The 66,849-nt window shown below is 39.7% G+C and overlaps 2 protein-coding genes and 2 non-coding genes across 9 annotated transcripts in view; 2 read left to right on the top strand and 2 right to left on the bottom strand.

Annotated features, from left to right (window-relative positions):
* Positions 1 to 17,731: 17,731 nt before the first annotated feature.
* MDM4 (MDM4 regulator of p53) lies at positions 17,732 to 52,388 on the bottom strand. 6 transcript variants are annotated; one of them, XM_029227572.1, is made up of 11 exons: positions 52,263 to 52,388; positions 36,657 to 36,768; positions 34,879 to 34,953; positions 32,567 to 32,700; positions 31,500 to 31,555; positions 27,821 to 27,888; positions 27,034 to 27,133; positions 23,958 to 24,118; positions 22,518 to 22,667; positions 20,732 to 20,812; positions 17,732 to 18,768 (listed from the first exon to the last, which is right to left on the bottom strand). In XM_029227572.1, the coding sequence occupies exons 2-11, from the start codon at positions 36,732 to 36,734 to the stop codon at positions 18,196 to 18,198; spliced, it is 1,476 nt and encodes a 491-aa protein (XP_029083405.1). In that variant the 5' UTR covers positions 36,735 to 36,768; positions 52,263 to 52,388; the 3' UTR covers positions 17,732 to 18,195. The 6 variants fall into 6 exon arrangements, 5 of the variants coding, with proteins under 5 accessions (XP_029083405.1, XP_029083406.1, XP_029083407.1 ...); XM_029227573.1 differs by lacking the exon at positions 52,263 to 52,388 and adding an exon at positions 52,019 to 52,085; XM_029227574.1 differs by lacking the exon at positions 52,263 to 52,388 and adding an exon at positions 36,896 to 37,161.
* An 8,383-nt stretch (positions 52,389 to 60,771) lies between these two features.
* TRNAK-UUU lies at positions 60,772 to 60,844 on the top strand. The gene has a single exon. It is a non-coding gene; the product is annotated as a tRNA-Lys (tRNA).
* A 294-nt stretch (positions 60,845 to 61,138) lies between these two features.
* TRNAK-UUU lies at positions 61,139 to 61,211 on the bottom strand. The gene has a single exon. It is a non-coding gene; the product is annotated as a tRNA-Lys (tRNA).
* A 5,228-nt stretch (positions 61,212 to 66,439) lies between these two features.
* PIK3C2B (phosphatidylinositol-4-phosphate 3-kinase catalytic subunit type 2 beta) overlaps positions 66,440 to 66,849 on the top strand; it is a 62,714-nt gene continuing 62,304 nt past the window's right edge. Inside the window, exon 1 of the mRNA XM_029227552.1 lies at positions 66,440 to 66,535. The gene's annotated coding sequence lies outside the window, so the exon portion shown is untranslated. The remainder of the gene's footprint in view (positions 66,536 to 66,849) is intronic.

Genomic DNA, 66,849 nt, shown 5'->3' with positions numbered 1-66,849 from the left:
TTGAAGTCCCCAAGATGCCTTGTCCCCTGACTCTCAGGGGCTCCCAGAATTCAGCAATGCACATGAGTGCATTGCCCTAACGTCTTGGGTCCCAGGTTCAGATCAATTTGTTTCTGACATTATTTTCATGGCAAGTGTGTTAAGCCTTAAAGGGCATTTCCATTTGAACGGGAGCACTGTCTTTGCCCAGATGTGACACTTGGCAGTGGATCTCAGCAGTGGTGACGGTCTGAGGGAGGAAAGAGTCTTGACTATAAGGGCTGATTCATGGCTCAAATCCACAGCTCTGGATTCAGACCCTGGATTTCAATCTGGCACAACAACTTCCTAGCTGTACAACCTTGGGCCAGTCATCTAACCTCTTCTAGTTCCTCATCAGTAACAGGTATAAACATACCCACCTCACAGATCAAGGAGAGGATTTAATAAGTGTATATTTTAAGAACCTGGTACAAGTTTGAAACTGTTCCCCTTTGCATGGTAAGGCTGGTGTTTCTGGCATTGGAGAGGGGGTGAGGGGAGGTGAATCAAATTGTCCTCTGAAGCTGAATGCCAGGAGGGCAGGTTATTTTAAAGGTACTTGGCCCCAAATATCTATAGCACAGCACCCCTCTGGATTTTCACCATTATAGTCATTTTTCAGGGTAAGCATCATTGTTCCCCTAGGGTCCTCTTCTGAAATGTGAAAATCCTTGGGAAGTCAAAGTCACTAATACTGTACCGTGAGAAGTTTAATCAGATGATTTTGTTTATTTCGTTGGAGAAAACACAGGGTGCCCTGCAGCTCAGAGTCCAGAAGAAGCAAGGACTGTCCCAGCTGTGGAAGGCACACTATGTGCCAGGACCTGAGCCAGGCACTCGCTTACCCATGACCTCATTCCACTCTCACGACAACTCTCAGAGGTAGTTATTGTAAAGCGGTGATTTTTCTAAAAGGTAACATCAAGATCTTTGTACAAATATAAAATTAACACATGTCAATGATATCATTTAACTCATCAATTAATGAGGGATCTAGCAAGATGTTACAATTGCTCAAAAGAGAATCCAAAGCGCAGACGTACATAAGCCATCAGGAATGCTTGCAATTAATTTACTCAATTGGTCAATTTGGTCAATATCCACAGGGCAATAATCCACTGCATGTCCACTGGATACAATTTGTATTTTTATTGGTAAAATCATTTGCACTATGATCAGTTTTCTACAATTTACAGAGTGGTAAAAGAGCTCAAAGACAATGAAAGGCAAAGATAATCCAAAGAGAAACTAGACAGGACACCCAATAACCTTTTTTGCCCATTTCAAAGTCTTTCACAACGTTTCCTAACATGATGACTATCCTCCTTTCATGACAAAGCAGAAACGACAGAGACGGGCACAGAAAGTGGGAAGGGAAAAGCCATCTAGTGCCAGCCCCATCGGAGTGCTGAGGAAGTCCATGACAAAGATGTCACATCTGGGATGAAATTAGGAAAATAAGAATGAGATAACTTTCTCATAAAGCTATAAGATTTTATTCAAAGGACCATCCTTTATTAGAGATTATCTCCTTACACATTTGTGGCATTAAAATGTACTTTCCTTTATGAAAGGATGGCGGTAATATATGGTAGCAGTAGTTGTTCTTTTTTTTTTTTTTTAATTTATTTATTTGGCTGCGCTGGGTCTTAGTTACGGCACACCGGAGCTTCATTGCAGCATGCAGGAACTTTTAGTTGCGGCATGCAGCCTTTTAGTTGTGGCATGCATGTGGGATCTAGTTCCCTGATCAAGGATCGAACCCTGGTCCCCTGCATTGGGAGTGCGGAGTCTTAACCACTGGACCACCAGGGAAGTTCCGAGTAGTTGTCCTTTTTTTAATGTACGTGTTTGATGAAATAAAGGCTGGCAACCCTATGTAAGTCCCCATCTTAAAAAAAAGTCAATTTTTATTGCTGTGCTTTATTTTTAATTCCATTCATCTGTGATAGCCAAAATTCTGGAAATGCTGATCCTGTTCACAATTCTGAAATTTTGTGCTGTAGGTAAATTCCTTAAAGGATGATTCCTGAGCAATACTACCGAGGTCCCCTAACCTATCAGAGTTCTCCTTGTAGTGGAGGATGGGAAGCTGATTTGGACAGGGCATCCAGATATGAGGCTGAATAGAGAAGGAAGAAGAAAATGATGGCCCATGGTCTGACTCCCAGGGATGCCAGAGGGGGGTTAAGATGGAGGAGAGCTAGGAAGTCACCTTCCCTGGCACTGGCCTCAGAATTCATTCTGTGCGTTGTGCTGCAGGCCTGTCAACAGCCTTTACCTACACCATCCTCCCTGCCCGTAGCAGAGAAATTTTTGAGGCTCAATAAAACCTGGCCTATGCTGGATGTGGTCCAGGAAGGATAGGCAGCAGGGCTTGGGACCACCTCCCTTCTGAGAGCCCAGGGTATAGGGCCTAAGGCCTAGGGTATAGGGATGTAAGCAAAGTAAGGAAGGAGAGGCGTTACAGACTTCTGAAGCCAACGACTGACTAGACCTGGAGGACTGGAACAGAGATTTCCTGGCATGTTAGATATTGACATTTGCAGCCTGGTTTTCAACTCCTCCATATCAGGAGTTTCCTTGGCAAAGCCCTGCTGCCTCCCCCACATTTGCCTGCCCCACTGCTACAAGTCGGAAACAGCAGAGGGACTGCTTTTAAAGGCACGGTGCTGCCCGCCAGAGAGCAAGACGCCCCGGTGGCCCCTCCCCAAAGATCAGGGAGGGCAGGCGCCAGAGTTTGGGGTTTCATTCCCATCACCATCCAGAGGGGAAGGTGGGTTGAGTCCGAAAGAGGATCCACAGGCACAAGCATTCTGTGTCAAGTGCCTGCTTTCTGCTGGACTCACAGCAGAGAAAGAGAGCAGAGGGAAGGAGATAGTTCCCGAAGGTTTTCTTAAAAAGTGCGTTTAAACTTAAGACTATAGTGCAGCTGAACAGCTGGATTGGAAAATTGGTTGTTTAGCTCTGCAGTCGGTGTCAGGGCCCACTGGCTGAGAGAGAATAAAAGCTGTTTGAGTTTGTGAACTGCCAGTGCTATGAACCAAGGCAAAGGGCCTCTAGGGAGCGGGGACTCAGTGACCTCTTTTCCCCATTTCCATACATCAGGGGGAATGACAGCACTGAGCTAAGGAACCATTGCCAGGGGCCTGGGCTGGCAGCACGACAGGCAGTGGCCCTGCTCTAGAGCTTTCCTGTTCCCAGCTCTGCCTTTAAGGAATCACAGCCCCAGAATTCCAGAATCTCAGATCCAGAGGGGACCAGAGATTGCACAGAATGCCCGCTTCAGCTCCCTGGACAGATGGTCCCCTAGCACAGATGCCCAGTGCCCCAGGGAATGCTCACAACTCCTCTGCCCCGATGTTTGCCAGCTCAGATGGATAGTACATTTCCTTCTTGTGTGTGCTGAAACCCACATCCCTTCCACCAACCAGCATGGTGGGTATATCCCTTAAATGGGAATGGCCCCTCAGATGACCTGACCCACAGGTCACAGACTACCCAAACTCACCTGCAGGCATTTTTTTCCTGGCCTAACTAGTGCTTAAAACTCTTTTGTTAAATCCAATATTTACTCCAGCCCCAGCACTCCCCGTTGTCCCCTGGCCCAGCCACTTTCCTTGTCTGTGAGACCCGGCTGGTCTCCAGAGTTACACTATGGGTTTTTGCAGTGACCATATACGAAGAGCCTCCTTGGTCTAGTGTTCATTCCCTTCCTTTATAAATTAGCCTCTTCCCTTCCAGAGCTACACTCACCCCAGGGATTTCCTTCCTCTTGTCCTGCTCTTATCTCCATCTTGTGACCTTTATTAATATAAAACCAACCAAACCAGCAGAGCAATTTTACTGTTCCTTTTCCTGTGCACGTGCATTTAAGTCAGTGGTTCCAATCAGCAGCAGTATCACCTCTACCCTACCTTCTGGGGTCTGGGGAAACCGGGGGTGTTATCATAATGACTGGGGCAATTAATGCTTGGGGGCCAGAGATGCTAAGCATCCTGCTGTGCAAGGGACAGTCCCATTAAAAAAAAAAAAGCCACTAACCCTCACGGAGAAGCACTGATTTAAATGGAACGGGCTTAATTTTTTTCCTGTATCTTTTATTTAACTTCTTTCTCTATACTTCTTTAAAATGGGGATAACTTATTTCATTCACAGAACACTACATTTCCTTCATAGGGTTGTTGTGAAGATCACACAAGATAAAACAAAACAGATGCCTGACACATCTGAGAACATAATAAATGTTAGTGATGATGGCCGATTTAAAAAACTGAGTGGTGAGACAAGAACAGGTGTGTCTACCCATGGATCTGGAGTCTAGTCCTACTAGAATAGCTAGTCTGCCATTAAACAACCATGTAATTCTGACCATGGCATTTCTCCTCTCCAAACAATGGGAGGTTGTACTAGATTTCTGGAGACCTGTTCTTCCCAAATATTCTATGGTTCTGTGTTACTAATAAGATGCATGACATACCCTTTTGATTTTCTTTCAGGCTTTCCTAGTCTGGGCCAGCACTCCCAGGAACAATGTTGAGAGCTGACCTGAGGCTATATTTCCTCCTACATCAGATTAAAGGACAAAGAAGACAGGTAAAGAAGAAACAGTGTGTACAGGACAGATACACACAGGATATCATTTCTTCCCTGAAGTCTGTGATATTTTGCGGGAGGCTGTGTTGGCTGGTGGCTTCAACTTTTTCCAGTTGTCTCCCTTCCTCAAATGGAGAAAGAGCTTTCTCCCCAGAAAACATCCTTTTGTGCTGATCACTAGACTCTCACCACAAAGGGATTCAGGGAAGCAGCTTCTGAGGCTCAGCAGTGAGGCAGAGGCTCAGAAATAGATCCCCCCACCCTCCCTTCCCGCCTGCTAGAAGGAAGGCTGACCGTGATTGGAGGCAAGAGGACATCAAAGGGAAAAAACAGCAGTTAAGCTCATTTGAATAAACCAGGAAGAAAGGAACTGCAATAGCTTATTATTGAGAGAGTAATTCGTACCTAGGTTACATATAGTAAGAGGAGATGGAGCATGGATGGTAGAAATTAACAAAATAAAAATCAGAAATATAATCTTTGTGCCTGGTGTGGAGTTAGTACTCCAAATTTCTTACTTCAGATTTCCCTCCTGGATATTTGAGGAATCTTACAAATGATTCCTCTAAGTACCAGGAAGAAGAATATTCAAATAAGACTTGAACCTAGGGGGTTATCCTCAGGCAGATTCAAGTATGCTGTTTTAGTGGCAAAGGGCCCTTCCTCTTAGATTTTACAGATTGTTGGGGCCCTCTGGTGGAAGATAAAGGTTACATCCGCTGGTTAAAGGCCACACTCACGTTTGAGGAAGCTGCAGCCCCCAGTTCTGAGGTAAGCAAGAGAAAGAGGAAATATCAGGTGCTAAGTATCTCACAGGCATTACTTCATTTGTTCCTTAACGCTCTGTTTTCTAGATCAGGGAGCTGAGGCTCAAAGACCCTAAGTGAACTGCCTGAGGTCACCTGCTAAATAGCTAACTGGCAATCCTAATTCAATGCCAAGGATTCCAGAAATCCTGATGGTCACAAATGTTTTAAATACAGACAACACACACACACACACACACACACACACACACACACACAGAAGAAAAAGAACACAGATGCAGTTATCCCCAGAATGTGTCCCATATTTAGGTAACAGCGTTATCCAGTTTTAAGCAGTGTACTTTGCTGGAGTTTGAATTAACGTTTTTCAACACAGTGCACCAGAAGTTTCATGTTTCTTTAAATTGATTTGAATACATGGCTTATTTCCCACGTTTTCTTTTAAAGGTTAATGATGAAGGGGAAAGAGCCGCAGAGGGAGAGGAAGCAAGATGGGGCTACCTAGACCAAATGTGTTAATTAGCCAAGCAATGCTTCATATCACTTCCCCTCTTCGGGTGTTGAAGAAAATGATCTTTAAGGACACGTTAACCTAAAAGATTTTTTTTGCACACCTTGCCCTAAACCTGAAATGACTGCTTACTCCTCTCTCCCTTCTTTTCTCCACCCCTGAAAGTTTTCTGTGTGTGTGTGTGTGTGGCAGAAACATCTGAGTACCTAACTGAAATCTAGGAGTCTAGTAGGACAAAGCAAAAATCCATTCTTATACTCATGACCTTGCCCCCAGCAATTGCCCACTGCTCCTCTCCCTCCCAAAACTTTCTATTATAATTATAGACTACAGCAGTGATTCTCAGAATGTGGTTCCTAGACCAGCAAACCCAGCATCACTTGGGAACCTGACAGAAGTGCAGGGGCTTGGGCCCACCCACACGTACTGGTCGGAACCTCTGGCACGAGACCTAGCAATCTGCTGGCCAAGCCCTCCAGGTGATTATGATGCTTGCTAAGGATTGAGAGCTACTGCTCGAGAACAGGGCTCTTAACCCAGGGTCCACAGAGAGTGTTAGGGGGTCTAAAAGTTCCTTGGGTTTGCATATAAAATTTTACATATGTATTTACCCTTCCTGTGGAGACAGGATCCACAGCAGCCACCTCTTGACCCCAAACAAGCTATGGACTACTTACGACCCTACAACTCTGTTTCATGGTAAACATCCTCCTGCTTGCGCCCACAAACTCTTCTCTTTCCTCCACTTCTTTAAAGATACCTGGCTTTCCCCCAAAGAATCTTAGTGGTCATTTTCCCACACCTCATCTACCTTCAGTACAGGAGATGGGCCTCCCCTGTACTGCACCCCGACCATTATCCCTCTGCACATAAGTCTCTGCTCTTTTAAGACTTAAACGTATTTTTCTCTTCTCTCCTCCTTTATTATGTCATCTGCTGACCTTCCAGATACCTTCCCTCATTCATTATAGACTTTGGGTTCCTACAATCCTGCCATCATCCTGGGTGATACCAACATCATATGAATGAATGATTCATCCGACACCCTCGCCTCATAGGACTGTCACTGACACACCAACGTCAAAGAATTTCACCCCCATAACACTTCAGCCACTCACTCTGTGCCACGCCTGGGACTTGCCCTTACCTGGGATTGCACCAGACGGCTAAGGCTGAGTTACAGCGTGGTAACAAATCCCCACATCTCGGTGGTTTCCAATAAAACGTTTGTTTCTCTGCCCACTGCAGGACAGCTGCAGCTCTACTCCCTGTTCTCGCCGATCTTGGAGCCAGGCTGAAGAAGCAGCCCCCATTCTGGGGTGCACTAGCCTTGTGCTGAGAGAAAGGAGCAGACTGGCCCCCTCAATGGCCCCCAAACCTCTCCTCAGAAGTAACATGCTTCATTTCCACTCACATTTCATTGACAAGCCTGCTGTGAGAGAGGCAGGAAGCACAGTCCTCTCCAAGGCCTGGTGGAGAGAAGAGGCAGACGTCTTTGAAGTCTTACTAGGACATCAAGCTCTCTCAGAATGTGGCAACCTGTCTCTTCTGCTCTCGGCCCACTCCTACCATGCCATTCTTCCAACTTCATTAAGGCTTGCCATTTCCTATCAGCCCCCTCCTGGAAACAGTGAGAGTAGATACCCTGAACACTTAGTCAGTGCTGACTTGACATCTGTTATCCCGTGAGGTATCTGGGGCTTAGAGAAGTTACATAACCTGTCTTCACTTTCTTCTGATTGTCTTCTAGATTAGAACCATCACTTCAACCATTAGGGAAACCGAAGGACCAGGCAGAATTGCAAGCCCAGGTGGGGCACATGAATGTGTAGTAACAGCAGACTGCAAGTTGTGTGATTTTCCTCCTGAAGCACTCAGCAGCTGGACCTACTGGTTCTCAACCAGGGGCGATTCGCTCCTTAAGTGACATTTACCAACGTCTGGAGACATTTTTGATGATCATAATTGGTTGGGCAGGGAGTGCTACTGGCTGCTGGCATCTAGTGAGTAGGGGCCAAGGATGCTGTTCAACATCCTGCAGTGCACAGGACACCCCTCCCCACAACAAAGAATTTTCCAAACCAAAATGCCAATAGTGCTGAGGTTGAGAAAGCCAGGTCTAGAGATGGGGTAGTCTCAGGCACTTGTCTTGCAAAAGTTTCCTACTCTGTTCTCTCTCCTGTTCTCCAGAGTATCGGTTTCAGACCTTCTCCATTCTCTTCAAACTCTTATCCCAACTACATCCTCTATCATACTCAACTCTCTCCTTCCATGCTTTCAGCTACAGTCTTCTCAGATGCCATTGTTTCCTCACCTAAAGGCCCTTGCATGTCTCCTCTTATCTGTGGCCTTCCGCCCCACCTCTTCAAACTCCTATCCTGCCTTTAGATCTGTTTCTCATTTCTTCAAGGAGGTTGCTCCTAAGCCCTTGATTAAATGAGGCCCCTCTTCTATATTTCTCATAGCAGCATGTATTTTTCCAACATAATTCTTCACGTAATAGTATGTGCTTAACCAGTTAGTTTCCCTAGGCCATGAGAGCAGGGCCCACATCCATCATCTTCACCACTGTATTCCCAGTACCTAGAAAGTATAAGATACGTAATAGATACTCAATATTTACAGCCCAGGGCTTTCCTGAGCTCCTTTTCCATTTGAATCTCCTCAATGCACAAAATCAACACATCCAACTCCTGACTTTTTTCCTACCTCATCACTACCACCAAACCTACACTTTTACCCATATTCTTTATCTCAATGAATGGCACCACCATCCACCAACTGTCCAAACCACCCTTGACACCTCCCTTTCCCTCACATCCACATTCATTCATGAAGTCTGTCACTTCCACCTTGATTTCTCTCAAATCCATGCACTTCTTTTGGGTTTTTGTCTCAGACATAATGGTTTTAACTGCTGACTCTTCACTTCTTAGTTGCCTTGGACATATTAATTTTGCTAAGCCTTAAATACCTCCTGGGATAATAGATGCCAAGTCAGCACATACTAAGTGTTCAGTAAATGTTACCTATTATTCTTTCCAGTTCCACTGCCACTGGCTTCGGAGTATCATCATTTCCAGCCCAGATTGCTGCCACAGCCTAATCGTTCTCCCTGCCTCTGATCTAGCCAGCACTCCAGTCTCTTATCAACAATGCAGCCAGAATGATCTTTCAGAAATGTAAATGAGATGTCACACTCCTGCTTAAAATCCTTTGATGGCTATCCACTGCCTTCAGGATAAGGTTCAAACTTGTTAGCTTGGCTTATCACATCTTCATTACCCAGCCCCTCCAACACTCCAGTCCCATCTCTCGTCACTTCTCCAGTCACATCGTTTGCTCCAGTTATGCGGAACAACTTTATGTTCCCAAACAAGCCACTCTCTTACCTGCAGTACTTTCATTACTGCTTCCTCAGCCCATGTGGAAACTGTCTTCTGTCCCTAACTTGACTGGTAGACTGTTAGGCAACTTGAGGGAGCTTCCTTATTCACTGTGGTATTCTCAGTACCAAGCAGGCTCTGGCTCCTATTAACCCTTAATAACTTTATTGAACGAGTTTAACTCTTATCCTTTATTTTGAAAAGAAAGCAAAAGGAAAACATTAATCAAATGAATTTAGGGTTGGAGATATACATAGCAAGATTATCCCTGTATCCCCAAACCTGCGATGACCTGAAATCTTTCTAATAGCACTAATGCTTTTTATACTTTTAGAGGTTGGATTTGAGCAAATTCTAGCAAACAATCACTGGCTAGGCATTCGTCTGCTAATAACAGATTAGCTCAGTTACTAGTTTCAGCTTGCCTTCTTCTAGCCTCAAGACTACATTCAATAAGGATAAACCTGCAGTACCAGGAATTAAGGTGAGTAGGATACAAACCCCAGGAAACAAAACATGGTATGCAGTTGTTATTATTAAAAAGTAACTTTTGGGACTTCCCTGGTGGCGCAGTGGTTCAGAATCGCCTGCCAATGCAGGGGACATGGGTTCAATCCCCGGTCCAGGAAGATCCCACATGCTGCAGAGCACCTAAGCCAATGTGCCACAACTACTGAGCCTGCGCTCTAGAGCCGTCAGCCGCAACTACTGAGCCCACATGCCTAAAGCCTGTGCTCGGCAACTATAGAAGCCACCGCAATGAGAAGCCTGCGCACTGCAACGAACAGTAGCTGCTGCTCGCCACAACTAGAGGAAGCCCGTGTGCAGCAACAAAGACCCAATGCAGCCAAAAAATAAATTAAAAAAAATATAACTTTAAGAAGTCACAAAACATGGGAATGGTTGTGTGGACACAGAAGCTGGCCTCATCCTTGTCTCTAATGCTCCTCTTGCTTTTTTTGTTTTCATTTTTAAAATGCCATCCCTACTATTCCCACTCTCTCTCCCACCCCACCCCCAGGCCTCCTCATACAGGTGTATACTACCTAACTCTAGGGGGATATCATTTGTATGGCAGCGTATGAAAGGTCCTCCCAAAAGTTGTGCAGTGAGCACCAATCTGTGCCTACTATGTGACAGCCGTAAGCTCAGGACAACTGACCAGATGCTTTACCCACCTTAATGGCCTCAGCTACCAGGGAATGATCTTTTGAAAAGCATGTGTGTACTTTGTGACAAGCCCTCAGTACCTTTCACACTAGCCCCAATTCAAAAACACAACAAAATAGAACCCTGCATTTGGCACCTCTTCATAAACTCAATAGAGGCAAATCCATTGTCATCATTTGAAATCTCTTCAGTAGCAAAGAGGGTGGTGGACAGGTTGATATATTCATGGGTTCAGAAGAGTTTGGCAGTCTTGGGCCAAGAAGAGGGCTTGCCTTAAATCATTCTAGACTTGCAGTTGCTACTGTATCTGCTCTAATTCTCAAGGCCTCTAGTGGGGGTAACTCCACAACTCACTGCCTTAGCTCAATGCTAAAAATACTCTGCAAAATTTTGAGGTTTCCTTCAAGATTGGGAGCCTAAAAATGAAATACAGCAATTACTCTAATAGTTAACTGTGTGTATGTTGATTGGAGGTGGGGGGGGATTAAAAGTTGTTGTTGTTGTTTTTGAGTACAATAACTTCTATTTATTCTCTTCATTCCTGTCAGACCAAAGACTACATAAAGACAGAAGACAAGATTTTGCTATATACAAAACCAATTACATATTTCCCCAATAATGACACCATGAAATGGCAAAATGAAAAATATTTAATACACAAAAAAAGCACAACAGAATCAACAGATATTAAAAGCATTACATAGTGCAAACACCGAAAAGATACAGAGCTAGTAACTTAGTGGTGCTTATAGAGATTAGGCAAGAACTCATGAAAACATCTGCTCTTCTCATTTGGTGGGCTGGTCACTATTCAGTTATTTTAAATTGCCTTTTTCTTCCCACTTTATGAAACCACATTTGCTACTCCTATTAATTATGACTACCTGATCAGATATGTTATTTGGAAAATTGCATGCTTTCTGTATACCGACTGCATTTTATGCCATCTACTCAAGTGCGTGTAAGACAGAATTTTTTATACCAAGACCATAGCAAGGCAGTTGTAGCTACTAGCCAAATCTACACACACACTTCTCTCAGAACCTAGAGGCAGAACTCTTCTAGACAAGAGCTCATGTCAAGCAAAGGATATCTGAGCTAGAGGCATGGGTAAAAGGAAGCAATATAGGCTCTGCTAGGCAGGCACAAAGGGGAGTTTGTGCTCAGCTTCCAGGACATGAGGTATTCTGAATATATACCCCAGAGCTTGGTCTACCAAAAGCGTAACAACTTCTAATATCTTATTCAAGGCAATTAGAGGTTCTATTGCGCTCCCACACTTAATCCCCACAACAAACTATGAGGTAGAAAGAGTAGTATGTGGACTCATTTTACAGATGAGAAAAATTGAGGCTTAAGAAGGTCAAGACTGGGACTCACCATGGTGAAATAATCTTACTCCTTATCTCTACCCAAGAGGCACTTAACAGCTCCTAGCTATAGACTAGGAGAGAGTTCTATTCAAGAGGCTGCTTTGCCAAGTGCTGAGGAAACCAGAAACATTTCATTCCTCCTTTAAAACATGTTCTATAACTTTCTAAAGGGGGAAAGAAAAAATCAAAGGAGACATTTTGATTCTTTATGAAAAAGGAAGTGGAAAAAATGAGGCAAACTGTAGGGAACAAAATGTATACATTGCTATATTTAAAATGGATAACCAACATGGACCTACTGTACAGCACAGGGAACTCTGCTCAATGTTATGTGGCAGCCTGGATGGGAGGGGACTTTGAGGGAGAATGGGTACATGTATATGTATGACTGAGTCACTTTGCTGTGCACCTGAAACTATTACAACTTTGTTAATTGGCTATACTCCAATATAAAATAAAAAGTTTAAAAATAAATAAATAAAACAGATAACCAACAAAGACCTATTGTATAGCACAGGGAACTCTGCTCAAACAACCTAAATGGGAAAAGACTTTGAAAAAGAACAGATACATGTATAACTGAATCACTTTGCTGTACACCTGAAACACATTGTTAATCACTTATACTCCAAAATAAAATAGAGTTAAAAATTAATAATAATCTTCCTGTAGGAAGAGGACAGGTTGACCTCGATTTCTAAATGCTGAGACAATAGGGGAACTAAATCCCCTGTTGCCCCATCATACACACAAATCCTCAACTACCGTTGTTTTGTACTAGATGGTAGTTCTGATGTCATATCTTTCCTTCTTATTGCTAGAATCTACCACCTAACTCTGCAAGAGAAACAATCCCCAGGACCGGCTGGAAAAGAGGAACCTTATCTAAAGATACTGTAGTTACAACCACCCAAGGGGTAATACAGAAGGCCTTTGGTATAAAAGCAATATTCAGAAGTAGATAATAACTTTGAACTCCAAGAAAAAAGAGCAACAGGATAGAAGGAAGGAAGGGGAAATGTCTGACATCAAAGTACTTACTGTTTAAAAAAAAAAAAAGCCTTAGGATAAGAAATTAGATGCTCTAATAAACTGTTATAATAATGTCAATTTGCCAAATTACAGCAACTATTCGAGAAAGGAGTTGCTCTGACAGCACTATTTGGCCCTTTTTAGGATCCTTGACCCATCCTGCCCCAAGAAATGAGGAGTTCTATTTGCTGTGCCATGTTCCCAGAAGACATTTAATAAAGATCCTGAATGAAGGAAAACAATCTGAAGAAGCAGCATCTTGGATTTCAGATAAGCTACCAAGATATACTACCTACCTCTTTCTGCAGATACACTTCTTTCTCTAACATTTCAGTCATTCAAAAGGCTCTTGAAAGAAGTACAGTAAACCCAAGTGTAGGTTTATTATAATATGCTCTTTAACAATGCCACATTCACCAACAGTAGAATTATTTGGGATTGCACGTTCATTGCATTAAAAGATCTCAAAATGCTAACAGGACATTCTCCCATAGGAGAGAAGAGATCTGTGGCTCTTAAAGAAAGAATATAGCAATGGCAAACAAGGAAAGCTCTGTCAACGAAAAGGATATCTCAAGGCCATCTGGAAAACTGTCTTCATATTAGGTCTGGGGAGCTACTTGAACCACTACCTCAGATAATCCTCATTTCCAGTTTAGCTTTAGGGTCCTCTATATTCCTCCTCAGCTAATCACAAATCTGGGAAATTCCAGCAAAGTAATCTCAGCATAGCGTATGGCAGTGCAAAATTTCAGACATTTGTAAACACTGTACATGTTACTTTTGGCACAGGGGAGGGCTTGCAGGTTCCTTTATCTTTGAAGTACAGATTGTAAACACAGCCAGTCCACAGACATTTTTAGCAAAAGCTTTAACAGTCTTGATAGTGTGTGTGCACACATGTACACCCATGAATGGGAGATCTGTCAAAATGAATTCTTTAGGACATGGGCCTGAATAATTTAAGCAGCTATCTGGCTAAATGGAAAACAACAGATTCACAGTATCTAAAATCATATACTTTCAGAAGTTCATATAACTCTCTGTAGGAAAAAAATCAAATAGCTGGTTAACAGGTTTCCTCCTTTCTAAAGAAAACCAAGAGGTAACACTACAATAGCTTTGTAGAACGCGAGATCTTAACATTTACTAATTTCTCAGCGACTTTGCAAAGGAGCCAACATTGCATCGAACTGACATTAAAGAAGTTTACAAATGATCCTGACCTTTAAAAATAAATTCTTACAAACAAAATAACGTCCCACAAAGCATTACATACATCTAAATATACATAAATTATTATTAAAACACAACTGAATATTTCAAATGCTTGGCAGTGATTCAATCTTATATTATACAACTTCATGGCAGTTTGGAAGCTGGCCTGGCTGGACACTGACCACTGTTCAAGCCTAGGATTGGGAACCTATGATATTCCATAGATGGACTGTGAAGAAATGCTTATAAGTTTAAAGCCTTGATCTACGATTTTTATAAAGTCTGATTTAAGTATTAAATACAGAAGCATACCAAATATTATAATTACGGTGCAAGTAAAATGAGCTAACAATAAGAGACGGAAGACATTTTTAGCTATAATCTAGAAATTCACCGCTTTTCTAAGGATTTGTCATTTCTGCTCTGAACATTTTGTCTGGGATAACATGGTCATAAATATTAATTTATGTAACTAAAATAAGAAATTTGATGCTAATGTGGGATGATTTCATTAATCACAAGTCTATGGCGTGATGCAGTGGAAACTATACACTCCACTGACACCTACTTTAACGGATCCTTTCCTCACAATTAAGATTTCAATCCAAGCATGGCTTACCTATAACTAGGAAGACCATAATAATTTAATGTCCAAAAGAAGACATTTGAGAGTGAAAGGGGAGCAACAGAGATGAACTGAATAGGATGCTGAAAAATAGGGGCAAACTGGCACTGTCTCCAGAAAACCAGAGTACATAGTCACCCTAACTACAAAATAAATGACAGTGCTTGGAAGTCAAGCGTTTCATCATCACATAGCAGTAAACTATGACGTCTTCAAATACAAACCATGTCTTGCTTATCTGTACCGCAGTGACATTGAAAAAAAGAACAAAATCAAAAACAGACCAAGAAGACGGCTTAACGATTCTTGCGGGTAAAGAATTGCTCTGATAGTTCTATTTGGCCCTTTTTAGGATCCCTGACCCATCCTACCCCAAGAAACAAGGAGTTCTACTCGCTGTGCTAAGCTCCCAGATGACATGTAATAAAGATCCTGGATGACGGAAACCAATCTGCAGATGCAGCATCTTAGATTTCAGATAAGCTACCAAGAAACACTACCTACCTCTTTCTACAGATACACTTCTTTCTCTTTAATATTTCAGTCATTCAAAAGGCTCTTGATAGAAGTACAGTAAACCCAAGTGTACACTTATTGTAATACTTTCAGCTCAAATGCGCAGCTTAAGATCTTCTAAGTAAAGTACTTACTGCTAATGGGGACAGTAAAAACCCAGGTGACCCAAGGGGAAAAGAAAGTAAGTAGAGTAACATAAGAGGATTCTGTGCTAGGCAAGGATGCACCAAATTAGCATCAAACATCTACACACAAATAAAAATTCTAAATTTTTTCTTATTTAAGTTTTCTAAAAAACTGCAGCTTTATAAGGAATCAGAGGGTACAAGTGCAGATTCCAGCTCTTCCTGCTCCTTCTTTGAGTTATCACTTGCAAAAGCAATTAACTGGCAAAAATAGAACAAAATCGAGGGCTATCGAACTATTATGAAGAGAGTAATGGTGGGGGGGAATTAGGGTAGAAAATCATTTAACTTTCTAAATATTTAGAGCATTTACCATAGTCTAACAAAACACCGAACAGTCTAACAAAACACTGAACTTGAAGAACTGGTTCTACTTATTGGGGGGAAAAAACCCTTGTCCCTAATGCCCGTAGGGAGCCAGAGACCTGAGTTTCATTCCCCAAGAAGGAAAAATACTGGAGAAAAGAGTTCAGGTTCCTCTGCCATCTTTACTTGTCTTCCCAATGGGAGGAGCAACTTATCTGATTACATAAGAGAGCTTGATATTTACTGTGCCTTTTCTCTTTGGGGAGAAAGGGTTAAAAGTCTCTGTTCTCTCTGAAGTCCTATTTTGGCTGCAACTCATATTCTCCAACAATATTTTAAGGTTATTAGTTGTTCCAAATTCAATAAGCACCACCATTTAACAAATAATGAGAAGGAAGCAAGTATGGTTTAAAGGTTTACTACAAGAGACTTAGATTCTAGTAATTGCTCTATCACTAGCTGTGACTTTCAGAAGTCATTTATCCTTTCAGCCTCATGTGCAAAATAAAAGGGGTTGAGTAGATGAGTGCATTCTAATTTTAAAGTTCTATGAGTTTAACAAAACTTCTCTAGAAATTAAATATAATGCTAAACAAAGGGCTCTTGTTCTACTTCCTGCACCTTAAAACACCCTTCCTTCTAAGGCACGGCAGGGCTTCCAAAAGTGTGGTTTGTGAACTTGCGTCAGCTTCCAGAAACACTTGTTCAAATGGAAATCCCTGGCCCAGACCTCAGGGATCAAAGAGTCTGCGTGTGCACGCACTCCTGTGAGTGTATGCACGTGTGTGTGTTTGGGGCCGGGGGTTGAGATGGGCGTATAACAAGCAACACAGGTGATTCTTATGAGCCTTAAAATTGGTAATTCTAGGGCCTTGGTTTTCAAAATGACTACATTCATACTGGTACCCAGGCATACACCAAGATTTTTTCCACAGGGAAAGCAGACAAGAATATCTGTAAAGAAAACAACTTAAAGATCTTCAATTTCCATATGTATTCTCCTAAGATTTACGTGATCAGATAAGGCCTCTTCAGAGCTATCATTTCTCTTTAATTACTTTCCTTTTCACAACTGCTATACTATTTTCAGAAGAAAGGCTGCCTCTCACCCATCTAAAATCTTACTATGGGGCACTGCCTCAGAATGTAAAAAACCTCAGAGGCATCAAAGACAAAAAACCCCTAGCAGACTCCCAAGAGACAGGAGGAAAGAGTAAAGCAAAGAGAGCTTTGGTTAAAAACCGTGTGCCTTATCTTTTTTAGAACTGTCGTTGAGAAGAGGTTGTGCCATAGATGTATATAATACATTTAACTGAATTAAATAAAGTCAAACACTTTGACTGAAAATGAAATCTGATTTGGCTGATTAGTTTTATAATGAGAATAGGCTTTGCCAGTTTATATGACCCGACTTTTTCTATAAATTCAATCAGCTAAATCTACAGATCCAAGGTTTGGGCAAAAATATCTTTAAAGGACATCTACAATATACTGGATGATACATCCTCTGTAAGTACTTAAATTTTAAAAATTTAGAAGTCGAATTAAACATGTGCAAAAGGAAAACTAATCGAAGGTGAGAGCCATGAAATGGTGGAGGAACTGCCTGGAAAGTGGCACAAGAGAACATTCTGATGTGACAGAAACATCCTATTAGAAGGGAACACTTTGTTTGCTAATTATACCTCAATTTTTAAAGCACGCAAAATATCATATATACTTTTTCAAAATTCTTCTTGAGGTACATGAGCAAAAAATGTTTGCTACCACTGTTCTAGACACTTTACAAAAATATTGGTTCCTCTGAACAATGCAACATAAAGTGATCTACTTTATACATAAATTACTTATGTTTTTTTCATTGTTAGCTTTAATATTTTTCTAATAGCCATCTTGGATTTTGAGGCCTAAGAACATTCCCTAACAGAAGAGTAAGGAATAAAATTAACTAAAGAAATGATTAATCTTCAAGTAATTTGATAAATGAAAGAATGAATGTATTTCTATTTGTACTGGTAGTTGCTCCCTCCCAGATCTTCATCTTCTTTTTTTTTTTTAAATAACTTTCTTTTTTTTTCCTTTTTTTAAATATTTACTTATTTATTTGGCTGCACCAGGTGGGAATCTTCGCTGTGGCATGCAGGATCTAGTTCTCCCACCAGGGATCAAACCAGGCCCCCTGCATTGGGAGCTCAGAGTCTTAACCATTGGACCACCAGGGAAGTGCCAGATCCTCATCTTTGAAGACAGAATGAAGTGATTAACTTCTCTTTTAATGTTAATGGTGTCTCCAAATTGATAATCTAGTTCGAAAGAACTTATTATCAAATTCCATATAAGTTTAGAAGCAAAAATATGTCCTACAGCACAAATGTTTCCATGAATAAATGAAAGTATGAAATGGGTCACACTGAGTAGAGATGCTCAATACTGACATTTTGATATATGACCAGGCCCTGTTAATATTTGTCTGCAACTCATTGATTCAACTATGCTATAAAAACCTTAATAACCAACTGAATCTCCTTCTTGCAAATAGGACATGAAGCCCCAGCCTTCTTTAATCTTCTGGCACAATGAAAACAAGTGACAAGATGGCCTGTCCTCCCATGAATTATGTTCCCGTCTCGTGGTCTTTTCTCACATAGACTACATGGCTTCAAGAGATTCTGGCAATCCTCCATGTTTTCTGTACCTGTTCTCTGTTCATAAAGGTTATCTGATTTTTCTCCCATGCTTGATATGGTCTCTTGGCTTTCAGAACTGTGAGCCAAATCCAAGAATTCCACTGAGTTGCAGGGACCAAAAAGTTTGGAGTTTTCTTCCTTTACATATATATCTTTAGGTCTAACAACTGGAGCTGATATGGTTCTTCTGCAGTCAGGAACATCAATTCCTTCACTTTCTTGCTTTTCAGGTATGGCAGTGATATCAGACGTGGAGAGAGAATGGGTTAACTTAGAACAATCTGAATACCAATCCTTCCTCAAGGCCCAGCAACGAAAACAGTACCTCTTGCTTGGAGAGTTAAATTTCTTGCACTCAGTACACTGCCACTCATCCTACAAAGACAAGTGCAGCCAATTAATACCCACTCAGTGGAGAACATGATGCTGAGGAAAAGGGAAAGCAGGCCAAATTCTCATCATCTCACACTAAGCTAGTAAGAATCCAGACATTCCACACCAGTGGTCTAGCTAAGAACTTGAACAAAGTCTATGGCTACGTGTAAATAAGTCTTGAGAAGTTTTACAATGATAGTGACATAATTGCCATTTCAAGCCAACATTTGATGTAGCTAATCTTTTAAAAAAAGTTAAATCGTTTTAGCTTTCTATTTAGTCTGGGTAGAATTTACATTGTTTGCTTTTCCCCACTGCCTTCTTTTTAGGTCATTTTTCTTTGTATAACTTACCCTTTTATTGAGCAAGAGGCTAAAGAATGAAGATAATACTCTTTCTTTCCTACTAATTAAGAAATGTTATAAAATTTGTCAAAAAGGAAATTAAAATGAAATTTGAAAACTACTACATTTACTCATGCTCTCTCACTGCTCTCAGGATCATAGGTAGCTAATTGTGTGCCTAAATCACGTTCTCTGAAAAATGAATGTTCTTGTCCTTGAATGCCAAGTAATTTTTTTCCTACTTCTCCATGTTCAAATTAGGAGATACCAGAGCTCAATGAATTTCAAATGCCTTTCTTAATTCAAAGGTAGCTACCTGGAACAAGTCAAGAGTATTTAATGTGGATAATTGCCTGGCTTTGACAGGATCCATGACTTGACACATGCTGACTTGATTACTTTCAGAACGAAGGCCAAGCACTTCAAGTTTAGAAGTCATAACTCAACTGCCTATACTGAGAGGCAGGGACACAACCATTTGTTAAACTGGGATGTTCTCCAGAGAGCCTCAGAACATTCTTGCCAGTTTAAGATCCTCAGATTTCATCTGAAATGCTATACAAATACCCAAAGGAACTTCAAAGATCTGGAATTCATAATTGATGGTTTGTCACAGTCTAATTGGCATCACTTTTCTTTTTTAGTAGTACATAAAATAATAGGGCTTATTAAATTCCATGGCATCTCTGAATTGATGAAATATAGTCTATTTGCTTAATAGGTTTTCTGGGCCCAAGTAGCCTCAAAAGTCTGATGAAGATGGAAACACTTATCTCTGCTACTTGTATTATGGTCAAGAACACTTAATGGACCAATATATCTCACCTTATTACTTAGCTATGCACAAACAATTTGCAATGAATTACCATAATGGTTAGCAGTGGTGGGGTGTGAGCTAGGGGGAAGGATCAACACTAGAGACAACCTAAAATTTTTATATCCTTACACAGCAAAATGTAAAATCCCCTCCTTATCCTTCCCCCACCACCCTTCTTCCCACAGTGAGTTAGCTGAGGAAGTACTAAAAGGGAAATGGGGAACTAGCATGAAAAGAGAAAAGCAAGGTATACATTTGAATCTAAACCTGAGCTGCCAATTGGTGACAAATCCACACCTGTTATCTAACAGCCTAATACTCAATATTCATTTATCAGCCCCCCATTAATATAAACCTGTGTAGAAGTTAAGCCATTTTCCATTTGTTCCTATTTAAGAAAGCACTGAAAGTATTATACTTGACCAAGAATTTTAGATAGCTTATAGGCCTATCTTTGGGATTACAGAGAGGCGTTTAGTGGGAAAAGCAGTACAGGACTATTTTGAATAACTGTGTATCCACTGCATAACGTCCAAAGAGTTTTGAAAGCAGGGAGAAAGGCACACAGAGAGGCATTTAAGTCATCCCTTTTCAAGGCAGGGAGAGGATTAGATCAACTCATCCCCTTCTCTTCTCAAATTCCAATAAAAATCTAACAAGATGTAAAGAAACCAATACCTCTACCTAGGAAAGGTAGATAGAAATGGGGGATATGGCATTCTTCAACACAAGCGAACTGCTGGAACATTAACATCTGAAGACGTGGGTGGTGTAAAACAGCTCTTTTACTAGAAACTCATACCTCAGAGGTAACTTCTATATCAGTATCATCACTTATGGACTTAGAGTCCTCAAGGTCATCATTTTTTCCCACTTCAATCACCTGAGAAAGCAAAGACATCTTATTAGCAAGGTTTACCTATTTTAGATGCCATTACCTGAGAGCAAAAAAGACAGAAGAGCTTCAGTTTAAAACTCACATTCTTCTCCCAACACTAGCACTTAAAAAGGAAACTGCTTATATATGAGACATGATTCCGTACATACCTAGTTGACATTTCAGTAGAATAAAGTACCCAGAGGGGTTACCAAATATCTTTGGCATTCAGAAGAGAGAGGGTTCCCAAATTTATGCATTTAAATAAACAATATCAGAGTATAAATTATTAAATGGGGAAATTTTTTATCTTGAGAATCTATGTAGGCATTCACAAGAATAAAACAGGATTACATGAGAAAATGGAAGTAAAAAGCACCATATAAAATGAGAAAATTAGATGTGAAGAATGAAAACAAAGTACATTTTACTTTTCATATTCAAAAGTAAAACTAGTTATGTGATACTCTTGACTGTCCTATAAAAACATGCCCATGGACCAGGAAAAAAAGTCAAGAAATGTGGGAAGCGTCTTTTAAATTCTGAAATTTAAAATTCTAAAAATTAAAATCCCAGTTTTGTGATCCAATGAATGGAATGAAACCAATTATGATACAATTATGAACCACTGTATAGCAACTTTCTCACAGAAGTTCAAGTATTTTAAGTCCCATCTCTCTCTCTATAGAAGTTTCCAATGTCACCTCTGTCTTCATTCTAATAACTTGTACTCCCTCCTAATGCTACCAAAAAATAACTAGCTCAACAAAGACCAAGCATCTACCTGCCTCCCACAAACATATCAGAATACCCTTCAGGGACCCAAATTACTATGAAAAGCCTTTAAATTAAAAGAATGACCCAATTTAGGTCTGGTTTTTGCAGTATTTATTCAATGGATATTTACTGTGACTCTCATCCAAGTCAGCACTGGACCTGCTGCCCAATGCTTTTTGAGACTTGAGCATGTGCCTATATGACTCTTCATCTTGGTGTGCTTACACCATGTGTACTATGAATTCTAACTCTCTTCCTTCCTCCTATTTAAACTCTAAAATATGTAGGAAGAGCTCATCTGTTTAGTTCCATCTAGGTATAAAGCAGGTATGGAAACTACTGAGAAGTCTAAGAAATAAAGATTTTTTTTTGCCCTACAGGATTTTGTGGCCATTTAGAACTTTGCCTTGTTAGCAAAGCAGGTCTCCAGAAGAAAAAACTCCACAATGGGAGATTAGACAAGCAGGAAAAGGGTACCTTATTGCTTCTAACAAACTAGGAGCTTTACCCATGAAGGCCTATCCTATTTTTAAGACAGGCTTGGTTAACTTAATGTAAACCTTGAAACTGGATATAGGAAAAGTATTTTAAAAAAAAGGGGGAGGATTAGAGCTTCCCTGGCGGCGCAGTGGTTGAGAGTCCGCTTGCCGATGCAAGGGACACGGGTTCGTGCCCCAGTCCGGGAAGATCCCACATGCCGCGGAGCGGCTGGGCCCGTGAGCCATGGCCGCTGGGCCTGAGCGTCTGGAGCCTGTGCTCCGCGACGGGAGAGGCCACAACAGTGAGAGGCCCGCATACCGCAAAAAAAAAAAAGTGGGGGGGATTACATGAGTCATTTGTTCTACAAAGCAGCACAAGGTCAGGTCACCAGATCTGAAAAGATTATACTATATGCATGTAAATCCAATCAATGTGAAATTTTCCCACAACATACCTTTTTGTCTCTCACCTTCCCTACTTCTTCACTTGTTTGTTCAGTATCAGTAGCTTCAACTTTTATTCCAACACCAAACTGCTCTGATACTGACTCATTCAAAAACCACAGGTCATCTGTGGTGTCTGAAACAATGGCAGTACCTATATCCTAATATAAAGAAAACAAACATGAGTTTTTGTAGTCAGAGGTTTATTAGAGATGTTGAACCCAAGTAAATGAAGCCAAAACTCAATGTCCTCACACATCTCTAAAGAACACCTAGCCTTTCTTCTACAGATATGTATTCATTCAACAAATATCTACTTGGCAGCTACTACGTATAAACTAATGGGTGGACATAAGAGCACCTGGCAAGGAATTTTCTATTTTAACAGTAAATCAGGCATTAACACCAGAGAAACAGCACTAAAGTGCTTAAAAGCTAAAAACTCGTAGTTGCTCAACTAAATAGAATCTATCCACTACAATCCGTTCTGAGGACCTAGAAAACTTCTATTAATTGTGACATATTCTTTCCTGTAATAGTCAATGATGTTTACCAAAGAAATATGAGAAATACTGATGATAATTCAAACCTTCTGTCTTCTTTCTGAACTTTTTTTTTTTTTGAGGTACAGTTGGTACATAACACTTCTTTCTTAATTCTTCACTTTAAATATAACTTTCTGCATTCATCAACGGACATTTTATGACGTGTTTTTTCTACAATATTCATAAGAGACAACTTATTATTTTGCCATTATTATACGTCCACTCACTTACTGAACAAATACTCACTAATTGCCTATTATGTGTCAGATACTGCCTATTGCTTCTATCTAGGCAACAGAATAGAGTGGTCAATAATACAAAAGCTCTGGACCTGTATTTCAATGGGGTCAAACAGACAACAAACACATAAACAAAATAAAATAATAGTTTTACAAAGTGAGAAGTACAATGGAGAATATAAAAGAGCAGAATGGTGATAGCCTGAATTAGGCTGTAACAGTGAAAGTAATAAAAAGCGGATAGCTAGATTTCAGGTATGTTTTAGAAAAAGCGTTGATAGCCTGAATGTGGTATATGAGAAAGAAAGAAATCAATGATATCCCTTGATACTTGGCTGGAATAACTGGGTGGAAGGCAGACTTATGAAAAAGGAAACGCTGAATAGGAGTGTTAGTTTAAAAAAAAAAAATCAAGAGTTCTGTTTTGAACATGTTAAATGTCAGATCATCTAAGTGTTGAGCAGGCAGCTGGATATGGAAGCTGGGCACTGAGGAGAGAGGTCAGCACTGAAGATACAGATTTGGGCAACACGTGCATAGAGATGGTACTTAAAAGTCATAGCACTGAATGGGAATTCGTAGAGGATGTAATGTATGGTTCAAGAGTAACCAAGAATGTTACTCTTTCAAAAGAAAAAAAAAGTTCCTCTTCAGATGTGAAATTCACCTGATTTGTCTGTAAATCAGTTGAGCCATTACTTCTAGGTGTATAGTTATTTCTCAAGTTTCCTAAAAACCACCAAGGCAAGCCAGCTACATCCCACTCCTCAAACCCGAGGTCCAGTCTTGACGTCTCATCTTGGGTTAAATTTGCTACCAAGTCTTCATCTACAAAAGTCAAATGAAAAGGATGGTAACTATGTACACAACACTTAAGAATCAAGACTGTCTTTATAATACTTACAATCTCTTGTGTAAGAGAGGTAAAAAGAAATTGCTCTTCCCAGTAAGAAAGAATCAGAAGTCAAATACCTGTCTCAGTGGCAGAGCCCAAATCTCCTTCCCCCCGTTTTAGGCTTCATTAGCAAGTAATGACACTAGAGATCATTCATCAAGGAATATAAACTCTGAAAGCATCCAAACAATGACATTGTTCTATCAATAAAAGGATATCTAAATGGTCATTTATTGGCAATTTAAACATCCCTACCACTGTAATAACTGAAGAAAGACTTGCTCCAGTACATGATACCTGACAATAGCTTGATTCAGTGGACTGCAAATGATGATGGCATAGTGGCCCAACCCTTGGGACAGAAACAAGGTGGTACAGACCATAATGGGCAATCACAAGGTTGCCAAGGCAGTCTCACTGGTACCACATATTTTCGGACATTTCTCAACAATTCATATGTTTCAATAGGTAACCACTATGAAACACTGAACTCTAGGCTGTCCAAATAAATACATACATATGTCCCTTCTGGATCAATAGGCTCTTTTGGAGTTAAGATATCTAAAATCTAGAAATATTGCAAATCCAAAACATATTAAGGGCCCACATGTTCTCAATAAAAGATCTCGTGTTATACATCTAGATGATATTCAAGGGAGTTACAAACATAAGTTTGTTGCTACCACATGAAATTCTTTTCCTTCTTTCCCATGTCCAATCTTTTTCGTTGTGCTTTACTCTTTTCCTACTTTCTTACTCTCCTCTACCTCTTCCCAATGCCCTAGGCATGCCAATGGCAACCAAGGTATTTAAATGTGCTAAGACACATACGGTTGAAAAAATGTCTGCAATAAATGGATCCCTGACAAAACAAAAGGTACCCTCTCTACTTACAAATTATGTTGTTCTTGCCTATTAAAAGGCATACTTGTGCTCACGGAAACTTCAACTATCTTTTACTTACTCATTGCTGAAATTATGAGAAACCTAGTTCCTGAGAGGGTGCCACATTAAAGTTATCTTCAACTATTCAAGCTCTATAACTTCTTGGGAAGGGAATGAAAAGAGGCCATTCTTTCCACATATAAAAATTCTGTCCTTTCTACATGTACACCTCCCTGAAAATACTAAGCTATTTCTTCTCAAAATTTACATCACAAACTTCATAAAGTCTCTTGAATTGGCTGTTCTTATATTCTGAACAGCCTTTTGAGTAGAAAATAAGCCAGCACCTGTATTTAAAGAAACAAAATTACACATTTAATACCATGCAGACTGGAATAAGCTCCAACATAACTAGATAGTCCAAAATTCAGTTTATATTCAAATGCAATTTGAAGAAGACAATCCAGCATGATAAACAGATTAAATTTTAATTTAATCATTTAAAATAATTTCAGCAGCATAATTTTCTGGGATGTTACTAGAGGTCTAACCTGCCAATTTTGCAAGTGTGAGCCAGGTACCTATACTAGAAACCATCGTGCCATAAAATATCTTTGAGGAATTTATGATTTTACATTATCTTTGCAGGAAAATTTTTAGGAAATGCTTTATGAAGTAGGGTTTGGGGAAAACTTCCAAAATGTTGATCAACTCACTTAACCTGACCATACTATATCTAATATGAATGGCAAAGATCTAATGACTACCATCCAAGGGCAAAGGAGGTACTAGGCTTCTTATGTCTCATTCTTGGCTGTGAGATATTAAGTATATTTTACCATCTTTGCAAACTTCAAAAAAATCTATGAAAATTAGCCTTTGCCTCAAGCAGACAAATAAAAATAAAAATTCTAACCAGATCAAATGTATAACAGGGATGCCAAGATTTAAAAGGCCAAGGCAGCTGAGTTACCAGGTGGCAAACTGATAAATGTGCGGCTATATTCTGTTAGCATGCTAGCTAAAGGAAGGGTCTTGCTCCATCCAGTCATCACATGTTGCTAAAAAAGAACTACCACCTTCTTCAAAGTTAACAGTGGTGACTAGGGTAAAAAAAAAAAAAAAGGTTTTCGGAAAAGAATGAAAAATAAGTATGACATATGCCCCCACTACTTGACATACAAAGAGACAGCATTACTATTTTTTGAGTTCTCTGTAACGGTCTTAATTACTGCTAGTGCTTAATATGGATAGATACTATTTCTAAGTCACCACTGGGACTTCCCTGGTGGTCCAGTGGTTAAGAATCTGCCTTGCAGGGGTTCCCTGGTGGCGCAGAGGTTGAGAGTCCGCCTGCCGATGCAGGGGACACGGGTTCGTGCCCCGGTCCAGGAAGATCCCACATGCCGCGGAGCGGCTGGGCCCGTGAGCCATGGCCACTGAGCCCGCGCGTCCGGAGCCTGTGCTCCGCAGCGGGAGAGGCCGCAGCAGTGAGAGGCCCGTGTACTGCAAAAAAAAAAAAAGAAAAAAAAAAGCATCTGCCTTGCAATGCAGGGAATGCCAGTTCGACCCCTGGTGGGGGAACTAAGATCCCAAATGCCACAGGGCAACCAAGCCCGTGCACCGCAACTACTGAGCCCACGTGCCACAACTACAGAGCCCACGCGCTCTGGAGCCTGCGCGCCACAACTACTGAACCTGCGCACTCTGGAGCTCGTGCACCACAACTAGAGCCTGCATGCCACAACTAATAAGCCTGTGCACCACAACTAGAGAGAAGCCTGCGCACTGCAACAAAGAGCCCACACGCCGCAATGAAAGATCCCACGTGCTGCAACTAAGACCCAATAAATAAATAAATAAACATTAATAAAAAATGAAAGTCACCACCAAAAAATAAGAGAGAGAGAGAGAAACAGAGAGAAAAAAAGAAAGGTCTACATAGCCTTAATCCAAAACTTACCTTCTCTAGAATTTCTGCATTTACGCTGTGAGGTAGGCAGTGCGGGAATATTGCCTTCTTCAGTTCTTTTCCTGGAATTGGAACTTTCCTCTACACTTTGCTGAAAAGAAGGGAAAGGTGTCTCTCAGTGCAGTAGAAATGACTGTGACCAGGGGATGTAGCAGTTCCATTCTGGCTCACCAGTTAGTGTGCGACACAATGGGTTACGCACAAGAAAGGAAAACTCTGGAGTTCACAACAGTCATCAAATAAAGGCAACCTCTCCTCAACCCACTGTGGGGAAAAAAATCTGCACAAAAGGCCAAAATCTACTGTTAAAAACAGGTTATCAATATAAAGCCTCTAGCCTACACAAAATTAGGCATAATTCAGAAAAAAAGAACGTATACCAAGATGATCATAAAGTTTTCCCAGGTTTGGGGAAGCTTTAAGAAATGGCCTGACCTGAACTTAATTGCAACAAGCCTGTTAAAATTTAATAAAGCAATTTCCTCAGACACCTACATACCTACATCATCACACACACAGGCACATACAAACCCTAAGAAAATGCAACTGGAAGAACTGAAGATCAGAAGTGCTACATCCCAAGGAAAGATTCAGAGACTGGAACTCTGTTATGGGCAGAACAGAGAAGGTTCACTCTGTCCCTAGTCTGTGAACTCCCAAGAACCTTTCTTGTTAAATTCTTACCGCATTCAGGGAAAGGTCTTGGGAGTCCAAGATCATAGGTACAGAGAAGGGGCCACTCTGTACAACAAAAGAAGTCACCGTGTGGTGATTTTACCTTCAGTTGGTCTTGACTTGGAATATCCATACTGTGATCCTGTGCGAGAGCGAGAGTCTGAGCAGCATCTGGATAGCAAGTAAAACAAAAGGAAAACCTTCCCTGGTAATAACCATTCTTTCCACACCAAAAGGACCTCAGCAAACAACCCTGGAGCCAGGTTTGGTCCCTAAAGATGATTCTGACCGGCCAAGGCTTTCATCCAAAAGGAAAGGAAAAATGAAAACTAATAAAAATGGCATAGATCAAGAGAAGCTATTTTCAAAATATATTACCAAAATATAATCTGAAGAAAAATCAAAAATGACTAAAAAATGTTCTTCCATAGCACACTTTCAAATTCAATACAGAAAGTGATTCCAAGCACGGAATAATGGAGAGTATTTTATCATCTATTCCTATAGGTGTGTTTCCAAATTTGCCTAACTTGTTAACAATAAGAAAAAAAATTTGGCTTTTTAATTTAATTTTTATTTTCAAGTGTTAAAGCTATACAGTATTATGAAATCTAAAAATCTGGGATTTTTCCCACTTGCTTTATGACACAATAGCATCCTCATGCATTCTAAGTGTCAACGATGATTTCACAGTTTAAATTCCCATCCCCTGAATATAGATTAGTTTTTTTAATCAACCAGTCTTATTTTTCCCAGTTTCTATAAACATTTCCTAAGAAGGAAGAAGTAGATAAAGTTTTTCTCAAGGCCAATAAAAAGAAGCAAAGGAAAGAATAACCTGAGAGAATTTCTTAGATAGAGAAAAATGTATTTCAAGGCCTTGAAAATTTTTCAAGCAGAAAAGAAGAGGAAAACTTAGCTACAGGAAAAAAAAGATGCAGAAAATTTAATAACCTGGATCACTCATTACATGAGGCTATTTGTAACTATATGCACCCAAGTTAAGTCTATCATGGATTGGGTTCATCAGCTACTATCAGGTCCAGAAATAAGACACTTATGGAAAATGCCATCCTCATCCAATAAAGACTGCCAGAGAAAGAATACAGATCCTACAACTGGTCTGACAATTGAGCTGTTTGGCACAAAGCAAACACTTTCAAAACTGTAATTATAAACAGCATTATTTCTAGAAGTATTTTTATAGATAAAATGGAGATACTGAGAGTTTCTTTCAAGAGCCAGCATTTTCTGACCACAGCAATCTTTCAAGATCAATTAATATACAATGCAGTGAAGCATTTCTTTAATAAAGTAATTTGATTACTGTCATTTCTAGTTCTATATACTACCTTAGGTTAAAACTATTTGAAGCAAAAAGAAATTATCGGAGAAAACTATAATGTTCAAGGAAATTTTAAAATAGATACAAAATTTGTCATATATATTTCATTTTATTAAAATACATGTGGAAATTTGGAGAAATGATTTATAAAGAACCACCTTCATTTCTTCAATCGTCAAAATAAAAGGTTTATCTCATTTGCAAAGGTATAAGATAGTTGATATGGAAGGTGCTTTTCTCATTTGCCTTTCAAATAAAACACATGCAACCCAATTTATGAAGATCAGCAGATGGCCAACCACAAGTACTAATGCAAGTTCAAGTCCAGAACAGACAACCACTCAAAATTACTTTGGGACAATTTCCTGGTTTTGATCACTGCACTACGGTTATGTAAGATGTTACCATTTGGGGAATCTGGGTAAAGAGTATATGCAAATCTTTTTAATATCTTCATAACATTTTTGTAAGTGAAATTATTTCAAAGTGATAAAGAACAAAGAAAATGTTTCAAAGATTTAATGTTCAGATTTTTTAAATGTGTTAAAAAAATTAATTGAGGCAAATTCTGTTACTAGCAAGGGTTAAAGAGACATCAATGTGTGGCACAAAGGAAAGAGCAAGGACTGGACAGTCACAAATATCTCCTCTATCCCTTATCAGTGGCATCTCATCTTGGACAAGTTACTCATTCTATTAAAAAAAAAAAAAAAAAAGCCCTCAGTTTCTTCATCTCCAGACCTTCCTCACAGGGTTGTTATGAGGATAAATTGAAATGTTTGCTACAGAAATGTTCACTTTAATATATGGCATGTTAAATTCTGCTGAGGAAGTGCAAGAAAGAAAATGAGAGAGAAAAAAAGTGAAAATTATACCCACTCTAGATATTCAGAGAACACATCAATCAGAAAGCAAATTTTAGTGAAAGAATAGATAAGCAAATATAAAATTATCTGTGTATTTCAAGCCTGTAGTGACTATCCCTGGAAAACCATACTATTTCACAAGTGACTGAATTTCAAAAAAATGCTGTATCATTTGCAAGCCCTTCCCTCTCAAACAGAAATTTACAGCTGAGTGAAGTGGGCAAATGGCTCAGTGAAACCAAGAGGCTTCAAAATTCACTGTAAGTTCAAACTCACATTTCAATATGAGAGCAAAGTCTCTTTGCTCTCACTTTAAAGAGTAAATCTTTATTAGGAATGGATTTTTTTCAAACTATTTGTTTCACTAAACTATTGAAAAATAACCTATCTAAAGGGATTACAAACTTGGGCTTTCTTCAAAGGACAACCTTACCTAAAATCTAATTTGAAACTCACAAAATGGCTTCATGTAGGAATGGAGAAAGAAGAAAGTTTCACTATTTGGAAATGAGTGAGAGTGTTACATTTTAGTTGTGTCCAGTTTATTCACTTATCTCTAACACACCATACTTCAGACCCCAAAGCAGCCAGTTTCCTGCACATAACTAATAAACTAAACTCAAAGGGCAGTATTTGAAAGATATAAAATCAAGCAAAAGGTTAGACAAATTGGCATTCAAATAACAGAAAGCTAAAACCTTTAGGTGAAAAGTTCTTGGGGGGATCTTTATAAGATGGATCAGGGTGACACCACATAAGCCCACAGAATCTTAACATCACTGAAAGAGGGACAGGTAGACCTTACAGGGCTCTGATGTGATGCAACAGATATATAAAGCACCACCTATGAAACATTCTCAACAAAACATTTAACCTTGAATCTATCCAAGCACTATTTGTTTACCAAAAATAGAAGAGACAGAGAAACATGTTAAACAACATCACAAGGATACAATCTGCAAACTAGAATGTGGGAAATTCTACAAGACAAATCATCTATTTCTTCAACAAACAAATAACATAACAAAAGGAGGGTTAAGTTTTATAGATTAAAAATACTTAACAGACATATCAGCCAAAGGCAAAGTGTGGACTTTGTTTGGATCCTGATTTGAATAAGCCAAATGTAAAAAGACATTTCTGAAATAACGGGTTAACCATGCATGAACTGGCTATTGGATAGTATTATGGAGTTACTGTTTATTTTGTTTATTATGATTAATTTTGTTGGGTGTAATAATGGCATTGTAGTTGTGTTTGAAGGAAAAATGTCCTTATCTGTTAGAGATTTTTTAAAAGCCTGTGTAGATGAAGCAAATATGGCAAAACATTAACAATTACTACATCTAAGAGGTGGGCATTAATTATACTAATCTCTATTTTCACTATATTTGAAAATTTTCACAATGAAAAGTCAAATAACACAGTAGTAACATTCTGTGTGACAGGTATCCCTCCCAGTCATGCCAAGACAGCATTCAATTTCCATCTTGATCCCCCTTGTTCTCCCATGATTTGCCCCACTGAACTCAAAATTGTGATAAAGACTGAAGAAATATAATGAGACATACCTGTAGTAGCAGTAGATAAAGTGACAAGATTCTTTCTTAGCATATCATAGAGAGGGCTGTCAAAGAGATAAAATTAAAAATTAATCCCATGGTTTTCCATTAACATGGCATCTCCCAACATTCTCTATAACATATGAAGAGGCAGAATTTTTTCCCCAGAATAGATTTTATTAAATTATTTAAGCATCAACATGTTAATACCCAAGCCCTTGTGTTACTCTGCAACCATTTAAAAAAACTAATTTACGTTTTATTTCATAAGCTAACAGTAACCCAAGTGGGGAGATTTCCTTCAAGACTACTTCCTTCTAAGAACTAAGTTTTACATTTTATTGGGAAATGGAGGTGGGAGTCTTAGAAGAAACAGTCATCACAAAACTATAGAGAGAATGAGAACAATGACTTCTCAACTACTAATTAGCTTTTGACTGTGTAAGTTAATAACCATATACCCTGTGCAGCTGGAGAATGCCATGCAACAGGTAAGAATACCTCTAATATGATTCTTATGAAGCCCATCGTTAACCTCAAACTGCCCAGCAATTCTACATTTCTCTCATCAGCTCACTCTTCCTCTCTATAACAACTGTTTCACAAAATTCTAATCTCGCCACATCAATCTCCCTCCTACCTAGGCCTTTACACATGATGTTTAATCTGCCAGAAGCTCTCCTTCAACCAGCTCCCTCTAACTAATTATCCTTCAGCTCTCAACTCAAATATCACTTCCTCAAGGAACCTTTCTTCCACCCCTAAGACCCTAAATCCCATCCTCCAACACAGCCTCATGTACCTCTTTTATGTAACACTTATCATAATATAATTTTACCATGTATTGATGTGATAATTCGATTAAGATGGGGAAGAGTGTCTACTCTTTAAGCTCCATAAAATTAGACACTGTGCTGCTCACTACTATGTTCTCAGTGCCTCGCAATCACCTGATATATGTAGGCCCAACAAATATTTTGTGGACTAAAAGATTAAATAACCATTAATAACCTATGGAGATTAGGTGGTTAGGTATAAGCACCCCGAAAAGATAAACAAACCCTCACTCTTTTTACCTTGGATCTTTCACAGAGAAGCTCTGACGACCTAGTAGCTCTCCCAAAAGATCTCCACCACAATATACCATATGCTGCTCCTGCTGATCATAAAGCTGCTTCACCATTATATACTGGCCTAGATAGTGCATGACCTACATGGGAATAACATACTATGAAGAGATCTGTCCAGCTGCTGCCCAAAACACAAATTAAATGAGGAGATAAGGTAAGTTAGTTCGCTAGAGAAAGAGGTAACATATAATGAACATGACTGTCAGTGCTTGTGTAAGGGGTCCTACAAAAGGGCAGTTGCCCCCAATTACTCGGTTCATCTACTTATTATCATTCTGGACACTATCAGACCCTTACTTTTTAGAATAAAAATGTACCAGTCTGATAATGAGAAAAAGTGGTGAATTTACTTAGTATCCCCTTAATGTTCTCACCAGTCCAAGTAAAGGGGTCTGTTCTATTACTAGAAGTAATAAACTTTAAATTTGCCTGGATCATAAAAATATTTTCCAAGTCCAGGGGCACATTACTATAGGCTTTGATGTAAGTTCACTTAAGTCTTTTTGGCAAATGAAGTACAATGGTAATAAGCCATTAGCACTATAAGTGCATAAAACAGAATTTAAGTGTTTACCAAATAAAAATTTAGTCTACCTGACCTTTTTCACAGAGTTCACAAAATGGGAGGGAACACACACAAGTTCTTGATTCAAAATTTTTAAGTTATCCAATTTTCCTCATGTGATAGATTTTCCTCCAGGTGATAGATTTTTTTTTAATTGCTTAATAGTTAAGTTCATTTAATGATAGTAATAATTTTATCACAGATCACAAACAGACCAAAGTAGCTATCTCTATCTTTAGGCCCTGACTTCCCAAGAATTATAAGATATTTGCACAAAAATTTTCCTAATACTGTTTCCATTATATTGAAGCAATGATGCTCTTAGGCTCCCATCCATCCCAGGCAACATGTCCCAATATTAACGGAGCTCTCATATCTAATCAAATATCTAGAGAAAAATAAGATGAGAAAGAACACCTACTATAAGAAACAGGAGGAAGGTTTGTTTGCTTGTTTGTTTTTGGCCATGCCATGCGGCATGCGGGATCTTAGTTCCTCAACCGGGATTGAACCTGTGCCCCCTGCATTGAGAGCGTGGAGTCTTAACCACTGGACCACCGGGGATGTCCTGGAAGTTTTATATTTATGTCTGTCCAACTTCCAGAAAAAAATAAATCCACTACAAGTATACAAAACAAGATCTTCAAAAACACTACTCTGAATTTCTATATGCTACTATTCTCATTATACCATATTGCCTCAATGCACATACTGATAACCAATATATAGAAATAAAAAACTAGGAAATTCCTCTTTATGCACCAAGTAGTGTCAAGATTCATAATAAAGAGCTTACTGTGTAAACTGACTCCGTCCAACATTTCCCCCATAAAACATATGTAATTAACTCTGTCTTAATTCAGGCAAACTCTGCCATGCTACTGAAGAAGACAGCATAATGCATTATAACAACTTTATTGATATAAAAATCCACACTTTAGTAACAGTTTGGAAAAAAGTCTTACCAGAATTTTAGATACAAAGTCCAAAATGACAAACTTAATTTAAAATGATAAAAGAAATATGAGTATTCAAGAAAATCTGAAATGCCTCCAGATTTGTTTCCTTGAGAGGTAGAATGACTCAGGAGCATAGCATTGCTAACAGCTTTTATGAAAAGTCAAAAAGAAGCTTGAGAATTTTGTTTCCTCTGTTTAAGAAGGGTTCGATCTTCACCCTACTAAATCCAAGCAGTTCAAAGAGATTAACATTTTAATACTGAGTCTTTTCCACTTAAAGAATTCAATTTGTTTCTGTGTTAAAAGAAAACTTTAGAAACTAAATAAGTTATTTAAATGCATGTTTAAAATAACTCATAGTGCTCAAAAGAGTATCTGACAGATTTATAATGAAAAACTACTGCATTTAATTCCTGCCTCACAGCATATCTTGTAAATCATAGACAGTGTCTTTTTTTTTTTTTTTTTTTTTGGCCACACCATGCGGCTTGCTGGATTTTAGTTCCCCAACCAGGAATCAAACCCATGCCCCCTGCAGTGGAAGCACGGAGTCCTAACTACTGGACCGCCAGGGAAGTCCCTCGATGGTCTTTAAAATACAACAAAAGATGCCTCTCCAGTACCACAGGAATAGAACTTCCTTTCTTAGGCCTGATTTCAGAACTATACATTCATAGGCTTCTATTATACTTCTCAGCTTTTCTTTAAGCTGAGAATTTTCTTTGATGGCTTACCTCTTTAACAGTGAACATTTCACCTTGTGCACCTGCTGCCTGCAAAATCTTCAGAAGTGGCAGTTTTGGTCGTACCTGATATAAACATAAAATAAATTTGCTATTTACATTTCAATTAGACTGGTTTCTGAGCCCCAAGGGAAAAACAAATCTCCTTAAACTTTTTTTTTTAACAAACCCTGGTTCATACTTAGCATCTAATAACTACAGAAGATCAGTCTATTACTTGTTAACTTCCTGAAAAATCACATTTTCAAAAGGCAGCACATTCACACCCACTAGGATGGCTATAATAACAGGAAAAAAGAAAAGAAAAAAAATAACGAGTGTTGGCGAGGATGTAAAGGAACTGGAACCCTTGAGCACTGCTAGGGGGGATGTAAAATGGTGCAGCTACTGTGAAAAACGGTTTGGCAGTTACTCAAAGAGTTAAGCATAGAATTACCATATGACCCAGCAGTTCCACTCCTAGGTATATATCCAAAAGAACCAAAACCAGGGACTCAAACAAATATTTGTACACCGCTGTTCATGGCAGCATTATTCATAATAGCCAAAAGATGGAAACAACCTAAATACCATTGACAGATGAATGGATAAACGAGATGTGGTATATACATACAAGGAATAGTGACTCTGTTTGCCATCTCTTGACTCTGATTATACAGTCTGTCTTTAGTCACAGAATTTAATTTTTTTCATTTTATATGATCAAATTTGTCTCTCTCATCCTCTTACAGCCTCCTTGGTTTTGTCTTTTTTTTTTTTTTTTAATATTTATTTTTTTGGTTGCACTGGTTGTGGTAGGCGGGCTACTTAGTTGTGGCATGCGAACTCTTAGTTGCGGCATGCATGTGGGATCTAGTTCCCTGACCAGGGATCAAACCTGGGCCCCCTGCATTGGGAGCATGGAGCCTTAGCCACTGCACCAGCAGGGAAGTCCCTCCTTGGTTTTGTCTTATTTAAGGTCTCTCTTATTCTAAAGTTTCAAAATACTTCCTAAATTTTCTTCTAATATTTTTTATCATTTAACTTTTTACATTTAAATCTTTATCTCTCTGGAATTTGTTTTTGTACAAGGTTTGAGGTCTTCATTTGCTTCCTTTCAGGGATGGCCAATTAAGTCAAAACCATTTATTACATAAGCCACATTTTCCCCCATCAAATCAAATTCCATCTTTATCATAAATTAAGGTACATAATATATATATGGTGCAATGTTTATGAAACCACAAAACAAAATTATGTATTTTATGTTAGAGGAAAAGATCTGGAACAAGACACACCAAATTGATAATAGTGTTATCTCAGGGGGAAGGGACTTAGGCAGAAGAAGGGAGGAGATGATCAAAGTAGTCTCTACAGATAAATACTTTATAAATACATGATAAAGACTGAATTTTTTATAAGAATACACTTACTATATTTACAATTTAAAACTGATTTTTAAAGAAAACAAACTATATACAATGAAGTGAGAAGGAAGACAAATATATAACTTGGCCCCAAATCCTCCACTAGCCATCCATACCCTAAAACAGGATAGGTGTTTAAAATGTGCCATTTCAAGCAATCTGTAACCTCCAAGTATTTATTTAATCAATGATCAATTCAAATTTATAAGCATTGATACTGTTTACTAGTTTCCCTAATATGACATTTAAAAAAGGAATCTTTTCTGCTCTGAATGAAATCCTACAGTCAGTGAAGTCAGTTACATGACCCAATTTAATTTTTAAAAACTTAAAGAAAAATAAGAATGCCTAAAAATAAGTTACCTGATTGGTTTGTTCTGGAGAGATCCTGCAAGCACTGTCAGATGTTGAACAATGGGCAGAGGTGGAAAATGTTGTCATTTTGGCAGTGGTGAAATGAAGTCTGCTGATAAATCTAAAAGGAAAAAAACTGTAAAAATCTCTTCTAAAGTAGAAAATTCTCTTTAGGATTTACAAAAAAAGCAACCAGCAGAAGTAAAAGAAACACATATATCACAGCACCCTACACAAGTGCAATGTACCCATGCTGAGGTTCTTGTTACCCTTCTGATCACTTTCTAGTTCAGATCCTGCAAAAAACTGGAGCTTCACTAAGAGTAAGAACCATCTATACTTCCCTCAAGTGAAGCCTGCAAGAGAAACAGGTTCAGGCATGCTCCAATCTCTACACTGATGATAATGAGTAAACTGTTTTAGCTGAAAGTGAAATTTGCAATCATTACCTCCCCAGTTCTCTGGTATCTCCTCCTCTCTTGGACAGTGCTCAAGAGCACCCCCTAGGAGACAGATGCAGGGCTGGGGGAATTACCAAGATTAAGTAATAGATTTAAAGACTCCAAGAGCACCAAGGAAAACCTCTGCAACATGTTGCAACATGTCTTGGCAAGAGACCACAGGAAAGTCAGAGTCAAAATATTCAGTATCAGTTAAAGCAGCTTTTAAAATGTGCCAAGCCCAAAGAGTAAATACCTAAAAAGAGTAAATACCTAAATACCTATAAAATGGGTTGAACCAAGGTGGACATACATCATCAAAGGAAAGATATAGCATGAACTGAAATAAAGGGTAAGGTTTAATTAAAGTTTTTCACCTTTTAACTTTTGTCCTTAAAAAAAAAAAAAAGCTATAGAGAAGGAAAATAAAATTTTAAATAAACTTGAGTTTACCTTCAGAACTTTTTCTAGTAAAAAGGTGACAAAAGTCAGTGAAATTTATAAATAAAAAAATCAACAGAGCCTGGGGACTTCTCTGGCAGTCCAGTGATTAAGACTTCGCCTTCCAATGAGGGGGGTGTGGGTTCGATCCCTGGTCGGGGAGCTAAGATCCCACATGCCTCCCCATCAAAAATCCAAAACATAAAACAGAAGCAATATTGTAACAAATTCAATAAAGACTTAAAAACTGGTCCACATTGTAAAAAAAAAAAAATCAACAGAGTCTGGTTTACAGCTAACAAGGTTCCTCACTCTTCTGATAAGACTTATTAACGACAACAAAGTATAAATTCAACCCCCCTTCTGAGACAGGAAGGGGGCAGGGCACAACTGTTAGGTAAAACACTGACTGAAACCGCCCACCCTGGCCAAGCAAAGCAGTAACACTTTGCGTGAGTTATTTTAGGACAGGAGATCCTTGGTAAGGAACTACCAAGCCACCACCAACCGGAATAATATGGGAAAGGTCAAGAGGAGAGAGGAGACGCCAGTCCACATGTCCTACTAACCTCCTAGAATCCTCCTCGCTGGAATCCATCTTGGCTGAGCGGTTGCGCACCACCAGAAAGGACCCTGAGTCAAAATGACTGGCCAACCCGGAAACTAATCCCATCACCATAAAACCCAAGACTGAAAGCCACTTGTGGCAGAGCAGTCCTCCTGGGTTCCCTTACCCTCCTACTCTGCCCGGGAGTCCCTTCCCAATGAAGTCTCTTGCTTTGTCAGCACGTGTGTCTACTCAGACAATTCATTTCTGAGTGTTAGACAAGAGCCCACTCTCGGGCCCTGGAAGGGGTCCCCCTTCCTGCAACACAACCTTTGAAAGAATGGCACAGCCTAAGAATAAACTAGGTCCAAGATGGAGGACAAGTCGACTTCCACTAGACCTTGAGCCTCAGTATACACTCATTGTAACACATCAGCAAGCTAAATGACACACCCACAGGTACCATGACAGTTCTAAGGCCAACCATAAAGGTCAAAAATTGGTGGCCCAATTCCTGAAAATCCCCACCCCTTCCCCAAAATAGCTGGAATACTCCTCCCCCTCATTAGCCTATGATATTACCCACCCCTATAAAAACTGAGAACCCCATACCCTGGTGCCTCTCTCACCTTCCGAGATGGCCCACACTCTCTCTACGGAGTGTGTTTCTCCCTGAATAAATCATCTTTCATTTTACTACGGCTTGCTCTTGAATTCTTTCCTGCGCAAAGCCAAGAACGCATACTCGGACTTGCCTGAGACCTGGGACATGACCACCCTCTCATGCCCCACTCTCTTTCTGCAACACTTCTATCAGCCTCCCTTGCTACAAAATGGGAAGTCAAACAGGATACAAGCATAACTTGTAGGGTTTTTTGTAAATTTATTTATTTGTTTGTTTATTTTTTGGCTGCGCTGGGTCTTCGTTGCTACTCGTGGGCTTTCTCTAGTTGTGGCGAGCGGGGGCTACTCTCGTTGCGGTGCGTGGGTTTCTCATTGCAGTGGCTTCTCTTGTTGTGGAGCACAGGCTCTAGGTGCTTGGGCTTCAGTAGCTGTGGCACACAGGCTCAGTAGTTGTGGCGCATGGGCTTAGTTGCTCCGTGGCATGTGGGATCTTCCTGGACCAGGGCTCAAACCTGTGTCCCCTGCACTGGCAGGCGGATTCTTAACCACTGTGCCACAAGGGAAGTCCCATAACTTGTCATTTTAAAGCAGCTGGCTTTTAACTGGCATTTCAAACCTTATTTAAAAAAAAACCTCATCTTGGGAACAAACGTATGGACACCAAGGGGGGAAAGCGGTGGTGGGGGGGGTGATGTGATGAAGTGGGCAATTGGGATTGACATGTATACACTGATGTGTATAAAATTGATGACTAATAAGAACCTGCTGTATAAAAACATAAATAAAATAAAATTCAAAAATTAAACAAAAACAAAAAACACCTCATCTCCCTAAACCTGCTAGTGCTATAGTCTCCCCCATCTCATTAAATGGCAGCTCCATCCTTCCAGTTGCTCAGGTCAATGACCGTGAAGTTATCCTCAATTCCTTTTTTTTCTCACACTTCACACCCAGTCTATGAATAAATTCTGAAGCTCTATCTTCAATATATATCCAAAATCAAACCATTTCTCACTACCTCCGTTATTACTACACTAACCAAACTGCCCATCTCTGAACTGCCTTAGCTCCTAAAGGTTTTCTTGCTTCCACCCTTGCCCCTCTGGCTCCTAACCTCCTCCTTTTGTCTTTGCTCAAAATGTCATTTTATCAATGAGGCCACACATTTTAAATGTGACCACACATTTTAAAAACTGCAACTCCCAACCCCCAGTATTCCCTATCTCCTTCCCTGCTTTATTCTTCTTTTCTTCACTGTCCTTGTTACCAACCAACACAGCATATACATTTTAATTTTTATCATGTAAAACATAAGCTGTAAGTGGGAAGAGATTTCTATTTATTTGTTCATTAATATATCCCCAGTGCCTAAACTGTCAATTATGTACATAGTAGAACAACACGATGGATACAAATATTAATAATAGTTTGGACAGTTTCCAAAAATGGCCCCCAATAAACCACATCTCCCAACTTGCTACTCTACTGGTGACCACACAAAAAGGCCACGTGGAGAGGCTCAGTCATCCAGCTGAGCTCAGCTTTCCAACCATACCCTCCAAAGTATCACACATCTTGGGACATTCCAGCCTCAGGTGACACCTAACTCCAGCTGCATGACAGACTACAAGCGAGACCACCAGAACCAACGCATAGAATGGGATGTTCATCCCACAGAACTCAGCACATAGCATTATAAGAAATAAATGGCAAAGACTTATATAGAGCTTAATCTGTACCAGCACGTATATTAATCCGTTTAATACTTAAATAATCCTATGATGTAGGCACTATTATTATCCTTACTTTATAAATGAAGCAAGAGAAGCACAGGGACATTATTTGCCCAAGATCACACAATTAGGAAACTGCTGAAGTCAAGATTTTAAACTCAGAACAGCTCTGAAGTCCCCACTTAGCAATATTTTTTTCCCATTAGACTTCAAGTACACAGAATTAATCACAATTCTTTCCTTCAATACATACTCTCATTGTTCATCCACACATGGCCCACTTTTACTTGAGTTTTCTTAATAATGCAATAAACATCCACAAACTAGGACTCTGGCAACAGTCTATATTTACCCATAAGATTCCCCCTCCCATTCCCCTGCCTCCTCCCAACAATCATCCTGAATTGTTTTGATTTTCTTCCCTTCCTTTTTATGCACTTTACTGCATCAAAATGGAATCCTAAAAAGTACATATTTTCAGTTTAGCTGCTTTTAACTCACAAAAAAGGAAGTATGTTGTATGGAATTTTAGGAATTTTTGTTTCACTAAAATAAATTCCTACTTCCGTGTCACTTGAGTTCCTTCATCTAACATAAAATTTACCATTTTTTAAAATTTTATTGAAGAATAGTTGATTTACAATGTTGTGTTTAATTTCTGCTGTACAGCAAAGTGACTCGGTTATACATATATAAATTCTTTTTCATATTCTTTTCCTTATGGTTTATCACAGGATACTGAATACAGTTCCCTGTGCTATACAGTAGGACCTTGTTGTTTATCCATCCTATATATAATAATTTGCATCTGCTAATCCCAAACTCCCAGTCCTTCCCTTCCCTACCCCATTACCATTTTTAAATTTACAATTCAGTGACATGAAGTACATTCACAATGTTGTACACCATCACCACTATCCATCACCAGAACTTTTTCATCACCACAAACTGAAACTCTGTACTCATAAAACAGTAACTCCTCACTATCCCCTCTCCCCAGAGACCCTGGTAACCACTACCCTACTTTCTGTCTCTATGAATATGCCCATTCTAGGTACCTCATATAAATGAAATCATACAATATTTGTCCTTGTGTCTGGCTTATTTCCTTTAGCACAATGTTTTCAATGTTCATCCATGTCATATTTTATTCTTTATTTACTTTGCTGTATATTTCCAGTGTGTGATGGACATTTGAGTTGTTTCTAGGCTTTCACTATCATGAATAGTGCTATTAACGTTCTTCTATATCTGCCAAAAAGTATCTCATGGGCATATCTACAAGACAGATTGCTGGGTTATAGCATATATGAATATTCAACTTTAGGATCTGACACCAAACTGTCCTCAAAGTGTTTGTACCAATTTATAATCCTATCAGCAATGTATAAGATACCCTGTGAATCTACCTCCTTTCCAACATCTAATGTCCTAAGACTTTTTAATTTTTCCCAATCAAATAGGTATGCACTTGGTCTACAGTTCCCTGATCACTAATGATGCTATCTCTTTACATGCTTATCAGCCATATGTTTCCTCTTCTGTGAAATGTGTTGTCTTTTACACACTTTTCTAATTGATTTTGTTATACTTACTGATTTGTAATAGTTCTTTATATATTTTTAATATTAACCCTTTGTCAATTGGATGTCCTGCAAATATCTTCTCCCAATTTTTAATCTCCTTTCCATTTTCTAGAAGGTGGAAAAATCTTTTTGAGCAAAAACTTAATTTTAATTAAGTCAAATTTATATTTATCAATCTTCTATTTTTTAGTCAATGATCTCTGCCTGGGTTAAACAATCTTTTACTCTCCAAGGTCTCATTTTCACCTAGAGTGTCTACTAAGATTTGTGTGTGTGTGGGAGGGGGATGTCTACTAAAACTTTTAAATTTTTGTTTATGACATTTAAACCCTTAATCCGTCTAGAGTTGACTTTTTTCTTTTTAGAGGTCAGTTTTATTCTTTTTCTATATGGATGGCCATTTTTTTCCGAGCTCAATTTATTGAACATGACCTTCTTGACTGACAGCCACCTTTGTTCTGTATCAACATGCATGAGTGTTTATGAGTTTTCTATTCTAGTCCACTGGTCTGATCTTCCTGTCTATACAATTTGACACTTTTTTTTAAAATTTACTTTTTAAAGTTTTTTTGGCTGCGTTGGGTCTTCGTTGCTGCACGCGGGCTTTTCTCTAGTTGCAGCAAGCGGGGGCTACTCTTTGTTGCGGTGCGCGGGCTTCTCATTGCCGTGGCTTCTCTTGTTGCAGAGCACAGGCTCTAGGTGCGTGGGCTTCAGTAGTTGTGGCTCGCCAGCTCTAAAGCACAGGCTCAGTAGTTGTGACTCACGGGCTTAGTTGCTCGGCAGCATGTGGGATCTTCCCGGACCAGGGCTTGAACCTGTGTCCCCTGCATTGGCAGGCAGATTCTTAACCACTGCTCCACCAGGGAAGCCCCCGACACTATCTTAATTCTTATATCTTATCAGGAGTCTTGCCATCCCACAGGGCAAGTCTTCCCCTCCCATTCCTTTTTAGAAGTGACCAGCTATTCTTGGGTCCTTAACTCTTCTACATAAAATTTAGCATCATCGAGTTTCATGAAAATCCCTGTTGGGATTATGAATGAAATTACATTTAATATATAGATCAAACTGTTTGTCAATTCATTAACATGACATATTCCTCTATTAAGATCTTATTTAGTATCTCTTAGAAAAGTTGTACAATTTTCCCTTTAGAGGTCTAGCACATTTGTGTTAGACTGATTTCTAAAGTTGATATTGATACTACTGTGATGCCTTCTCCTTCACTGCTTTTTAGTGGTTTTTGCATACGTACAGAAATACAAGTGACTTTCAATAATCTTATATCCAGTCACCTGCTAAACTTACATAATTATTTTTAATAACTTGCCTGCGGATCCTTCTGTTTTCTATGTAAATGACCATATCACCTGCAGATAAAATTTTATTCCTTCCTTTCCAATTCTTGTGCCTCTAATTTCTTCTACTCATCTTACATTACTGCTTAGGACTGTCAATACAATGTTGAGTACACACGCTATCAGGCATTTTTGTCTCTGATTTTAAAGGGAGTGCTTCTAATGTTTCCCTACATAAGATGTTTTCTCTATTTTTTTCTTATGGTTATTCTTTATCATCTTGAAAGGGTTCCTTTTGCTCCTCATTAAGAATATATCATGGGGACCTCCCCAGTGGCACAGTGGATAAGATCCCGAGTTCCCAATGCAGGGGGGTCAGGGTTTGATCCCTGATCAGGGAACCAGATCCCATATACATGCTGCAACTAAGAGTTCGAATGACACAACTAAGGAGCCCACCTGCCACAACTAAGACCCAGTGCAACCAAATAAATAAATTTTTTTAATGTGGTTTAAAAAAATTTAAAAAAAGAAGACTATATCATGGACATACACACTACTACATACAAAATAGATAACAAGGCCCCACTGTATAGCACAGGGAACTATACTCAGCATTTTGTAATAACCAGTAAGGGAAAAGAATCTGAAAAAGAATATATATATAACTGAATCACTGTGTTGTACACCTGAAACTAACACAACATTGTAAATCAACTATACTTCAACAAAATAAATTTTTTTAAAAAAAGGATTATATCATGGAAGAGTGATTTAGAAAATGCTTTTTCTGCACCTATTAAAACGATCATGATTTTTTTGGTTTTTTAATCTATTAATGTGGTAAATTTTGAATTTCATTTATGGATTTTCTAATATAGATATCCTTGCACACCTGAGATAAATCCAACTTGGTTTTGGATATTATCCTTTTTTGCATATTGTTGGTTTTGATTTGCTAATATTTTGTTTAGGTTGTAAAGTCTCTACGGGTGAATGAAATAAGTCTGTTATTTTCCACTGTCAAGTTTTTGTCTCATTTGGATGTCAGGGTTAGCTGGCAAATAGTCCCTATTTGTCTACTGCCTGAAAAAAAATTCTATAACAAAATTGAGATGTTCTAGTCTTTGAAAGATTTCTGACCTATAAAACTTATAAAACTTATAAAACCCAGTGCTTTCTTTGTGGCAAGATTTATGTATGTATGTATTTATGGCTGTGTTAGGTCTTCGCTGCTGTGCGCGGTCTTTCTCTAGCTGCAGCGAGCAAGGGCTACTCTTCGTTGTGGTGCACAGGCTTCTCATTGTGGTGGCTTCTCTTTGGTGCAGAGCACAGGCTCTAGGTGCGCGGGCTTCAGTAGTTGTGGCACACGGGCTCAGCAGTTGTGGCTCATGGGCTCTAGAGCGCAGGCTCAGTAGTTGTGGCACAAGTGCTTAGTTGCCCCGTAGCACGTGGGATCTTCCTGAAGCAGGGCTCAAACCCGTGTCCCCTGCATTGGCAGGCAGATTCTTAACCACTGCGCCACCAGGGAAGTCCTGTGGGAAGATTTTTAATTGCCGCTTTAGCTTAATAAATATTAGATTATTCAAGCTTTTTTCTTCTTCCATTTTGTCTAAGTCTTCAAAATTGCTGGCATATAGTTGATAGCATTCTTTTCATCTTTATTTAGTGGACGGTTGCATCCTTCTTTCCATTCGTGATATTAACATATCTTATTACTTCTTCTACTTTAAAAAATTTATTCTGTTCATTTCCTGATTATTATAAATTAGACACAGTTTACTCCTTTTATAATTGAATATTTAAGGCTAAAAATTCCTTCCCCCTCCTACCCCAGCACTACTTCTTTATTCAGCTCATAGGTTTTGATATATAAAGTCTTCATTCTCATTCAGCTGTAGGTATTTTTAAATTTCCATAATTTATTTAATCCATGAATTATATAGCTATGCCTATGTATAATGTATTTCTCAAATGTATGTTTTTGTGATTAACCACTAATTTAGCAACACAGTGGGAGAGATCACCCTCTGCATAAAACTTGATCTTTGAAATTGTTACGGCTTTCACCATGGTCTAGTTGATGATCAATTCCATACTAAATGCGTGCAAAACTCTATGTTCATTAGGTTAAGCTTGCTGGTTTTTTACTCTTCTATTTCTGCCAATCTGTCAGCTTGACATACAATTAATTAAGAGATGTAATGAAATCTCCCACCATGATGGTGGATTTCTCCATTGATCCCAGTGTAGTTCTACCAATTTCACTTCATCTGTTGTAAGGATTTTTAATCAGAGGCATTCATGCTTTAAACTGCTATATCTTCTTGGTGAGTGATTAATATATAGTGATTATAATTATGTAGTGTTTCTTTCCATCCCAATTAAGACATTCTGTCTTAAAGTATATTTTATCTTGTATTAGTATGGTCATGCCAACTTTCTTTTAGTTAGTACTTCCAGGTATGTATTTCCCCAATCTTTTAATTTCAATTTTTGCATGCCCTTAAACTTTTGGCGTGCCCTTGTAAAAAGCATATATCTGGATTTTGATTTTAATCCAATTTGTCAATTTTTATCTTTGGTGAATTTAGTCCATTTAATGTAATTGATGTCCATAAATCTTCTCTTTCATCTTTTTTCTTTTCTTTTTTTTTTAAGAACAAGTTTTGGAATTTCCAAAGAGTTTCTTTCTTCTTTTTTTTTTTTAAATATTTACTTATTATTTGGTTGCACCAGGTGGGCTCCTTAGTTGTGGCTCACGAGCTCCGTAGTTGCAGCACGTGGGCTCCTTTGTTGCGGCATGCAAACTCTTAGTTGCGGCACGCAAACTCTTAGTTGCGGCACGCATGTGGGACCTAGTTCCCTGACCAGGGATGGGACCTGGGCCCCCTGCATTGGGAGCATGGAGTCTTCACCACTGTGCCATCAGGGAAGTCTCCCCCACTTTTTTTTTTTTTCATATTTATTTATTTATTTGGCTGCACCGGGTCTTAGTTGTGGAACTTGGGATCTTTCAGTTGTGGCATGCGGGATCTAGTTCCCTGACCAGGGATCGAACCCCGGCCCCTGCACTGGGAGCTCCAAGTCTTAACCGTTGGACCACCAGGGAACTCCCTGTCTCTACCATCTGAATTTAGCATTCCAGTTTGTCCTACTCTTCCTTTTACCTTTCTTAAAATTGTATCTCTGTCTCCCTGCTAATAAGATATGAACTTCAGCATGACATCATTTGGACTTTAAATTCTGGGGCAGATATCTTTTCCCCTCTCTTGAATTTTCCTTTTCTCTCTTTTTTTTTCCCCCTTTGGCCTTAGCCTTTACAACAATAAATGATAACAAGGTATCTGATTACCTTTATTTCATATATCTCTTGTAACATTTTCTGGATTTGAATCTCTCAGTACTTCACCTAGAACTGTCTTCAATGTGGGCCTTTAGGTGGCAAGGCTTCCAATACTTCATATGCCTGAAAATATCTGTATCATCCCCTCCTATTTAAATAAATGTGGTTAGGTATAAAACTCTAAGTTTCCCTACAAAACCCTAAAAACACTCTTGTCTTCTTGCATTTAGCGATGTTGTTCAAAACTCTGATGTCAATTCAATTTTTGCTCCTTTGTGTGTGATCTGTTCTTTCTCTCTGAGGCTCCTACAATTTTCTTTTGCTGTGATACACTTAAATTTCACTATAATATGTCTAGAAGTGAGTTTTTCCTGACCTCTTATTTTTAGCACTCTAAGAAACCCTTCCATCTGGGGACTTTCTTTTTCCTTTTTAATTCTAAAAGAGAACAATTTTTCCATTATTTCTTCAATACTTCCTCCTTTCCATTTTTATTTCTCTAAGATTCCTGTTATTCAGATGTGAGTACCTCTAGATCTATTCTCCTTATCTTTTAACTTTTCATTTATATGTTTTTTTCTTTGTCCTTTTCTCCTTTGTTCTGGGAGATTTCCTCAATCAAGAATTCTAATTCACTCAATTGTATCCATTCTGTTACACCCATCTGATGTGATGTTCTTTATTTCAACCACTATATTTTTCAAGGCTACTATTTCTGCTTGGTTCTATCAGCCTCTGCTTATTCTTGTTTCAAGTTGTTAATATCATCCCTACTTCCTCTAGAATGATTATCAGTCTAACTTTAAACTTTTTTTTAAATTTTATTTTATTTATTTATTTATTTTTGGCTGCATTGGGTCTTCATTGCTGTGCACAGGCCTTCTCTAGTTGCAGCGAGAGAGGGCTACTCATCGCAGTGGCTTCTCTTGTTGCGAAGCACGGGCTCTAGGTGCACGGGCTTCAGTAGTTGTAGCACACAGGCTCAGTAGTTGTGGCACACAGGCTCAGTAGTCATGGCGCATGGGCTTAGTTGCTCCACGGCATGTGGGATCTTCCCAGACCAGGGCTCACACCTGTGTCCCCTGCATTGGCAGGCAGATTCTTAACCACTAAGCCACCAGGGAAGCCCTAACTTTAAACTCTTGATCCATCTGTTCTATTACTTATGTGCCAATGAAGCCTATATATTGTTCTCCTATTGAAATACCTGTGCTCTTCAACACTGTTATTTTTCCCTAGAGGACAGCAGCTATTCTGATTGGCAAAGCATAAGGGAGAAGACCAAATTCCAGCCAAAATCAGCCACAGTAAGCTGGAGTAAGGTAGGAAATGAACACTAAAGTAGAAAATCCCAAGCACCAGATAACCACAATCACTATCCATCCCATACAATCACAGCTCAGACCAAGGATTCACCTTTTGTTCCCCAGGGAGATACAGCATTATGATAGGGATTTGGGGAGACCTAAGAATTAAGAAGGTAACGGACAGAGAAGTGACTGCCTAAAGTCAGTCATCACTTGTTTTTTTTCTCAACTCCTCCTCACAAGTATATGCTTCTGTAATGCCCTGATTTGCTCTTAAGGAAAGCTGGACTAGGGTTGAGTCACAGCAAGTGTAGAAAAAGGTAATTCCAAAGTAATGAGGCAGGAGAGCAACTAGAGCAGTATTCCAATAGTTCCCTTCTTCCACAGTTTTATTCTCCTACAGCTATGCCTGCCTGACTCCTGTCCTAGGCCAAAGACCCACCCTCCCCCAACCCCCACCTCCACCCCACAAAGCAGCTCAAAAAAGTCCACATCACCCATTTGTTTCTCACAGTATTTTCCTTTTATAGTCCCTCTAGGGATGATTTGAGAGAAAGGAGTCAGCAGTCATGCCAGTTCAGCATCTTAGTAGGAACAAGACTTGACCGCTTGGCAGCTCTGAAGAATTTAAACCTCAATAAGGGTTTAACATCTGGTAGAAAGTGTTGTACATTAAAAAGATACTGATTTAAGGGCCATAGAAGTTCAGAGAAAGACAAATTACTTTTGATTGCAAGGCAGAGGAGGAATGCGAGGGAATGGCAATAGCAGTGGGAGGACTTTAAAATGGGAGAACACTGGAAAGAATAGGAGAGAAAAATATCATGAGGAAAGGAACTGTTCTCGGATGTATGTGAGAAATGAAGTCAGTTGATGGGCTCTGAACCCAAAGCAAGATCTTGTCCCTTTTTCACCTGGAATCTGTTTTGAGTGCAACAGGGTTAGGTACTGTTAGCCTCTCCTTAATACAGAAAACTGAGGCTTAAAGAAGTCAAATAGGGCTTCCCTGGTGGCGCAATGGTTGAGAGTCCGCCTGCCGATGCAGGGGACACGGGTTCGTGCCCCGGTCCGGGAAGATCCCACATGCCGCGGAGCGGCTGGGCCCGTGAGCCATGGCCGCTGAGCCTGCGCGTCCGCAACGGGAGAGGCCACAACAGTGAGAGGCCCGCGTACCGCAAAAAAAAAGAAGTCAAATAACTTGCCCAAGACTAAAGCTTATCCTTTTGCATTCAGTTTCTCAAACCAGAAAGTTAGAGTCATCTTGACCTCTCCCTCTTCCCCCATTATCACATCATCAAACTTTATGGATTTTAACTCCTAAATCTTTCAAAACCACGCCCTCTCTTCATCTTCACCATCAATTCCCCAAATCAAAAAATGTTATTTCTTGCCTGTGTCACTGCAATAGACTCTTTAACTGTCTCTCTAACCCCACTTCAATCCAAACTCCACACTACAGCCAAAAGGATTAAAAAACCAAAATAAAATAAACAATCCTACCCTGCCAGGCCCTGCTCCAGTGCTTGCTACTGTTCGAAAAATAAAGAGCCTAGGCCCTCAGCACCTTGCCAGTCTTTCCAACTTACACTGCTCTTCCCTGCACTCCCTGCACCTCATCCACACTGATCTTTTAGTTTCTCAAACCGGGCCTTTGCACACATTGTTCCTTCATTTTGAACACAGTTCTCTGTACAAGACTGACTCATCCTAAACCTTCCAGTCTCCAGTTAAATGTCATCTCCTCAACAATCATTAATAAGTGTTAAAACCATAAAAGTGAAAGGTTGGGGGAAGGGGGGACTTAAAAACACACTGAGCAGGCTTACAGCATTTGACCCACTGGCCAAATTTATCTCTAGAAAGAGCAGCATTCACACATCGTGTACAGGAAGCACCCAGTACCTCCTATGAAGTATTCTTGGCCCCCCACCCCCAATCCAAATCTAATCAAGCTTCTAGATCTAACTAATATGTGTTTGTAGGGGGAAAAAATGGAGCATGGAGGAATAACTAAACAATACTAAAAGCAGGCAATTAGCCAAATCCAGAATGTAGGAAATTCTACAGGGTCTTGGGTGCAGCATTATTGTTGAAGTGGACAGAGTGTTATAGAGACTTAAAAAACACTACCCTAATACAATGTGTGGACCTTGTTCAAGTCCTAATTCAAACAAGCCATCTGTAAAATGTCATTTTTTCCTAAACAATCAGGAAATTTTGAATTACGTACTAGGTATTAGATACTATTAAGAAGCTGTAAATGGTAGTAGAAAGGCACTGTGGTAAATTTTTTAAAAATCCTAACCTGATAAGAGCTACATCCTGACATATTTAAAGGTAAATAAAATGACACATCTGTGAAACTTTAAAACATTTCCTTAAAAAGGTGGGAAAATAGAAAAAACAATATTAAATTAAAACAATAGGTTTTAATTACCTTATTGAATGGTACACAGCAAATGTGTAAGAAATGACAACAATTCCATGTGTTTATCTATTGTATCTTGAAAAAACTAGTAATCTTGGAAATACTATTCCAGTTACCTCCCTGATCAAGGCTTTTCTGACTCCCCAAAGGAAGCTGATGACGCCACCGCACCTCTAGTAAAACACTCACAACATTATATTTATGTCTTTATGTGTGTCCCCTACTGGATTGAAATCATAGAGAGAAGGAACAGTCTTATACATCTCTCAATGATAACAGAAGAGTGGTTTTTACCCTACACTTAGTCCAAAAGACTCCTACACCTCATCTTCAAATCTCTACCTTTGAAGATAACTGTGATTTAAAGACTAATTAAAATAAAAGCTTCTTGTCAGAAGTCAGCAGAACTAATCATTCTTATCAATTCTTTAAAGCCCTAAGGACCTCTACTAAACACCAGTCTGATTGTCTTTCAACTAAATATGTAAAAGTAATAAAACCAACTGTTTTCTTTTAAAAAAGAAACTACCACTCAGATGTTGTTTTAGTTCTTACCAGGTCTGTTACACATCTAAAAAGGTGAAGTGTGTAGCAAGAGTGCTCCAGCAGTTTGCAAAACAAACAATATGCTAGGAAACAACCTAAAAATCCATCAATGGGGAGCTGGTTAAAGAAATTCTTGTACAACCCTGTAATTCAATACTACGCAAGCCCTTAAAAGAAAATATTATATGTAGACTTTATGGAAAGCTGTCCCTGATGTTATTTGAAAAACTTAAGGTACAGAACAGTAGACACAAAATGACCCCACTGTTGTTTAAAAATGCGAATATGTGTGGAAAAAGTCAGGAAGGACATAATACCAAGCAGTTAAGGGTAGCTAGCTTGAGGAGGGGACAGGTTAGGGACACGTTAATGGACAATTAACTTTACACACTTCTGTACTGTGTGCTTTTTTTTTCTTTTTAACAACAGGCAAGTAGTATTTTAGTTTTTTTAAAAACTTTAAAATAAAAAATTGTGATCCTGACCGTACTGTGAAACAAAATATTCCGAAATAAATACTTCTAAACTAAATTAATTTTTCATAGCAGGAATGTATGAGGAGGGAGGGGACTAAACCCAAACTGAGATGTAGTAAAATTTAATACCAAAAGGTACCAAGTTATCTTTGATACTTGTTCCCCGTGCCAACATCCCAAAGCACGGAGCAGCTTCGTAACTAATAGATCTTTCCGGATGAAGGAAAACAGAAGCAGCATTTTCTCCGGGTGTCGCTTTAAAACACTGGTTTTCAAACTTGAGGGTGTACAAAAATCAACTGGGAAATGTGCTGATTAAAATACATATTCCCGAGCCCCAGCTCCTGGTATTCTGTTAGAGGAAGTCTGGGTGTGGCCCCCAAGTGAGCATTCTTCAAAAAAGCACTCAAGTGCCTCTCAGACAGATGGTCCGCAGCCCTGAAAATTACTGCCTTAAAATCTTGAAGACACCTCAATGTCACTCTCTCCGCCTCCCTCTTTCCCACCTTTCCTCCAAAGTGCCTCAGTCATCCTCATATTTTGCTCCCAATTAAGCATCGTCAATCTATTTCGATTTGGTTTGTAACCTGTTGGCCGACCTGCATCACGTCACTGCACCTCCATTTTTGTCCTCTGCTGATTCTCATCTTATAACCCTTCCTCCACCAGCCCTTCTTCCGCCCTGTGCGACCGTCCCCACGCCGCCACCCACGCCTCTAGCTCCTCCCGCCGGCTACCCCGGCTCCGGGGCCTGCAGAACTGGCCGCGCCGCGCCCGCTCCCCACTCTCCACTTCCCACCCCCGGCCTCCCGGCACCCCGCCGACTAAACCCCAAAGCCACACCTTACGGCCGCTCCATGAGTCGCTCCCCCGCAGAGCCCGGGGGGGAGGGGGCGTCAGTCACAGGCCCTAAGGCCTCAGCAGCATTTTGAAACGGCGAGTAGTGAGGGCGCAACTTCCGGCCTCGCCAACCCATCTCCCATAAGAGCTTCCGGTGAGGCCTCCAGAAACCATAGATGGGCCAACTGGATGGCTAGAGAGCCAGGAGGCTGAGCCGTCCCTACCATAGAGTAGACCCAGTCCGGGGAAAGAGAGTCGCAGGACCTGGACCGCTAAGAGTTGTGAGGTTTCAAGAGAGAACATTTGAGGAAATTGCAGGGTCTTGTGATATTCATAAACATGTCCTGGGAGATCAAAAAACAGGGAGGGGAGAAAGCTAAAAGCATAATCAGAGGCCGCCTTTTCAGCTCTTCAGAAAGCTGAAAAGCCGCTCCCTCTGTTTCTCAGTGTTAACTTATTCATTCTTACTCCCCAGAGGTGGCTGGAGCGGAGAAACAGCATCCTAGTGTTGTCGCTAATTGGGTGAGAATAAGCCTAGTATATACACGAATCACTACAAGAAATGCTAAAAGAGAGATGCAAAGGACAATGAGGTGGAGCTTGTTTGGATCACACAACCAGGTCATCTAGCCTGCTTTCTCCCAATACAAAAGTACCTTCAAACCTCTCAGGCAGTTTGTCTTCAACCTCTGCCAGTGCCAACTGGCATGACCTCCCCCCAATACCTCATTTCGTTTATTTTAGGGTGATTCTAGGTGTTAGAGGAATTTCTGGGCTGAAATATGTTATTTTGCCATTTCTCTTGGTTTCAGTTCTGCAGTTTGGAGAAGAGTAAGGCTTTATTCTTTCCAATATAAGTACTATTGGTTTGGGGTTTTTTTGTTTTTTTTGCGGTACGCGGGCCTCTCACCGCCGTGGCCTCTCCCGTTGCGGAGCACAGGCTCCGGACGCGTAGGCTCAGCGGCCATGGCTCACGGGCCCAGCCGCTCCGCGGCATTGTGGGATCCTCCCGGACCGGGGCACGAACCTATGTCCCCTGCATCGGCAGGCGGACTCTCAACCACTGCACCACTAGGGAAGCCCCTATTGGGTTTTTTTGCAGACAGTTATCATGTCCCATCTCTAACCCTCTCTTTTGTTTTTCTGCAGGCTGAAAATCCCCTCAGAACCTTCAGCTATTTATTTGCCATGGCTTCAAGCCCCCTTGCCACCCTTCTGAACAAGTACCTCTTTGTCCTATTTAAAATGTGGCTCCCAGAACCAGATACACACGCATGCAAAATAAAATGGGGCAATGACCTCTCTTAATTTGCACATTGCACCTTGCTCTATTTCTGGCATCACCTCCGACTTAGGTGGAGATCCAGAGTTTTGTAAATAAGCTGAAGAATTAATTCTTTTTTCACAGTTGCTCCCAGAGAGCTTTTTTAGGTGAACCACTGTCAACTATTTCTCCTCTTTTTCTGCAATTAATTTTAATTTTTGAAAAAATCCCAAACAGGAGTTTGTTTTGTATCTTTTAAATAGTACCTTGTTACTTTAGGTCCTTTCCTACTGTCTCCTGGACTGTTGGAATTGTGATCCTGTCATGCAATTCAGTTTGTCGACAAGTATTTGTTGAATATCTGCTGTGTGCCAAGCACCAGTGTAGAGGATTCTAAAACAAGTGACACCTGGAATTTGCCTAGAGGAGGCCTCAGACTGTCCAGGTAAAGAGAATGTGATAAGTGCAATGATGAGCTGCAGTTAGCCTTGTCTGGAGAGTCAGGAGAGATTAGCTCTTTCACTTTTGCATTTCGCAAATTGTTGATTAACATATCTAACTTATTTTCATTTAAAGCCTTGGTAAATATGTTGAATAGGACATGATTAAGAGTAGAGCTTTTCCCCTCACGGTTGACTCTGATTCATGATTAATTGTTCCTCTTCCAGGGTTGTTCTTAAACCAATTAACCCACCTACTAGAGGTCAACACCTGCAAACATTTCTCTGACCTTTCCCAAGGAGTTCATAAAACCTCATTAAATGACTTGCTATCATGAAAACAAATCATAACTATAGTATTTCTTCTACCGGTCAAGTAATCTTGCCAAAAAAGAAAATGAAATTGGCTTAACAAGCTCATAACTGACTCAGTGATCACCGCTTCCTTCTCTAAAACTGTGCTCACAAACCATTTATTCAATAAAGAAACAGGAAATCTGGGTTTAGTCTAGCTATTCTAGAAATGAGAAAGTTACGTAGGTCTTCAGTTTCCCAATCTGTAACATAAAATGGCTGAATCAGATGACTTTTCTAAGGCCCATTGCAGCTTTGAAGGAATTAGAAGCCAATGTTATTGGTCTAGAGCCTTTCTTAAAAGTTATAAAGAGTGGGCTTCCCTGGTGGTGCAGTGGCTGGGAATCTTCCTGCCAATGAAGGGGAGACGGGTTCGAGCCCTGGTCCGGGAAGATCCCACATGCCATGGGGCAACTGGGCCCGTGCACCCCAACTACTGAAGCCTGCGCACCTACAGCCCATTCTCCGAAACGAGAGAGGCCACCACAGTGAGAAGCCCGCGCACCGCAAAGAAGAGTAGCCCCCTCTCACCGCAGCTAGAGAAGGCCCGCGTGCAGCAACAAAGACCCAATGCAGCCAAAAATAAATAAATTTTAAAAAAAATGTTATAAGGAGTTACTTCAGACATACAAAAAGGTATAATGAAGAATATGATTTCCTTTTCCCCACCATTCTTCCTATAGAACAATACTTTACCTATACAAAAAAGTTCCCCACAGTCTCTTCTCCGATGGCATTTCCCTCCTTCAACTGCAGAGGGAACCATTATCCTGAGTTTGGTACTTACCCCTGCCATGCATTTCTTTAGACTTTTAGGTTATATACCTGTATATATTCCTTTCAAATATTTTATGCTTTAAAATTTTTTTAAATTTGTCTTCATGTTTGTCCCTCTGCACATTGTCTGTGTCCTAATCTCCTTTTCTCATAAGGACATCAGCCATATTGGATTAGGGCCCACATGTATGACCTCATTTTCCCTTAATCATCTCTATAAAGGGCCTATTTGCAAATAGAGTCACATTCTGAGGTACTGGGGCTTAGAACTTCAACATATGAATTTTGAGAGGACACAGTTCAGCCCATAACAGTAAATGAATGCACCACCATTTTTTTTATCCCATCTCTTCCTTTGACAAATATTTAGGTGTTTCCTATTGTTTGCTCTACAAACAATGCTGCTATCAACATTCTTGTATGTGTCTCTGTGTGTACTTTAGGGAGTAGAATTATTGGGTAATATACACATTATCAACTCAATTAGATCGTGATAAAGTGTTTCCAAGTGATTGTAGAAGTATACACTCCTGAAAGGAGTGTATAAGGATTCTGTTGCTTCACATTTTCACCAACACTTGTATAATAACAAGGTTTTTTAAAAATAGATGTGAAATGATTTCTCGTGGTGGTTTGGTTTATGTGTCCATGATTATTATTAAGTTTGAATATTTTTTCATATTTATTGACTACCCATCTATAAATTGTCCATATCTCTTGCCCATTTTTCTATTGGTTTGTCTTTTTCTTATTGATTTATGAGTTCCCTATATAATCTGGATATTAATCCTTCTTAATTTATATGTATTACAAATAACATCTTCAAATCTATAGCTTGTTTTCACTTTTTGAATGTTGTCCTTTGAACAGAAGTTTTTTAATGAAGTCAAATTTATTAATTATTTTCTTTATGATAGCTTATTTATTGTATATTATTTAAGAGGTTCTTTCCTGTCTATGAATCATAAAGACACTTTGTATATTTTCTTCTAAAAGTTCTAAATCTTTGCTTTTCACATTTAAGCCTTTAACTCATTTGTGGTGAATTTTTGTGCATGTTGTAATGCAGAGATCCGATTTTACTTTTTCAATTACAAATTGAACAACAAATGTATGGCTCTATTATTGAATCTATAAACTGTGAGTCTATAGGTTCTTGAATTACTCTTTCCTTTCCATTTAACATAATCATTGAAGGTTTTGTAGAAGAATGGAGCCTTTAAGAATGAATAGGATTTCAAGAGGCAGAGGTGGGAGAAGTCGTTTGAAGAAATATGGCATAAATGATGAGGAGAGGGAGGAAGAATTAGAAGACTGTCTAAAAACCAGAGAAAGAAAGAGTCTCCTTTGATTGAAATGTTGATTACTGTATAGAAGATTGGCACTGTATTGAATTACACTGTCCAATATAATAGCCACCAGGCACATGTGGTTTGAAATGTGGCTAGTCCTAATGGAGATGTGCTGTAAGTGTAAAATACACATCAGATTTCAAAGACTTAGTAGGAAAAAAATAATGTAAAATATCTTAATAATATTTTGTATTGATTACATGTCAAAATAATATTTTGATATATTGAGTTGAATAAAGTATACAATTAACTTTATCTGTTTCTTTTTACTTTTTTAATGTGGCTACTAGAAAATTTTAAATCGCATATGTGGTTTGCATTATATTTCTATTAAATGGTACTGGCATGGGACGGATTTGCAGGCTGGATTTTGGATTTTGAATGCTGCTATAAAAAGTTCCATGTGTTACTCAATAAGTAGCAGAATCAAAGGGTTTTGAGCAAAGAAAGGTCAATCGAATATTCCTAATTTGATGACTCAGCATCTCATCTACACACAGCCACTTTTAGAAACCATTCTACCGTTAGCCCTATGTGGATGATTAGCTCTGGTCATTTGATTCTTACAGAGAATACTTAATGTGGTAGTCCTTGTTATTGTTTTTACTGTAACATGAATGGAACAAATCTAATGTGTGTTCCTGTGAGTGAGAAACTGGGACATTAATAAGTCAAAATTTTTGTCTGTTTTTTTTTTTTTTTGTAGTACGCGGGCCTCTCACTGCTGCGGCCTCTCCCGTTGCGGAGCACAGGCTCCAGACGCGCAGGCCCAGCGGCCATGGCTCACGGGCCCAGCCGCTCCGCGGCATTGTGGGATCCTCGCGGACCGGGGCACGAACCCGCGTCCCCTGCATGGGCAGGCGGACTCTCAACCACTGCGCCACCAGGGAAGCCCGAGCCAAAATTTTAATAGCTCCCCATTGCTTAGGGGATAAAGTTATTCTTTTGCCCAAATTATTAATAACTCAATATTGTCAGCTTTCTAAATTCTCTACATCTCCCTCCACTCCAGTCAAACATATGTTAAGCCTTAAATCGTAGCAACGTTTTCTTAGGTCAGTCTCCCAAGGCGATAGAAATAAAAGCAAAAATTTACAAATGGGACCTTACGAGCTTTTGCACAGCAAAGGAAAGCATGAACAAACCAAGAAGACAGCCTACGGACTAGGAGAAAATATTTGCAAATGATGAGGCTGACAAGGGATTAAATTCCAAAGTATACAAACAGCCCACACAACTCAATAACAAAAAAACCCAACCCAATCAAAAACTAGGCAGAAGGGGCTTCCCTGGTGGGACAGTGGTTAAGAATCCACCTGCCAATGTAGGGGACACTGGTTCGAGCCCTGGGCTGGGAAGATCCCACATGCCGCGGAGCAACTAACCAGTGCGCCATGACTACTGAGCCTGCGCTCTAGAGCCCGCGAGCCACAACTACTGAGCCCGTTTGCCACAACTACTGAAGCCTGCGTGCCTAGAGCCCGTGGTCTGCAACAAGAAAAGCCCCCACACAAAGCCCACACACCACAATGAAGACCCAGTGCGGCCATAAATAAATAAATTAAATAAATAAATTTATTTTTTTAAAAATGGGCCGAAGAACTAAATAGACATTTCTCCAAAGAAGACATACAGATGGCCAATAGGCACATGAAAAGATGCTCAGCTTCGCTAATTATTAGAGAAATGCAAATCAAAACTACAATGAGGTATCACCTCACACCATTCAGGATGGCCATCATAAAAAGTCTACAAATAAATGCTGAAGAGGGTGTGGAAAAAAGGGAACCCTCCTACATTGTTAGTGGGAATGTAAATTGGTGCAGCCACTATGGAAAACAGTATGGCAGTTCCTTAAAAAACTAAAAATAGAGTTGCCATATGACCCAGCAATCCCACTCCTGGGCACATATCCAGAGAAAACTATAATTCGAAAAGATACATGCACCCCAATGTTCACAGCAGCACTATTTACGGTAGCCAAGACATGGAAGCAACCTAAATGTCGATCGAGAGGTGAATGGATAGAGACGATGTGGTAAATATATACAATGGAATACTACTCAGCCATAAAAAGAATGAAATAATGCCATTTGCATCAACATGGATGGACCTAGAGATTATCATACTAAGTGAAGTAAATCAGAAAGAGAAAGACAAATATATGATATCATTTATAAGCAGAATCTAAAATATGATAGAATGAACTTATTTACAAAACAGAAACAGACTCACAGACATAGAAAACAAACTTATGGTTACCAAAGGGGAAGGAGATTGGAGGGATAAATTAAGAGTTCGGGATTAGCAGATACAAAGTACTATATGTAAAATAGACAAACAGCAAGATCCTAGTGTATAGCACTGGGATATTCAATATCCTGTAATAAACCATAATGGAAAAGAATATGAAAAAGTATGTGTGTGTGTATGTATATATATATCTGAATTACTTTGCTGTATACCAAAAACGAACACAACATTGTAAATCAAGTATACTTCAATAAAAGTACAAATATGTGTTAAGCCTTATAGACAGTATGACTATAGTTAACAATTCTGTCCTACATATTTGTATTGCTAAGAGAGTAGATCTTGAAAGTTCTATTACAAGAAAAAAATTTTTGTAACTGTGTGGTGACAGATGTTAACTAGACTTATTATGGTGATCATTTTGCAGTGTATACAAATATCAAATCTTTAGGTTGTGCCCCTGAAACATGATGTTAACTGTCAATTTTACCTCAATAAAAATTAATTTAAAAAAATATGTTTAGCAATTGTTGAAGGTTAGGTAGTGTCAGAGAATGATAGAAAGAACAGAATCCATGAAGTCTGATCTTGTTATAGCTTTGCTATTAACTCTTTATGTAACTTCATGAATGCTTATTACATGTCAGACACTATTCTAAACAATTTATGTAAGCTATCTTATTTCATTCTTGCAATCATTTTATTGTCCTGAGACAGAGAAATCTCTTACTCAAGATCACAGAGTGGCAATAAGGATTCAAAAAGGGGCACCTAACTTCAGAACCCAGCCTTTACGTAGAGCATTTATCCTTTCAGTTTTTCAGTGTACATATAGGCACACTTTAAAATTTTTTAAATTGAAGTATAGTTGATATACAATATTATATTAGTTTCAGGTGAACGACATAGTGATTCAGTGTTTTTAGAGATTATACTCTGTTAAAAGTTATTACCAAAAAATGGCTATAATTTCCTGTGCTGTACAATATATCCTTGTTGCTTAAATTTTTTATTTGAAATATTTCCTAACTTAACAATATTTTACAATTATTCCCAAGTTGTGTTATTTTATATATGATTATTAATGGCTGCATATCATTCCTTATTAAGGCTGTACCATAATTTATATAGCCATTTATGTCATTTACAATTTTTTCCAATTAAAATGCTTTGACGTTCTCTCTTGTAATCAGGTCTTTTTGCACATCCCTGATTATTTCTTTAGGACAAATTCCTATGAGTGGAATTGCTGGACCAGAGCAATCACTTCTAAAGCAGTTGGAGTTAAGCAGATGGAATTAAGGCAAAGCAACATCAGCTAACGAAAACACTTTAATGTCTCACTCTAAGCCCCACCGAGGGTAACTCTCTGCGCCAACCCCATAGCAAAGGGCAGTGCTCAGATTACTGGTGGCTGTGGAACAGAAGAGCCTCCAATGCCAAGATCAATAAAACGTCTTTCTGCTGGCATGTTCAGCTTTCCGCTCTGGTTTAGTAGGATTTCTGCCCTCAAGGCCATTGGGGGTGACCTACTCCAGGGTTTGCGTCATGTAAAATTACTTGGACTCCATTAAGGGACCTACAGGACAATCCCGCTATCCCTCTGCAGGGTCCTTTCTCCCACTTTATACTACACAGTTCAATGCAATAACTTCAGAACAGCACATCTCTATTCTCTCTTAGAGAGGTTCATTTTTTGTTGTTATTGTCGGGTAGGTTTTAGAACTGATATCCACCCTATTATCAATAGCATAACAGATCTGGTGTCACTACAAGTCTTCAAAAGTGACATACCTCGCCGTTCTGTTAATCCTGGACCTGTTAGAGAGGTTACAAATCAAAGAAGTCTACCTAATAATGGTTATTGGGCACATAAGTGTCTCGCAATTTTGAGTTAACTGGTAAGGCTGTTGAAAGGTGCATGATTTACGCCTTCTTGTTTCTCTTGGCGTATGAATACAGAGCTTTATTGGGTTTAAAACAGTTTCACAAAATGCCGGCGGAAGGAATCGATTACACAAGGTTCTTCCTTCTTAAGTAAGATACTGTAGCACGAATATATTTTCACGAGAGCCCGGATAGCTCAGTCGGTAGAGCATCAGACTTTTAATCTGAGGGTCCAGGGTTCAAGTCCCTGTTCGGGCGTTTCGGTTTTATCGTTCTTTTCGTTTTTTGTTTTTTTGTTTTTCTCAAGTACTAGAAACCTGAAGGAAAAAAATTCCTTCCCGCTGGGAAACTATCATGCAAAACCTCCATACTCGCCAAGAAATTGAGTGATTTGGGGTAGTCGCTTCTTTTTCTTCTGTGAGAATATGTTTATTTAGCATACTCTGAAATCAGTGAAAAGTGAAATTAATTCTATTTAAGGTAGAAGTACGCTGTGGCATTGAGACTTTCGTATTTGTAGTAAGCTAAGAAAGGGACAAGAAAAAGAATAAACGCCCGAACAGGGACTTGAACCCTGGACCCTCAGATTAAAAGTCTGATGCTCTACCGACTGAGCTATCCGGGCACCTTCTTGAAACTCTCTCTCTTCGTTTTACTTGATAGTATTCTAATAAATTTCTTCTCACATAGATTAAATTTAGGTTTTAATTAGTATTTTTTTCAGCAAGATGAAGAAAAACATTCACTTTTCTATATTTTTCTCCATTTACTTAATACATGTTTTCTTCAAGTTCTTTCATAGTTCGTGTTTTGTAAATTTCCAATATTTACTAAGCTCTCTAAAACCAAGCGGTACTAAATTACAGAGATGGGCAACCAAGACGAACATTAAAAATTCAGACAGCTGCAACCTCTTTTTACTACAATTCTTCTGTCTGCCATATATTACTTCCCTGATAGGACTTCTTAATTTTAGTTATATTCTACTGAACCAGATTACAGTATTTTCCCCATATTGTTAATGAACAATATATTTCCCTTCACTAGATGAAGTAGCTGTTAAACAAGCATTCCTTAGCACAAAAGAAGGAAAGATACATTTGATTCACGAATAGAGGAGCTAATATAGGAAAACAGAAGTGACTGTGGAAAGGTGGGTGTGAATTTAGATTGAGAGAAAGAGACTTTAGACCTTTAATTTAGATTTTGATTCAATTTTTGCCTTTCTCCCTCTTCCCAACAAGTTGCAGTTTTCAGGTCAGACTCACAAGGTGAATCCTTCTAAAGAAGTATAAGAGTGTACCAGCGGAACATGTACATGTGTACCAGCAACATGGAGTATTAAGAATAAAAATCTCCAGATCAGCCTAGTTTTTCCTAAAATCAACTTCATCAACCCTGACGCATAGGGTGTGGAACACAGGACTATGAAATTTCAAGACTGATAAGGGAATTCATTTTTGTTTCTGGGAACTTGAGGCTTCTGAACACAATGAACAAAATTACCCAGCCTCAGTTGTAGGAGTTTGTTTCCTACAATTGTCTGATTCTTTTAGAACAAAGACTATCAAACTGTGTGATCCTAAACAGGTCTGGGTTTCCACATCTATAAAATGAGGGAAATTGATTAGATGACCTGTAAGATACCTTCTAAATCTAAAATTTTACTACTCTGTTACTTTTCCCACTGTGAATAAGATTAGAAGGAATAGACTCAAAATGCAACAGGAAAGAACAATTTAATTGAACAAACATTTGTTGATCATCTATTATGGCTTAGGTTCTGTGCTGGCTCTAGAGTCAGAGATATATAGGACACGGATCCTGTTCACAGTCTAGGCAAGAAGGCAGACATTTAAGCAACTAATTTTAACAAAGTAATAAATGCAGTAATAAGAATTCAAGTGCAGGAAGTGGCAGGAGATGAGAAATGGACAGAAAGGCAGTAGGTATAAAATGAGGACAGGGGTCCTTAAGTTTTCAGGATCGGAGTTGAGTTTCAACAAGTAACTGTCAGAGGTATGCAGAGGAAATTGTAATGAGCCAGACAGACATTTATTCAGACATTTCTTGAGCCCTCATGTGTTAGATACAGAAAAACTTTTTGCTCCGTTTGTTTGAATGAGATGTGGAAATGTATTATACCTAACTTTTTTTTAAGAAAGGGAAATGGTGTCTGTCCAGCGTCCTAAAGGGGCAGAAATAAAGTTGTTGTTTTTTTCCTGCCCAATGGCTTTGTTACATCATATTCCCTTTCCTCCAGGATAATAAAGCATTTGTTTAAATACACTGAGATTAACTCATGAATTGCTTATTGAGTACCTATTTCCACAGCAGTGAGCTAGACACAGTGGGAAGGAAAACAATAAGTCTGGAAGGAAAATGAATGAAAATTGTGTTTAGGGAATGGTGAATAAATTAGTCTGGCTGGAATGGAGGGAGGTAGAGAGGAAGTGAGGGGTTAGAGACAGCTGACGGGTTTATTTCAGGCGAAAGAGAATAATTTTATCATATAGGCAACGGCAAAGTTTGAAAGTCTAATTGAAATTTGACTTGTTAACTTTGTAAAGTCCCACCTGAGGTAGCATGAACTGAATCTGCTTTTGCTATGTTGCGCTACAAAACGCCACCAAGTAGCGCTACCTCGTTCCTTTTCAGCATGAAATCTTCCCGGAGGGCTTCATCAAGCTTCTCGTTCACATTGACTATTGAACTTAATTCTCCCACCAGAGGGCAGTCTAAACTCACAGATTCTATATTTGCGGAACCACGCCCCCCACCCCGCACCCCCCGCAAGCTAAATTTCTCCCACTAATTTTTAAAGCGACGCTCTTTGCTCTCCTACTCATCAGACTCAACGGTCTTGGAAAATCGCCAGCACCTCTGTATCAGAGCTGGGAAAGGGAGGAAGAAAGGGGTCCCCAAACCAATGCCTAATGTAACTGCCTATTCAGAGACCCAGTCGTTCACCATCACTGTATAGAGTCTTTGAAGTTTGAGACCATTACAAGGTACTGGGAGGATGCGTGGTACAGAGGAGTTGTTCTGAAAAGTCTCCTTTTGTGTTTTTGGCCTAATAACTCCAAACTGAGAGCAGCCTGGGTTTCTGGTGGGCTTTCCAAGCTCTCTTCCACTACCGTCCTCTCTGAGAACACAGCAAGGGTAGCAACTCAAGAATCTCGCACAGCACCGAGAGCTCAGACACTGACTTCCTTGTCATTCCAAAGGGCATTTTCAGCCCTGCCCTCCTGGATGTCTCTGCTGCACTTGTTTCCCCATCCCTCTTTCCCGACACTTTCTTCTATCCTCCTTTCTGACTCTCTGAGGTCTCATTTCTTCCTGCTATCAACCTGGCTGTTTCTTCTTGATGATCTCTTTTGCAGGCCTCTTCCTTCTTCTATATGCCCACCTGGGTGATCTCATATATGCCCATAACTTTATGGATCATCTGTGAACTGAAGAGTCCAAAATTGATATCACTTGTCCACACCTTTACTTTCAATTTAGTTTCATAAATCCAAAGTCAGCTAGACATCCCCACCTAAATATTCTAGAGACACTGCAAATCCAACATGTCCAAAATTAAAGTCATGGTTGCTCACCCCACACCTGGGCCCTGTCTTACTACAGTCCCTCACGTAGTAAATGGCACCACCTACCACCAACTCCTAAGGCATCAAGTGGGGAGTAATTCTACATTCCTCCCCCTCTCTGATGATCCCTACGTTCAATACATTATCAAATAGTATTGATTTTTGACTTCCTGACTCTCTCTTGTATCTGTCCTTTCCTTCTCCCCCCCCCCCCCCGCCCCAGCTTTGAGATTCTCTGATCTTGCACTCTGAATGTAGACAGGGCCTCCCTGTCGAGCTCCAAGCCAGTACTCCTAACCTAGCAGGATGCCAATGGCATACTCCAATTTGAAGAAACAATTTACAAAGGGCTGGCAGGGTATGGCACAACCACAAGGAACAGTGTGCAGTACCCAGGGACCAGCAGGAAAAGGAGTTTCCACTCCCTGGATTGAAAGTCAAAGGAAGGGAGTAAGTGATTATGTAAATTAAAGAGAGAAGAGGAAAAGGAAGAGGGAGGGAGAGGGGCTGAGAGGGAGGGGGAAGCACCTGGAGGGAAGCTGTGATCTTTGGTTGAGGGTGGCAGCCAGCCCACAGTGAACCCAAAGAGAAGGATCCTCAGGAAGAAATATCCAGACCTCTTTGACCTCCCTCCTCCCATTCTCCTGCGGTGGCTCCCCACTGGCCCACCCCTTTTAGGAAGCCAGAGGGCCAAGAGTGGATCTACAGGGGCAAAAGGAAGAAAGACATGCAGTGTGTCTTCCAAGTCCTCCTGTGTAATATGCACGTCACTGATCACATCACTCCCAGTCTACACCCTGGGTTCTCTGTGGCCTACAGGACAAACCTAAACTTTTTGATATGCCTTGGTTGCTCTTATAACACAAAATTTTCTCCCTACCAAAATGCTTTATAAAGCCTTTAATATGATCCCCCAGTGACCCAGGCAGGCCTGTTTCCTGTTAGCTCTTCCCTGAAGACTCTTCACTCCAGCAAATTTGGAGCATTGGTGGCTCTATGCTACTCTGTTCTCTTAGGCTTCTGAGCTTAGCCTGATGACAGGCACGCAGTAAGCTGTCACAAATAGTTGTGTTGTGATCAAGCAGTGAATGAGTGAGTGAATGAATGCATGTTTTTATCCCCTGTGGCTCTTGAGGATCAGGAATAGCATCATGTAGACATCATGCTACATGCAGAGCATGCTGCCTGCGGTCATCAAGATGGTCCATTACGTTCTCTCCTTTGATCTTCACAACAGCCCTGAGTGGTAAGCGAAGCTGATGGAACTATTGATGCTCAGAGGGTGAATTGGACTACCCAAGGTCACGGCACAGTGGGTAGAAAAGAAACAGGAGCCTCTGTCACATCTCCTTTCATGAGCTTCTCCTCCCATTGCCTCATTCAAGGTTGCCTGCAATTAAGGGTCCTTTGCATTTGCCCAGATTTCACCTTATATGAGAACAGAACAATATCTATCCCAAGAGATCCTTCTGAATAATGAACTCACTTTTTATATTGCTTTCTTCCCCTACATAGGACTTCCTCTGGTTATTCAAATTCCCTTCCTTACAAATATTTATCCTCCTTTGAGCTCTGGAGTCTCTTCCAATTCTATAAGTCTATGAATCTAAGACTTGTGTTGGGTTTGTTGAAGTCTCATATTAGTGAGGACATTTTAAAAGGCCCCTGATCTTTTTAAAAAGGCCTTTCCGACACCCTTAAAAAAGAAAAAACCCACAAAACTCCAGTGAACCCAAAACGGGCTGGAATAATAGCTTTTAACAAATATTTAAAAGCTACTAGGGGCAGCTTTGCAGAGAAGCTGTAGAAGGGGCAGGTTTGCAGATGTTTCCCTGGGAACCCTGGCTGCAGAGTCCTGGGTATCTGATCAGAGGCTGGGAGTCTTGAGCCTTAGATACCTGAAGGGGACTGCAGGGGAGGGAGGCTGAGAACCAGGTGTTGATCATAGTCTGGCAAGAAAGAAAGAAGGAGGGCCCTGGGGGAGAACAAGATTCAAGTTTTGAGGAAAATGTACTTTGAGATCAGAGATCATAGTTTTTATGCAAACCAAATGCAAATGAGGATCTGGCCAATTATTTGTTTCTTTGGGTGGAGCCCTTAGGAAAATTCTTCTAGAGACCACTGCTCAAACAAAGGTACTGAGTCAAAATTTTAAATATAACACACTATGAAAGATTTTTTTCCCCTGCGGTAGTTGGGTTGAAGGACCTACTACCGCCGCTCCCCCCTCAGGTTGTAGATTGCTATTTTCTGGGGCTCGGGTCAGAAGACCCACTAGGGCGAATAGAAAAACGAATGAGTTTGAATGTGCAAAGCGCCGAGACAGCTTCCCCCCACCGCCACCTCCATCCTCAAGGTAGGGGTTCTTTCCGGCATCTCTATCTTAATGATGGGGGGAAATTCCGCAAACCGATAAATGGACCTCAAAACTCTGTCATTTCCAGTAGAATGATTTGGCATTCATCTGACACAGAGCAAAGGGGTCCCAGCAGGGAAAAGTAACGACCATCTGCAAAAACCCTCACGCAAGTGGGAAGTGGAAATCTTGGCTCTTGGATTCCCGAAGCACAACTTGACGCCAGCGCTTTTCTCTTCCCCCATGTACTGGAAGAGGAGGGAGGAAGGAGGGAGGGAGGGAGAGGAGGAAAGGAGAGGAGAGGAGAGGAGAGG

Source organism: Monodon monoceros, unplaced genomic scaffold (assembly GCF_005190385.1).
Source record: "Monodon monoceros isolate NGI ecotype Baffin Bay Population unplaced genomic scaffold, NGI_Narwhal_1 Super_Scaffold_18, whole genome shotgun sequence".
NCBI classification, from domain to species: domain Eukaryota; kingdom Metazoa; phylum Chordata; class Mammalia; order Artiodactyla; family Monodontidae; genus Monodon; species Monodon monoceros.
This window is presented reverse-complemented; position numbering and strand designations above follow the sequence as displayed.

Coding starts and splice junctions, on each gene's coding strand:
- MDM4 (XM_029227572.1), bottom strand. CDS start 36,734: ATGACAACATTTTCCACCTCTGCCCATTGTTCAACATCTGACAGTGCT. Junction 27,134..27,820: donor CAAGTCAAGACCAACTGAAG/GTAAAATCACCA, acceptor CCTTCTTTTCAG/CAAAGTGTAGAGGAAAGTTC. Junction 20,813..22,517: donor GGAAGGTGAGAGACAAAAAG/GTATGTTGTGGG, acceptor TTGCTTTCTCAG/GTGATTGAAGTGGGAAAAAA.